The sequence below is a fragment of the Stegostoma tigrinum genome, chromosome 34, assembly GCF_030684315.1.
Source record: "Stegostoma tigrinum isolate sSteTig4 chromosome 34, sSteTig4.hap1, whole genome shotgun sequence".
Taxonomy (NCBI): Eukaryota; Metazoa; Chordata; class Chondrichthyes; order Orectolobiformes; family Stegostomatidae; genus Stegostoma; species Stegostoma tigrinum.
The window spans coordinates 18117558-18189646 of NC_081387.1; the positions used below are offsets into that span (position 1 = coordinate 18117558).

Genomic DNA, 72089 nt, shown 5'->3' on the forward strand with positions numbered 1-72089 from the left:
CGAGCATTCATGAAGTGGCGCGCATTTAAAGGAAGTACAAGCTGGAGGCTACAATTTCAATCGGGTGATATGTGTTCACATCACAGAAGGGCAAGTTATAAAAGTGATCAATGGCTCCTGAGCTTTGTAACTAGAATGCAAAATCAAGGAAGTTATGCTGAAAATATTCTCAAAGCTGACTCAGCCTCTACTTCCTTGCTATTTCTTCACAGGATGAGGGCATCACATGCTCAACCAGCATTCATTCTCCATCCCTAATTGTCCAGTGAACAATTATCATATGATTGACATTAAACTTACCTGCAGCAAGCACCCAGATCATGTTTTCAATTTTTTTCACTTTTTGGTCAAAGCCAAGTTTTGTCAGCTGTTAGCACCAGTGTGATTTTTTTAAAAAAATTATTCCATATGGGAAATGTATCAGAATTAGCCCGAGAATTCTTGGTTTGGGTGTGGAACGGTACACAAGGAAATTAGGCACCTTCTGCATTTTTCGCTGACCCTTTTTAGTTTATACATACCTTTCCGTTACAATAGGAATTCATCAACTCAAGCATTTGTTTTTTCATTTGCATGTTTGTACAGTCAAATGATCCAAGTTGATGCTGGTCACTGACTTTGAGCAAGTTTTTAAGATTTAGACTTTATTGTCATGTACACTCAAGTACAAAGTACAGGAGTACAGTGAAAAGTACCTAGTTACAAAACTTAAGAAGAATGTAGAACGAAATAAGGAACATAGTTAAGTGTTACAGTCACTCCCAGTAAATAAAAAAAAGGAATAAAGCTAAAAGTTCAAATGCTGCAGTCTTTCTTAAATGCTTAGCCATGCTGGGACCTCATGTCCTACAAGGGCTTGATCTCCTTTGCTTTGGAATACTTTCTGGCTTATTCTCCCCTGCTCTCATCATCGCAGCAGATGTCAGGGAGAACCTCCATCACTGCATTAGGTTTGCTCCTGGGATCTCACACTGCCAAAGTCCTGATCCAGGCACCGTCCACGTCGATAAAGAAGTGGATACTAATTTAACCTAAGGGACAGTGCAGGTATTTAGGGGATTTCCAGCCTTCCTGGCTGCCAAATCACTTGAAATTTATTCTTCTTTGAATGAAACGACAGTGAGCAAAATGACTCCTGATGTAAAACAGCACTCTAACTGTTTGAGGTACTGAGCTGCTGAGGTGGTTACGTTCAAATTAGTGCTCAACGGTGGCACGTGATTAAATTTCAGAGCTATGGAGCCCACCTTGAATGTGTTCCTGACTTGTTTCAATGCAAGGTATGTGGGTCTTAGGGAAGATTAACCTGCACTCACCAGGCCATTTGAATGTGCTGTTGAGGTTGTGCGTCTCAGTTCTAAGGGACCTTGACCTATCTGGTGTGGTCCAATGCTCCACAGGGTCAGGAAACCCAGCAGTTGAAGGAGAGACAGAGAAGCCAGATTGATCATTTATTGCCTGTCCCTTGTTGCCCTTGACAACATGGGGTTAAGCTGCTCCTTGAATTGCTGCAGACCATGAACAGTGGGTTGACCCATGATGCCCTTAGGGAGGGAATTCCAGGATTTTGACCCGGCGACTGTGAAGGAACGGCGAAACATTTCTAAGTCAGGATGGTGAGTGTCTTGGAGAGGAACTTGAAGGTGGTGGAGTTCCCATGTGTCTGCTGCCCTTGTCGTTCTAGGTGGAAGTGGTCATGCGCTTGAAAGGATCTTTGGTGAATTTCTCTGGTGCATCTTGTAGATAGTAAAAGCTGCTACTACTGAGTGTTGGGGATGGAGGGAGGGGATGTTTGTGAATGTGGTGCCAATCAAGCGGGCTGCTTTCTCCTGGTTGGGGTCAAGCTTCTTGAGTGTTGTTGGAGCTGCACCCATCCAGGTAAGTAGGGAGTATTCCATCCCACCTCTGTCTTGTGCCTTGTAGATGGTGGACAGTCTTTGAGGAGTCAGGTGAGATACCAGCTGCAGTATCCTTGGCCTCTGACCGATTCTTGCGGCTACTGTGTTTATATGGCCATTCCAGCAATGCTTTTGGAACACAGGTATTAAGAGTTGGAGGCCTCAACACCAATTCCTTCCATCTCCATATTTATGAGCTATTAAGTATCCTGATTCATTCCTGGCCAGGACACAGACTCACATGCTAGTGTGTTCCATACTCCACATCCCTGGTGCAACAGCAATATAATATTCTTTGAGTATCGGTACTTGTTTGCCTTTGAAAGTGACTTGACATGAAACACTAAATCAGTCTCTAGGGCTAAAATGAATTAATCTTCTCAGGTACCTCTTTAATACTGTCCAGCCATCCCTAGATAATGATCCTTTGTAACTCTTGTAGTTACTCGTCTTAGGCAGTTGCCAATTAGCTTTGGCCAAAGTGAAACAGATCAATCTTCAGACTGTCTTCCAAGTTCTTACAGGGAAGGAAATCTGACATCTTTATCTGGTCTGGCCTACATATAACTCCAGACCCATGGACATGGAGTAGATTCTTCACTGTCCTCTTGGGCAAATAGGGATAGGCAATAAATGCTGAAAAAGCTCAGCAGGTCTGGCAGCATCTGGGAAGAAAAGAAAAATCAGAATTACCGCTTCAGGTCAGTTCTGAGGAAGGGTCACCGGACACAAAACGTTAACTCTGATTTTTTTCTTCACAGATGCTGCCAGACCCGCTGAGCTTTTCCAGCAACTTCTGTTTTTATTCTCGATTTACAGCATCCACAGTTCTTTCGGTTTTTATTTAAATGCTCGTCTAGCCTGTGATGCCCACATCTCATGAGAGAATAAAACAGTTTTAATAACTGATTCAATTTTATCACACTTTATGAGCCTAATGTGGTTTGTATCTGATGAACGGCGCCCAAACTGACAGCTGTGTTTACTGTTACTCTAGTTGTCTGGGACCACTGATATATAACACGGAGAAGATTTTGGAAGGTCAAGATTGTTTTTTTTCAACACTGTGCTGTAATTCTGTCAATGCATGGATCCAGATTCAACGTATCATTCTCCACCACTTCCGCCACCTGCAATCTGACCCCACAACCAAATATATATTTCCCTCCCCAGCCCTGCCTGCCTTCCGCAGGGACTGCTGTCTCCGCGACTCCCTCGTCCACTCCACACTCCCCACTCGTCTGACCATCCCCGGCGCCTTTCCCTGCAACCGCAGGAAGTACTACACCTGCCCGTACACCTCCCCCCCCCCCCCGACTTCACGTCCATCCAAGGACCCAAGAAGATCTTCCACATCAGGCAGATGTTCACCTGCGGATCCGCTAATGTGGGATACTGCATCCGCTGCAGCCTCCTCTACTTCCGTGAGACCAAGCCGAGGCTCAGAGACCGCTTTGTAGAGCACCTGCGTTCTGTTAGCGACAAACAACCACACTTCCCGGTTGCGAACCACTTCAATTCCCCCTCCCACTCCCACTGCGTGGGTGATATGTCCATCCTGGGCCTCCTCCAGTGTCACAAATGTCGCCTCTTGGGAACGAGAGGAGCAGCACCTCGTATTTCCGCCTCGGGAACCTACAACCCAATGGTCTCAATGCGGACTTGACCAGTTTCAAACTCTTCCCATTCTCAGTCTCATCCCATGGTCAACCCTCCCTCTCATCCCCGCCTCCTTGACTCCCCACTCATTGACCAATCCCCACCACTGCCTACCTGCACTCACCTATTACCATCCCACCTACCTACCCCAGCCCCACCCTACTCCCTATTTATTTGAGCCCCCTTCCCTCCTTCTGTTTCTGAAAAAAAAAGCTCTAGACCCGAGACACCAGCTTCCTTGCTCCTCTGCTGCTGCCTGGCCTGCTGTGTTCCTCCAGCTCCACACTGTGTTATCTCCGACTGTAGCATCGGCAGTTCCTGCTATCTCTTTAGATTTATGACGTGCTTGCTAATCAGATGAGTACAGCAAGGCACCTTGCCGGAGGCAATCCCACTGAACAATCCGGAAGAAAGACTTAAATCGCCTCCCGAGCTGCGGACGATCCGGGGAAGGAAAATGGCTACTAATTTAGAGATTGACTTGTGTTGTCCTGTTTGCCTGGAGGTCTACCGAGACCCGGTGCTACTCCGCTGCGGCCACAACTTCTGCAGAGTCTGCATCGAGAGATACGTAGAGGAGTCAGAGGAACCACTGACCTGCCCTTGCTGCCGAGCAGAGTTTGAGGAGGATTCGATCTACTGCAATCGGCAACTGGCCAACGTGATAGCCGGAGTGTTGGACCTCCGGGTCGGTGCCGGAGCGCCGGATGGGGACCTGCAATGTGAGAGACATAGGAAGACTCTGGAACTCTTCTGTCTGGACGACAAAATACTCGTCTGTTTGATCTGCGCACTCTCCCAAGATCACAAAGGTCACAACTGCGTCCCGAAAGATGAAGCGTATGAGGAATGCAAGGTTAATATCCTTTAACAAATCCGGATGTAACACGTTGACACACCAGCATGTTGAAGATTATCACTTCCAAGCTGGTTGGGTCGGGATTCCCGCTGTATGTGTGTGGGTAGGGTGGGCACGTCGCGAACTTCCCCTTTCCGGTTCTTAGTTTTATGAATAACTTTCAGTTCCTTGTCCAGTTGTAAATGACCTTCAGTTCTGGTCCACTGGGACCAGGGTGTCACTGGCTGGTCGAGAATTTCTTGCCGATCCCTACTTGCCCTTGAGAAGGTGGTGGTGAGTTGCCTTCTTGAACTGCTATGGTCCATGTGCTGTAGGCTGCCCCACAATGCCATTAGGGAGGGAATTCCAGGATTTGGACCCAGTGACAGTGAAGGGACAGCAATATATTTGCAAGTCACGATGGTAGGGCTGGTGTGGAGGGGAACTTGAAGAAGATGGGGAGAGATGAGCGGAGGCTGGAGTCGGTTGGGGTGGGATGGGGGGGTTGGTGTGGGGATGGGGGCAGGAGGGTGGGGCGTTGGGGTAGGGTGCTGAATGGTATGCTTTTCCCCACTCTGTTGGCTGGGTATCTTAATGCAGTGATGCTAACTGCAGGGGTTCAGTTCCCACATCAGCTGAGGTTGCGATGAAGGTCCCCACTTGTCATTTACTCCTGAGGTGTGGTGTCAGTCAGGTTAAACCATCACTAGTCATCTCTCTCTAATGAAAGGGCATTTCTCTGAGATTATCGATGGGGATTTTACTTATGAATTGATTAAAGGTTTGTCCTCTTCAGCCTAGCCCTTTCTCCCCCCACTCCCAAGTGTGAACACTTTCCCTCAGTCTGATCTGACTTGGACCCCTTGGTGTCCTTGCTTGAGGAGGGATGTAGCTGTAGCAGAGAAGGTTCACGAGATTGACTCTAGAGATAAAGTGTTTATCTTTTCAAGGGACATTGAACAGTTTGCAGCCATACTATCTAGAGTTTAGAAGGGTGAGAGGAGATCTAATTGAGGACAATAAAATGCTGAAGGAGGTTGCCAGTTAAATGGAGAGAAACTGCAGAGTGCTTTGGTACAGAGGGATCTGAGTGTTCTTGTGCATAAATCACAGAAAACTAGTATGCAGGTACAGCAGGTAATAAGGAAAACAAATAGAATGTTAACGCTTATTGCCAAAGGAATAGAGTATAAAAGTTGGGAAGAGTTGCTACGACCGTACAAAGCATTAGCAAAACCACGCCTGGAGTATTCTGTAAATCTTTGGTCCCCTTATTTGAGAGGAGATGTAGAAGTATTGGAGGTAGTTCCGAGGAGGTTCACTAGATTAATTCCTGCAATGAGAGGTTTGTCGTATGTGGAGAGCTTGAGCAGTTTAGGCCCATATTCACTGTCTTTTAAAACAGAGGGGAGATCTCAATAAGGTACAGGAGATGCTACAGGGGATTGACAAAGTAGACATAGAGAGGATGTTTGCCCACATGGGGCTATCTAGCACAAGAAGTCATGGTTTTATAGGTTTGCAGATTTAAAACAGATGAGGAGAAATTACTTCTCTCAAAGGGTTGTGAGTCTGTGCAACTCATTACCGAAGAATGTGGTGAATGCTGGGACACTGAGTACATTTCTGGAGGAGATACAGATTTTTAATTAGTAATGGGTTGAAGGGTTATAGAAAGTGGGTAGTAAAGCGGCATTGAGTGTGAGTTGAGGTCAGTCACAATACCATTAAATGATGGAGCATGCATGAGGGGCTGAATGGCCTACTCCTGCTCCTAGTTCGTATATTTGTGATTGACATGGAATGTTGGTGCAGGCTCAATGAGCAGTGCCCAATCGCCATCTTAGGAAGAAGAAATCTTTTCACAATTTGCTCTGACTTGTGCATCTTAAAGGAAATACTGAAATGTGAAATTGCATCGCTGGAAAAGGAGTTTAAAAAGTATGCAACAATGCGCATGTCACAGGGGCAAAGCATCACTCAACTATTGGTGAGTTTCTGAATAGTGCATTTAAATGTTGTGCACAAAATGTTATTTGCCACAGCACCTTGTGACACTTCTATGACAGGAAGGATAACAAAGTGGAAATTGATGCTGGGCAGAAGTTGAAATTGGGATGTTGTTATGCCCTTAGCCAAGTATTCAGTTCCAGAAAGTCAATGGATTGGAGTATTAGACTGTAGGATGGTGAAGGGGGTTAAGTGAGAGGTTGAGGGCAGTGTAAGTGAGATGAATTCAATACTGCCTGAATACTTCGCCAAACCATCTCTGGAAATAAAATTCTGTTTCCGGTGTGGGACTAAGTGATAGGGACTAATAGATTGAGACAAGTTTAGGCCAAATGAAAGGGGTTTATGTGGCCACATCTGTTCTGTTCTGTAATTGTGCATTGGTGGAGACGTAAAGTGTGATAATACCGTGTCGGTGAGGTTTTAGAGGTGTATTTTGTTCTGGTATTTTTATGAAGAAAGGTTGAAACAGAGGGGATGATCAGTCTGCTTCAAAGCCCATGAACAGTTTGAGGCCTTGGTTTTTTCCAAGATTGGAACAATAGGACAGCCTGACTGGTTGGAGTCAAGCTCCCACAGGACCACTTTTTAGTTGTAGGTTTTCAGTAGCAGTTGTTGCCAGGGTCTTGCAGTTGTACGAACACTCTCCCTGCTACCCTCTCCCTCTTCCTGCCCCTCCCAACATTTTCTCTTTATGATGTTTTCCCCCTGGACTGGAGAATTGACGACTGGACAATCTATTTTACTAAGTTTGCCTTAGCTAAAGGTATGTTTATGGGAAGTTATTCTATTGGAACAGTTAACTACTAGTAGTTAATATATCTATTACTTGAAGTATTTCAGTAGAGTTGCAGTTAAGCCAATTCTTTTACTTTTATTTTGTCTGTATTTTAACTGTAGTGTAAAAATAAAGTTTTTCCAATCAAATTACATCTGGAACACAACACTTTTCCTTTAAAAGTAAAATGTAAAGCTAGATTCTGGACTATTTTCTGACATATTTTGAGGGGGTTTGGTCTAGCCCATGACAGAAAGAGGGCTTAATTTGTTTTGCAGAGAAGGTGCAAGGTATTTAATAGGGTATTTGGAGGCAACAACAGCAGTCTTTGCATTTTCTAAGAACAATACTGTGTCTCCTCAAGCCCCCAGATGCTGTTGAAGTTTGGGTTGCAGACAAAGGCGCTGTACATTGTCCACCTCTTTCTAAGATGGAAGGGAGTTGGGAAGAAGGACTGCCAACTATTATTTCTACTTCAGTGTGTTTTGTGTTGCCAAGGATGGCAGATCAGACCAATCAATAAATATCATAGACGGACAGCAGCGATTTAGCACAGTCAGGATAGAGAAAAGACGGTGTGACTTTATACACTATCACTGCTGGCTGTGTGTGATGGATTCAGTCATTAGTTGTTGAGATGTATCCAGTAGTCACCTCAGGAGTCCAGAAGATTTGGCCTGGCATTGCTGGCAGAAAGCAAATGATTGAGACATGTTCCCTGCTGGTGCTGGATTTAAGGAGCTCTCCAAAACCTGGTGAAAGTTGGTCACTGAAAATTGGCATTTGGTGAAATGGGAATCCAAAAACATATTAGAGGCATCTAGTTGTTTGTGGTAAGGACTGTAATTCTGTGGAGAGTATAACAATTGAGAAATATAAAATATGAACATCCTTCATCTTTAAAATATGTCTCCTGCAAAAAAAGTTTAGCTAATAGTATTTTTTTGTCATTAGTTACAGTAAAAGTCTTAATGTGAAACCTTTGTGGGTCTTTCCTTCAGCTAATGATCAGAAATTCAAATTTCTTTTTTAAAAATGATCAGTCTCTATGGAGTTGCAACAGAATCCATGAAAATATTGATCAGAATGTTGTGACCAACTCTCTATAGGACATGACAGGAAACTTAAGAGAAGAAATTGCAGCGAAATTTGAAATCTTGCACAATTTTCTGAAAACGAAGGAATGTGCAATCATGCAGAACCTTGCAGAAAAAGAAGAACATATTCTGAAACAACTGGAGGAAAATGTTTTGATACTTTCAAGAGAGTGTGACAACGTGGAAGCAATAATACAAGATATCTCTGTCGTGGTACATTCAGAAGACAGCAACCAGTTATTGAAGGTGTGTTAGTCTTCGGAGTCTGCAACAGAAATGATTTGACTTTACATTCTGCGATTATCTTCTAAAAATTGTGCAGTAGCTCTCAAAAAGATTATCCTGTAAAATAACAATCTGTTTTCTCTCATTCTCAGAAATTTTCCAACCTTAAGAAAAGGTATGTATACTGTATGCATTTGTGTTGAACACATTGTGTCTAAGCTGCTTTAAGTTACATTTCTAGCTACCTTCTGCCATAATGGCCCATGTCGGACCATGCAAATGACATAATTAACTAAATGGGCCAATCATGCTTGTTGTCCACTTTCTAATTGATGTTGCGGTGGAAAATTGTGAAAACATTCAGCGAGAGTATGATTCATTTTCTTTAACTCATGTTTAAGTGAAATTGGACCCTATGTCCTGATTGAGGCTAAACCAGAGATTCACACGGATTCATTCATAACATCCTGGCTTTTATACTTCAAGCAGTATTAAGAGCTTTATTGCAGCATTTCACAACCTGCCCTGATACCTTTAATCATTTTTGTACTTTTAACCTGGCCACCTCCTTTTAAATTGTACTCTGTAGTTTAGATTGCCTCACCTCATTTTTCTAACCAAAAGGAGTCACCTCTGCATTAAACTTCACCCTCTCTTGTTTGCCCATTCCACCGACCTACCTGTGTCTGTCTTCCTCAATTCGATCACTGCCCTTCATCTCTGTTCACAATGACTGATCTTGCACAGCAATTCCAGTTTCAACTGATCCCTGTTAGCCCCTGGATTGGTTTTGTAGCTGCCTGAGGTGTGATGACCTTCAGGCCAACTAGCCAGTATTTGGAGAGGGGGGCCTTGGTGACTTTTACTCAACTGTTTGGCACTAGGGATTTGAAGGATGTGTAGCATTCCCTGGCTTTTGGATGGGGAGTATTCAAAGATTCTCAACTTTCTGATCCCCATACACTGAGGCCCCTAGTTCTAGACTGTCCAAGCAGCAGGGGCAACCTCTTAGCATCTGGCTTATCAAGTGTTTGCTTGCTGTGCTCTGTTTTGTACACATGTCTGAATGTGCTCCTTGTATTCATTAACCATTCAATGATATGACATTTTAGAACTGCATGATATTAAATATATACAATAACATAATATCACCTTGAATCCAGTAATAGGCACTAGTACACCTCACTGCTTTGCTGGAGTGTATTGATGAAGAGTATCTGTATTTTTCGCTGTTCGAAATCATCATCTTCAAGAGTTCAGTCAGAGACCGTGTTAAAATGCTTGGATTTCCATTCTATTTTTTTCTAAAGAAACAGCGTTTTAATTATTATTTTAACCTATTTAATTGGTGGGTTTTCAAAATTATTTGCCCTTTGAATTCATTTGTTTTGAATGATCAGGGTTTGTCAAGGTCTGGCAGCATTGGCTGGTTTTCTGTGACCAGGTGTACTTTAATGTAACTTGCAGTTAATTCTCATTTTCTGCCTGTGACAGGGAATGTAAGATCCTTTGTTTAGTAATATTTTGCCTCCTCTTGCCATCCCTATTGATACCAAGGAGGAGAGGGGGATCCCCATCCTTCCCTGGTGTGTTGCCTTTCGGGAGAGGGTACACAGTTGTGACACTTACACCTGTGGGCTTCAAAGTCCGTGGCAGAGAAAATTGGCTGAGGTGCTGGAGGCTCACTGATGATGTTACCTAGAATGGTGACGAAACGTCTGAAAACTAACCTTCCAGCTCAGCGAGCAAACTCACATCCAGAACCTCAACCTGAGCTACAAATCTTCTCAAAACCCGCTGGCTGAGGTGCAAAATCTTCCATTTTCCACTAGCATCCAAAGTTAGTTTTATCCCTTGGACTGCTCATTTGCCAGATGCCTCCCCGATTTTGTTCTCTCTCCAACTCTCCTGCTCCTGTGTTTTTGAAAGGATTGGCAACTCAATTGCTTGCTCCGCACCTACTGCAAAACTTGGAGCATTATGAAACGGGATGGCGAATTTCTCCTCTCCATTCATTCCATTCTCTGAATTTCCATTTCATGTTAATTTTTTGCAGGGAGCCAGAATCGCTGGTCTGATTATTTAGCATTGGGTGTCCTTTTTAACAGATCACAATGGATGTATTAAATTAGACAGCAAGAGACTTATAATGCTTTTATTGTAAAACTGTAGTTTAGCACAAACACAATTTTTCATCTTTCCCTTCTGGATCTTTGCTCTGTCCAAAAGCCAACCTCTGTACCCTTGTAAAGAACCAAGCTCTTTTGTTTTAAATTTTGTGAAATCCATCACCCAATTAGTGAAAGACAAATTGCAGTATAACAATAACAAAAGTCAAAAAAAGTGAGGGATACAAGAGAGGGAACCAAATCAAAATAGTATTGGAGGGGGAGATAATGTACTCTGCCTGCCCACCTCTCTCTAGGCTTCAAGGATACTGATGGGCAATGCAATGAAGAACCCAATTTTTATTATTAAATCAACCTGTCCAGAGATGCTCATGCATACCTCCAGCACAGGTAGGATTTGAACCCAGGCCTCTTGGCACAAAGGCAAGGACTATTACTGCCACAAAAGAGCCCCAGAACCCAACTTCTAAATTACAAATGAGCATCACCTAATCTCAATCATTGTTCTGCTTAATCTTTCAAGCAACCTTCATTTCTAACATTGATAACACCCTGAGTGGTGTTGTGGAACAGAGAGACCTAGGGGTCCAGATATGCAGTTCTTTGAAATTTGCATCACAGGTAGACAAGGTGTTTAGCATATTTGCCTTCATTGCTTTGTCCTTTGAGTATCGGAGTTGGGACATCATGTTGGGGTTGTATAGGACGTTGATGAGGCCTCTTCTAGAGTACTGAGTGCATTTCTGTTTGCCCTTGCTATAGGAAGGATATTATTAAACTGGAGAGGGTTCAGAAAACATTTACCAGGTTGTTGCTGGGAATAGAGGGTTTGAGATACAAAAATAGACTGGAAAGACGAGAATTTTTTCACTAGAGCATATGAGGTTTAGGGGTGATCTTATTGGGGTTTATAAAATAATGAGGAGCATAGATAAAGTGAATGACAGGGATCTTTTCCATAGCAGGGGAGTTCAAAACTACGGGGCATTTTTTTAAGTTGAGAGAATTTGTTTTATTATAAAAAGACATGAGTGGATTGTGTGCGGAATGAACTGCTAGAGAAAGTGATGGATGCAGTTATAGATACAATGTTTAAATGACATTGGGATAAGTTCATGAATGGGACATGTTTGGAGGGATATGGGCGAAATGCAGGCAGGTGGGACTAGTGTTGTTTGGGAACCTGTGCGGCGTGGACTGTTTGGATCAAAGGTTATGTATAATTCTGATAGCTGGAGGATAGAGCAAGTTGAAATCTGAATCACTGAGTTCAGGTCTTTCCTGTGCATGGTGAAAAATACAATGCATTACAGTACCTTTGAGAGGCTGTTAATCAATCCAATGCCATATTCCTTCATTTAATCCTTCATGTTTTGCCAAGTAGACGACCGCCTGAGATGGTTAGATACAGCTTTTCATTACCACTTTGGCATCCATTTTTGCCAAATTATTCCACAAACACAGTAACATAAGGAGTTGTACCTATTTTAAAGAAATAAACTCAGTTCTGTTTGCATGTTACAGAGTTGAATCAATTTACGATCCGATACTGAAGAGACCAGATGTCAATTTGGATGAATTTTATGGTCCTCTACAGTATGGAGCTTGGAAACAGATGAAGAAAGTCATTAAAATAGGTTCATTCAACATTATCATTTTTCTTTGTCTTTACTTGTCGTGCTTCTTATGTTTGGAACATGTTTCATTTAATTTAGTTTGGAGCTTTATTAGTTAAGAATATAGTAGGAGCAGGAGTAAAGCTTGTGTAAACAGTCTCTGACCATCTATCCGAACAATCTCTTTTATAATTTAAGACCTGTTCTGAACCTCCTATTAACTTTCTCTGATCAAAGGAGAACTAACCAGATATTTTTGGTCTCTGTGTTCAACCCTAATACCAAGGAAGCAATTGCATCCAGGTGCACCGACTTAAGTGCCTTGACATCAAAAAAAATGCCCCAGGGCACGTATAGAGAACATCGATGGGCATGAGAACAAAGTTGTTTTTTTCTCTCTCTCAATTCCATGTTTGCTACAGTGAACTAACGAGAAGTTAATTGGCTGTTTATTTCTAATTACCTTCCAGTTCCGAGTCCACTTCGATTTGACCCCAAGACAGCCAATCGTCACCTTCGCATATCAAATCTCGGACGTAAAATGACTTACTGTGAAATACAGTCGGAGCCCCCAGCGACTCCTGAGAGATTTACGAACCACCTCAGCGTTGTCGCCTCGTCTGGATTAACCTCCGGAATTCACTACTGGGAGGTAAATGTGAGCGAAGGCTCTGACTGGTACCTCGGAGTGGCCTCAGCATCCGTCAACAGGAAGGTGTGTGCCGCAACCAAGCCGGAGAACGGCTATTGGACCATAGCCCGCAGATGTGGGGTAAATTACTTTGCTTATGACAGAGAAAGAGTGCCCATCAATCCTGACATTAATCTAGAAATGGTTGGCGTTCATCTTGATTATGAAAGAGGGAAGCTGTCCTTTTATGATGCCGAGGATATGTCCCATATTTATACGTTTAGTGACACGTTTACAGAGAAACTTTACCCGTATTTTAGCATTAATTGCAATGAACAGTCTGTGGTGCCGACCTTAGAGCTGTTTCATCTGGGTTTGTGATCACCCCCTTTTGAGTCGGAGCTTCTCTCACAGTAAAACATTTATGAGCATGACAAAGGCAAAAGCACTGAATCAAGCATTTTCCAACGTCATCTTCACTCTTAATTGCCCTGAGTGGGTTGCTTGGACAGCCAGAGGTTTTTTTTTGTATAAAGAAGACATAAGAACATAAGAACTAGGAGCAGGAGTAGGCCATCTGGCCCCTCGATCCTGCCCTGCCATTTAGAAAGACTCAGCTCCACTTAGCCACCCACTCACCATAAGCCTTAATTCCTTTACTGTTCAAAAATTTATCTAGCCTTGCCTTAAAAACACTCTGAGGTAGCTTCAACCACTTCACTGGGCAGGGAATTCCACAGATTCTCAACCCTTTGGGTGAAGAAGTTCCTCCTGACCTCAGTCCCACATCTACTTCTCTTTATTTTGAGGCAATGCCCTTGAGTCCTAGTTTCACCTGCTAGTGGAAACAACCTCCCTGCCTCCACCTTATTTATTCCCTTTATAATCTTATGTTTCTATAAGATCTCCCCTCATTCTTCTGAATTCCAATGAGTGTAATCCCAGTCTACTCAGTCTGTCTTCATAATCCAACCCTCTCAACTCTGGAATCGACCAATTGATAGTTAAATGGTCATGAACACTGACAGAAGGTTTTTATCCCAGCTCTACTAAATTCCACTCATGGCTGCAGCAGGCTTTGAACCCAGATCAAGGACATTTAAGGTGGGTTAGAGGCCTAGTAAACATTATCATTAAACAGTGTCTACTCATTGACATGGTTTTGACACATGCTGTGATTCATTTAATGTATTTAATTCCTGGGCGATGGGTGTACGCATTGGTCATGTGTTTATCAATATTGATATTGTTTAAAATGTAATAAAGAACACAAATTAAAAGGAGATCTGTAAAGAAGCTGGCAGACCTAGCGATGTGCTGCTTCCAACAAACTGGGAAAGTTTAATTGTATTTCATCAGCCCACGACAATAAACCCAGGTTTGAATAATTGACCGATCACATGTCAGCATTTTTTTGGTGATGCCCATAAAGTGTCATTTGATTCTCGGATGAAATGTAACATGGCTGTTGCATTCAATACCCAAATTTTAACAGCATGGTGTACCTGTATGGGTTTATCTGTATTCCAACTCAAACCAGAAATGAGTTTAAAATTGGTGAGAATTCATGAAGTGAAATAATCACTTCAGTCGCCATTACTTACATTCTTTGTGACATTCTTACATTAGCAGTGACTTGAACCATCACCTAGAGAAACAGGTATACACTGAACTGTCTGGCTGCCTGGTTTTGAACTGTGACAAAATGCCTGCCCCATAAATGCAGTTCCTGAATTGGATCAGTGCGTTGAGGTTATTAGTAACATGCCCTCCACCCTGCCCCTGTGCATAAGACCAGAACCAGCTCTATTATAGAAGACGCAGCAGAATCAAGAGGAGAGGCACAGATCTGTGCAGGTTCTGAACCTGAAGTCATTGCTATGAATGAGGGCATCTCAGCTGTGTCTGGGAGGTGGTAGAGGTTGATGGTGGGAAGATGGGTGGTCTGGGTTTACAGACCAGACATGTGACCTGAAGAGGGCCAGGTCCACCTTCCAAGCCAGATGCTTTGCCAATCCTGGAGACGGCGAGAAAGAGAGAGTGCGGGGGTGGGGGCGGTGGTCCCAGAGATGTCAAGCACAGAATGCATAAAAATCCAAACTTATAAACAAGAAGGGCTGCGTTGCATTTCTCAGTGGAGCTTATCACGTTCTTTCTCTTTCACTGCAGGTAGATCCTTAGTAAATATCTGCCTTAGTTCTACTGAGTCTGCAGCACAGGGCCATGTGTGTTGGCTCAATTAGTGTCTGTCATACTTTCTTACCTACTCCTCTTGCCTGAGTCATAGTGATCCTCAGGTTAAACCACCACCGGCCATCCCTCACTCTCTCTTCTCTTCGCCCCCTCGGTCTCTTTCCCCTCACTCTCTCCCTGTCTAATGTGCAAGCAGCCCCATGGCCTGTAGGACTATGGCAAATTTACCTTTGCCGTTTGGCCTCTGAGGGGGAAAGATGTGGACCAATAGGTTTTCTAAGAGACCTTCAAAGAAGTGGAAGAGAATTTATAATGGGGAGATAAGAGTGGGGTGGTAATAAGCTAAAGGACCAAGATGAGCATGCATTTCACCAGTTTGTTATAGAACATAGAACACATTGTTCTATTGGAGAATTTTCCACAAGGGAGAGGCACTGCTGGAATTGGCATTTACGGATAGAGATGAGCCCAAAAACCAAAATCGCTGGAGAAACTCAGCAGATTTGGCAGCTTCTGTGGAGACAGAAAGACAGAGCTATGTTTTGAGTCCAGGAACACTTCGTCAGAAGGGACAGTGGCTAGGAAGAGATGGTATATAAGCTGATGTGGGGAGAAGGATGGGTGGGGTGGGGGGGGGGGTGGGGGTGGCGGAAGTGACCAGATAGGTGGAACCTAACAAAATGACAGGTAAGGATACAAAGGGATGGAAGATGGCAAGCCAGGGAAAAAGGACAAACTGCTCAATGTCGACCGTAAGCAGGTGAAGATGGTTTGGCTGGATCAGGTGTCAGTTGGCAAGGTTCTGAGGAACGGTCCACCATTGTGTCATATGACTTAGTTGGGCCGTGGAAATTGTTAAGGAGCAACTTGCCATTCAGTGCCAGCGAACTGGGTTTGATTCCAGCCTGTGTGGAGTTTTCACACTCTCCAGGTGTTATTGTGGGTTTCCTCCCACAGTCCAAAGATGTGTAGGTTAGGTGGATTGGCCATGCTAAATTGTCCGTAGTGTCCAGAGATAGTAGATGAGGTGAATTAGCTGTGGCAAATGTGGGGCTATGGGAATAGGGTGTTTGGTTTTTGAGGGATGCTGTTCTGAAGGTCAGTGTAGACTTGATAGGTTGGATGGCCTCTATCTGCACTGTAGGGATTTGATGATTCTATGAGCCCAGGGTTAGAAAATGAACTTACAGAGGAATGACAAAGGAGAAGAGATTAATGAGCTGGCTTTAGATGGAACGCCTTGGACCCAGTGATTTTTCTCTCATTTTCTGATGTCAGACGGCAACATCCCTCTCTCCTTTGCTTCTTTGCCTCATTTCTTACTCCCAGCACTTTTCTGTCCTTCAAACTCTCCTGCCTTCCAACTTCCTTGCTCACAGCCTTTCACAACTTTTTAACGTTCCCAATTATGATGGAAGGTAATGGACCCGAAACCTTGACTCTCGCTTTCATTTTGAAGAATGAGAATTATTTGAAATGTACAAAACACTGAAAGAGATGCAGGTAAGATGTTTCCCCGGGTTGGGGAATCTAGAATAAGGGTCCTCAGTTTAAAAATAAGGGGTTACAACTTTTCCGCACCTACACAGGCCCCAAACCCCACCTCTTCCTCCGGTACATTGATGACTGTATCGGCGCCGCCTCTTGCTCCCCAGAGGAGCTCGAACAGTTCATCCACTTCACCAACACCTTCCACCCAAACCTTCAGTTCACCTGGGCCATCTCCAGCACATCCCTCACCTTCCTGGACCTCTCAGTCTCCATCTCAGGCAACCAGCTTGTAACTGATGTCCATTTCAAGCCCACCGACTCCCACAGCTACCTAGAATACACCTCCTCCCACCCAACATCCTGCAAAAATTCCATCCCCTATTCCCAATTCATCCGCCTCCGCCGCATCTGCTCCCACGATAAGACATTCCACTCCCGCACATCCCAGATGTCCAAGTTCTTCAAGGACCGCTACTTTCCCCCCACAGTGATCGAGAACGCCCTTGACCGCGTCTCCCGTATTTCCCGCAACACATCCCTCACACCCCGCCCTCCCCCCCCCCCCCCCCCCCACAACTGCCCAAAGAGGATCCCCCTCGTTCTCACACACCACCCTACCAACCTCCGGATACAACGCATCATCCTCGGACACTTCCGCCATTTACAATCCGACCCCACCACCCAAGACATTTTTCCATCCCCACCCCTGTCTGCTTTCCGGAGAGACCACTCTCTCCGTGACTCCCTTGTTCGCTCCACACTGCCCTCCAACCCCACCACACCCGGCACCTTCCCCTGCAACCGCAGGAAATGCTACACTTGTCCCCACACCTCCTCCCTCACCCCTATCCCAGGGCCCAAGATGACTTTCCATATTAAGCAGAGGTTCACCTGCACATCTGCCAATGTGGTATACTGCATCCACTGTACCCGGTGCGGCTTCCTCTACATTGGGGAAACCAAGCGGAGGCTTGGGGACCGCTTTCCAGAACACCTCCGCTCAGTTCGCAACAAACAACTGCACCTCCCAGTCGCAAACCATTTCCACTCCCCCTCCCATTCTCTAGATGACATGTCCATCATGGGCCTCCTGCAGTGCCACAATGATGCCACCCGAAGGTTGCAGGAACAGCAACTCATATTCCGCCTGGGAACCCTGCAGCCTAATGGTATCAATGTGGACTTCACCAGTTTCAAAATCTCCCCTTCCCCTACTGCATCCCTAAACCAGCCCAGTTCATCCCGTCCCCCCACTGCACCACACAACCAGCCCAGCTCTTCCCCCCCACCCACTGCATCCCAAAACCAGTCCAACCTGTCTCTGCCTCCCTAACCGGTTCTTCCTCTCACCCATCCCTTCCTCCCACCCCAAACCGCACCCCCATCTACCTACTAACCTCATCCCACCTCCTTGACCTGTCCGTCTTCCCTGGACTGACCTATCCCCTCCCTACCTCCCCACCTATACTCTCTCCACCTATCTTCTTTTCTCTCCATCTTCGGCCCGCCTCCCCCTCTCTCCCTATTTATTCCAGTTCCCTCTCCCCATCCCCCTCGCAGATGAAGGGTCTAGGCCCGAAACGTCAGCTTTTGTGCTCCTGAGATGCTGCTTGGCCTGCTGTGTTCATCCAGCCTCACATTTTATTATCTTACAATACAAAGGGTCCTATTCTAAGAGAGTACAGGGGCAAGGAAATCTGGGCATCTATGTGCGAAAGTCATGAAAGCTGGCAGAAAGAGCTGTCAATAAAGCATGCAGTATTCTAGGCTTCATTTAATAGGGGCATCAAGTACAACATCGGAGAGCTTATGCTGAATTTATAGAGGACACTGGTTAGTCCGCAGCTGGTGCACAATATTGGGTATAGCTCCGAGCACTTGACTTCAGAATAATGTGAAGGCAAATGAAGTTTCTAAGTATGGTTCCAAGGATGAGAAACATCAGTTGGAAGGATAGATTGGAGAGGTAAGGATTGTATTCCTTGCACAAAAGAAAGCCAAGGAGAGATGTCGGAGAAGTCTTCAAAATTATGAGGGATCTGGCCAGAGTTGATAAGAGAAATTGCTCCCACGGAGGTAAAAATCCATAGAGGACCCGACCGTGTGGATAAATAGAAACCACCCCCATTGTGAGTGGGCAGGTAGAAACTGCTCAGAGATGCACTTAATACACTCGCTTGGATAAACATTTTGTTTAAAAGAATAACAATTATTTGAAATAACTGGCAGGGAAAGTGATACAAAATCACCAACCTAGCCAGCGAGGTTTGTCACAGCAAATGAAGCTAAATGTTTCATTCAGCCAATTCCCGTTTGTGGGAACGTTGCAAAATATATTCACCTTTGCTTATTATTTCAGATTTCTTCCATACATAATTAGCCTGATACATTGAACCTATAATTTTCCCGAGATCGTATAGCATTTTAGGCCAGGTTTAACATTAATTACTTTAAAAAGGGAGATCCAGGAAGGCACCAGCACACGAGGTAGTGTTTGGGCTCGTTGGCACCCCTGCACTCCAGCCTGGTGGCATCATCTCTATGGACTTTTTGTCTTTTCTCTTTTCTTCCTATCTCTTCATCTTCAAGGCCAGATTGGTGTTGGCAGGCTAGTGGCTACAGTGTCAGCAGAATGTACCAGGACTCCCAGTAGGGCCTGGGGCCTGCACTCTTTGCAGCAGTAGGGCCCGGGGCCCACTCTCTTGGCAGCAGTAGGGCCCGGAGCCCGCTCTCTTGGCAGTAGTAGGGCCTGGAGCCTGCACTCTTGGCGGCGGTAGGGCCCGGGGCCTGCCCTCTTGGCGGTGGTGGGGCCCGGGCCTGCACTCTTGGCAGCGGTAGGGCCCAGGGCCCGCACTCTTGGCAGCGGTAGGGCCTGCACTCTTGGTGGTGATAGTCCTGGAGCCTGCACTCTTGGCAGCTGTAGGCCCGGAGCCTTCACTCTTACGGCAGGACTATTGGCAGCAGCGGTGCCTCAAATAGGAACTCCTGGTGGCAGTAGGCCCAGAGCCTGGATTCTTAGCAGTGGAGGTGCCCTGGTGGCAGTAGGCTCAGAACCTGGACTTTCGGCAGCGGCAGTGGCCAGATCCTGGATTTTGGTGCTGTTGGCAAGGTAGCAACAGCAGCAGAACAGGGGTCTCCTGGGGCGTCGGTGCTGTTATTACTGTTCCCAGAATGGGACTCCTTGAGGACTGGAACATGTTGCAGAAGCCCTCCTTGTAACTCAAAATGGCACTGAATTGTGGCAACAAAACACGTTTCACTGTATCTTTAAGATACATTGGCAATAAATCATTCATTCGTTCATTCATTCATCCAAAGTGCAAATCCCACTCCGTTCCCTGTTCATTATTTGTGTAATGTTATGTGTCAGCTTTAGTTAAATTTTCCACTTCTTGATTTAGTGACTGGACATCCAAGATGGTACTGTGAGGGATCCAATGTCTAAGGTTTATGTTTCATCTGTTAATGAGATTTCCGGTCCAGGATGTAGTTACTGTGCAAGATTGGCATCCAAGTGAAACCCATTTCACATTGGTGAAAAACTCATAGTGCCAGTCTAGGGGTCCACATTCCAAACTAATGCTTGACTGAATTGAGTTGGAGTTCCCCGGAGTCTCTCACCATTTAGTTTTAGAATACATAGAAAGGTTTTGAATTCTCTACCCCTGGTGGTTTGTGAATGTGTTGTCACATAGATGGACTCAACTGAGATGGACAGATTTTTAATTTCCCAGGGTAACACACGGATATGGGGAGCAGGCGGTTAAGTGTGTCTGATGTGACCATGTGATGATGAGCGGAGAACTTACTTGTGTAATTTATCATCCTGCTGCCATTTCTTGAGTTTTTCTAATTACGTTGTATGCCCAATTAACAGCCATATGCATTCAGATTAATAAGTCCAAAATGTAAATCAAGTGCAGTTAGTATTGATTTGCAAGCAACTGTAATGATCATTGAGCTATTTAGAAGGGAGTGGCTCTCCCCTTCAGTTTCAAGACATGGGAAAGGATGCTCATTCCTAGGGTTTTGTTGAAATTCTGTCCCTCGTGTTTTTCTCGTACTTTCTCTCTACTTGTATCAATAACATTAATTTCCGCACTCTTGTGAGCTGCCCTGTCCTACTGCAATGGGTGGAAGGCTTGGTTTTGTGATGGATGTGTCATCCTATCCAGTGGAGGCAGAGGAATGGCCACCATGGTTCGTGTTACTTTTTTTGAGGAGATGTATGATGCAACTCGTTAAAAACGCGAACAGTTTCTGTTCAGTGCTTGTTGAAGGTGACTAGCGCTGCGGTAAAGCCCAGGACAGGCTGGATTTACGGTGAGAACTGGAGAAGTTTCATTTGATTGTTTGAGGCAGTCCCCGGCGAAAAGAGTGGAAACAGTTTACCAGTCATTGCCCTGCCACTGTGGGTGTACAAGTGAGACATGTCCTCTGCGTTGTAAAATGACACCTGACCTCCATCGTAGTCCAAATAAACACCAACCCTCTTCGGATTCACCTGAAGCACAAGGTGGTCAAGCTTTTGTGAAGTCCTTTCCTTCTGTGCAAAGATGTCGATCAGCCACTGCAGCCAACTGGTTGTGTGCGGACTTATGACCCAGTAGCCATTGGGCGTGGTCAGATCATCAAGCTCTTTTCTCTGAACTGACTCCTGCACCACCCCGAGGATCCACTTGGCCCCCCGATCCACCTCAACTTCCCAGTAGTGTCTGCCCGACGTAAATCCTCTCGATCCCAGCACGCAGATGCGACGTAGAAACCTCTTTGAATTGTTTGCAAGGCGCTGTTGCACATAACCAACACTTGCTTGGGTCATGTTTTCAGACAAGATGAGACGAGGGTGAGCAGACTGTGGGCACAGAGTCAAATTGGCCAATGCTGGAAAGAAACAAACATATTAGTGTTGATGCTGTAACTTAGGAAAGTGGTACATTGAGTTTGGGATATATTTACATCTAAATACCACACTTTACTCACATTTAACTCTGACTGCCGTTACAGTTTTGAGCAATATATCAGCCACTCAAAGCATTTCAACTTATCTTGACATCATCTACACAGTTTTACACAAACATAGGTTCACAGGCACTTAAGAGATCTCCGCTCTCTTCAAGTTACGTACCAGTGGCTGCAGTGTGACAACATGAACATCTCAATGCTTTACCTCAACAAATCAATGTCTCTTTCAACTCTTACAGTCACCCTTGATTTCTGGATGGTTTTAATTTACCCAGCCAGCCGGGAATCCCACACGGTAGCATTGGTTCAGTGCTGCCTCACAGCGCCAGGATCCGTGGGTTCAGTCACACCTTTGGCCGACTGTCTGGACTTTGCACACTCTCCTCATGTCTGTGTGGGTTTGCTCCAGTTTCCTCCCACAGTCCAAAGATGTGCAGGCTAGGTGGGTTGGCCATATTAAATTGCCTTTAGTGTTCAGAGATGTGTAGATGAGCTTGGTTATAGGGGGATGGGTCTGGGTGGGATGCTGTGAGGGTCAGTGTGGACTAGTTGGGCCGAAGGGCCAGTTTCCACATTGTGGGGATGCTGTAATGATTTGATGCAATATGAGTGTTATACCTGTCCCAAGACCAGGGTGTGCAAAACCATGCATTTCAGTTCCCAGATGAATTGGGGTGGGATAAGTCAAATTTCCCCCTCATGGAACTAAATGCTTTACCACTTCTGATTCATAAGGTGTCCATATCAAAGATTATAACATGATTCCCCACCTAATTCAGTCATGTCAGAGGAAAGTAACTTGAGCTTCTTGTCAGGTGAGATCGGATTGTGTTCCTAAACTCATTCTGAACTAAATGAACAAGTGGATGATACTTGATAATGGTCATCCAAGATTTTGAAACCCAGTGGCGTACAGTACTCTCTAAATTGGAATCAGCATGAACTGAAAGGCTAGCTGGTATGTAGACGTTGATCAGGTCTACCTGGTTTGATAGATTTTCTCATCTGCCTCCAGACAGTATACTGAAAGGGGCCTCCAAATTCACCCATCAACATATTGTCTGGAACTTGATCTTCCTGCTTGATTTCTTCACTGGGTCTTCAAAAACAATGAGAAGCTGTTAACAATTGAGAGTTCAACACTACATAGCTTTCACAGCGCAAAGACAGAAATCGAATAACAAAATCTGTAAGTACTTACCCACTAAGAACTGTTTTCATGTCCTGAAATAAAAAAAAACATAAATATGGACTTGGTGGAGTCATATTCCAAGCCTTGATTGTGGTTATTGTTTAAATATCAAAGGGTAACCTGTTGTGTTAAGTTTGGTTCAGTATTTTGATATTTCATTATTTTCCTAATCAATCACTGAACCTTGGCTTGGAGTTTTGTCTCCTTATTATAACCCCAATAAGAAGTATTTGGGATAACACGGTGTAGAACTGGATGATCACAGCAGGCCAAGCTGCATCAGAGAAGCAGGAAGAATGGGACCTGACTAAGCATTACAGCCATTAAATAAAGCAAGTGTAAAGCTACAATCTGGAGACATCTCGCGGACTGATAAATCACACACAAGTGCGTTTATGGAGTCATAGAGCTACACAGCACATAAACAGACCCCCCGGTCCAACTTGACCATGCTGACCAGATATCCGAAATTAGTCTACTCTCATTTGCCGGCATTTGGCCCATATTTCTCTAAACCCTTCCTGCAGCTCGTTCCACACATGCACCGCCCTCTACGTGAAATATTTGCTCCTTAGGTCCCTTTAAATCTTACCCCCTAACTCTAAATCTATGTCCTCTAGTTTCGGACACCCCTACCTTTGGAAAAAGACTTAGCTGTTCACCCTATTCAGAGCCCTCATGGCTTTACAAAACTCTATAAGGTCACCCTTCAGCCCCGGCCTATTCAGCCTCTCCCTATAGCTCAAATCTGCCAACCCTGGCAACATTCTTGCAAATCTTTTCTATAGAAAGGAAACTAGAATGGAACACAGTATTTCAAAAGTGGCCACAACATGCCATCCCAGCTTCCAGTCGCCTACTACTCCCAACACACCACCTGGTCGACATCTCTGTCTCAGGCTTGCGGCAGAGCTCTAGTGAAGCTTAGCGCAAGCTGGAAGAACGGAACGGCATCTCATTTTCTGCTTGGGAACCCTGCAGCCTTCGGGTCTTAACATTGAGTTCAATAATTTTCGGACCTGAACACCTTAATCCGTGTCCTTACTCCACCCTCACAACCCGGTCCCTGTCATAGCACGGCTGCTTTCAGTACAGCCAGTCCATCTTCACCCTCTTATGGTCCCCATAGCAGCTTTATCCATTCCTGGCTTGCTATCAACCACTCCTTTGTCTGCCTGACTCTCTCTCTCTGTCTGGGCTCCATCCCACATCTGCACACTCCTTTCCCCTCTATTCTCTGTCTTCATCATATATACCTCCTTGCCTCAGCCGCTGTCAGTCCTAATGTTAACTCTGCTTTCTCTCTCTGCAGATGCTGCCATACCTGCTGAGTTTCTCCAACAATTTCTTTTTCTGAAGAACACAATTTCTCTATATTAGACACAATAAAATTCCAAAGTTTACTGTATTTAAACTAATTGTAAAGCAAGTTCACTCTTTTTCCCTCCCTACACTTCCCCTTTGCCTAATATTGTTCTGATGTATTACATCCTTATCCTGACGATTCTGTGGCATCGTGCTTTATGACTCTTATTATGTGAAAATCGTCTTGTTCTGAATAAAACATCCAGCCCCATCAGGAATTTAAAAAAATTTCTTCAGTGTTACGGATGTTAAACTGAAGCCAAATCATACTTGCCTTTCTAAAGTCTTCATTATCAAATTTTCCAAAGTTTGAATGAGATTAGCTTTTTTTTAAAAAATGAATTAAATATCCATTTCCTAAATTGGATTTTGGTGTTTCATTGCCTTGGCCAGTAAGAGTGTTACCTGCATGATGGTTTAAACAATGGGAGCAAATGGTTCAGTAAGTACCTGCAGAAAATTCCACATCACTTGTAGGAAGGAAGGATTCACTTCAGCTGCTGCCCTGCTGTCAAACCTGCTCCTGTGCAATACTTCTTGCTGTCTCTGCTGGAGTCGTCTTTTCACTGCCTGTTCTTCTCGATCAAGAATTTGGTGTAGCTTGATAAATTCAGCTTCCATATTTTTTGTGAGCTCCTTTACCTTGCCCTGCAACAATAACAATGCAGCATTAAACTCATCTTCAGTGAGTGGTAGAATCTAAAGCAGATGAGAGGATTGAGTGAAAAAGAAGAGTGAGAACAGCTCTTAACTTCCCATCTCAAAAGTATTGAATCAGAGTGTCTTAGAGTTAAACAAAGCATATATGAGAAAACAATCGACCAATTAATTTTATTCACTCATTGAATCTGACCGTTGCCGGAGAGCTGAGCATTTGTCTGTTCTTAGCTGCCCTTGCAAATATGATGGTCAGCTGCCTTCTTGAACCACAGCAGTCGCTCTGGTGTAGGGACACTTGCAGTGCTGTTAAGCAGGGGAGTTCCAGATTTTTGATGCAGTAACAGTGAAGAAACAACAACATAGCTCTAGTTGTGATATGTTCTGGATGGGGACAATTCATCTCTTAGGTCTCGTTAGCTGAGATACAGAGTCATTGGTGACACAGTAGTTTGTAACTTATTGTATTTCTGAAAATCAGATTAAGAGAACAACAACCAAATTTGCTTGATATTCATGCCAGAAGCTGTAAATTTAGTTTCCTGACATGGTCATGGGGCTATCCACATTCTTCCAAACATTAACCCTGTCAGGCCCACGTACAACATCTCCTCCCAAGTCCCGGGCATCCTCCAGTGTCATAACGACACCACCTGGAAACTGGAGGAGCAGACCCTTTTATTCTGCCTTGGGAGACTACATCCCAAGGCCTAAATGAGGATTTTACCTGTTTCAAAATCTCCCCAGCCTCTCTTTCATCCCATGACCAACCCTCCCTCTCATCCCTGACAACAAAGTGCGGAGCTGGATGAACACAGCAGGCCAAGCAGCATCTTAGGAGCACAAAAGCTAGGGATCCCCTGAGTTTGGTCCAGAGGGAGGAGGGTAACTTCTTCAGGTGCCTGCTGTGTTCATCCAGCTCCATACTTTGTTGTCTGGGGTTCTCCAGCATCTGCAGTTCCCATTATCTCCCTCTCTTCCCTGCCTCCTTCACCTGACACAACCTGTCCATCTTCTTTCCCACCTATCGCTCCTCTCATTTCACTGACCAATCCCCACCACTCCCTGCCTATCACCATCCCACCTACCATCCCCAGCCCCACCCCTCCTCTCTCAATTTCTGAGCTCCCTTTCCCCTCCCCCAATTCTGAAGAAGTGTCCCGGCCCACAATGTGAACTTTCCTGCTCCTCTGATGCTGCCTGGCCTGCTGTGTTCCTCCAGCCCTACACTGTTACCCACTAGATCAGATCTTTGTTGATTTTCAGCTCTCTAGATAATTGTACCTTCTTTATTTTGATCTTGCATTCGTACCTTCCCACAGTTTTGGAAAGTTCCTAGAACAATACTCTCTGTTATAAGTTGTGATGGAAAACGTTTTTTTTGGGCCAAGCAAGCCAACAATCTATGACTGTCAGCCTTTTCAGAGCAGTTTCAAGATTCACTAGGTGACTGTATCGGCGCCACCTCATGCTCCCAAGAGGAGCTCAAACAGTTCATCCATTTAACCAACACCTTCCACCCCAACCTCAAGTTCACCTGGGCCATCTCCAACACATCCCTCACCTTCCTGGACTTTTCTGTCTCCAGCTCAGGCAACCACCTACAAACCGATGTCCATTTCAAGCCCACCGAAACCCACAGCTACCTGGAATACACCTCGTCCCACCCATCTTCCTGCAAAAATTCCATCCCCTGTTCCCAATTCCTTTGCCTATGCCCCATCTGCTCCCAGGATGAGGCATTCCACTCCTGCACATCCCAGATGTCCTCGTTCTTCAAGGACCGCAACATCCCCCCTGCAGTAGTCGAGAACGCCCTCGACCATGTCTCCCACATTTCCCTACCTCATCCCTCACACCCCGCCCTCGCAATAACCGCCCCAAGAGAATCCCCCTAATCCTCACATACCGCCCTATGAACCTCTGGATACAATGCATCATCCTCCGACACTTTCACCATCTACAATCTGACCCCACCACCAAAGACATTTTTCCATCCCCACCCTTGCCTGCCTTCCGGAGAGACCACTCTCTCCGCGACTCAGTTGTCTGCCCCACACTCCCCTCCAACCCCACCACACCCGGAACGTTCCCCTGCAACTGCAGGAAATGCTACACTTGCCCCCACGCCTCCTCCCTCACCCCCAAACCAGGCCCCAAGATGACATTCCACATTAAGCAGAGGTTCACCTGCACATCCGCCAATGTGGGATACTGCATCCGCTGTACATGGTGTGGCTTCCTCTACATTGGGGAAACCAAGCGGAGGCTTGGGGATTGCTTTGTAGAGCACCTATGCTCGGTTTGCAGTAAACAACTGCACCTCCCATTCGCGAACCATTTCAACTCCCCCTCCCGGTCCTTAGACGACATGTCCATCCTGGGCCTCCTGCAGTGCCACAATGATGCCACCCGTAGATTGCAGGAACAGCAACTCATATTCCACTTGGGAACCCTGCAGCCCAATGGTATCAATGTGGACTTCACCAGCTTCAAAATCCCTCTCTCCCCACTGCATTCCAAAACTAGCCCAGCTCGTCCCAGCCTGCCCAACCTGTTCTTCCTCTCACCTATACCCTCCTCCCACCTCAAGCAGCACCTCCATTTCCTACCTACTAACCTTATCCCGCCTCCTTGACCTGTCCGTTCTCCCTGGACTGACCTATCCCCTCCCTACCTCCTACCCATACTCTCCTCTCCACCTATCTTCTCCTCTATCCATCTTCAGTCTGCCTCCCCCCTCTCTCCCTATTTATTCCAGTTCCCTCTCCCCATCCCCCTCTCTGATGAAGGGTCTAGGCCGGAAAAGTCAGCTTTTGTGCTCCTGAGATGCTGCTTGGCCTGCTGTGTTTATCCAGCTCCACACTTTGTTATCTCGGATTCTCCAGCATCTCCAGTTCCCATTATCTCTGATCACTAGGTGGCAGTATTTAGTTCAGCCCAGCAACAGAGGAGGGGCTCTTTGTGAGGGCTATAATGGGACTCTTCAGAGTCAGTGGGGTTTAAAGGTTGCAGATAAGTGGCAAAAGAGACAGAGATAGCAGCAGGCTCCACATTGGAACTGCTGGGCAGGTGGACGAACTCATATGAACTGCACAGATTCTGTACCGAGGACCAAGTGAGGGGTCCAGAGCGGTTGTATGGCTTTTTGCTGTTAAGAAATCTGGAGAAAGTTCTGGGATACAATAGGCAGACGAGTGTTGGTCTCTAAGGGAGCTCAGTCCCAGGAAAGGAAGTTGATTGACCACAAAGTATTGAGGAATTCCATGATGTCTTAGAGAAGGCACATCAAGTTCAGATCAGTGAAAAAGTGAACAAACTTGATCCAACAGAACTCTTTTTCTTAACGAATGCATCTCTGTGTTTAACAGTGTTCAGGATGTACAGCAGGCTGTTCTCAAACTTTCTTACTGCGAGAACATCCTGTTTTGATAGCAGGAGCCCACTTCCACAGCTGTGAGATTCTCCTTTTGGTGCTACCGTAGTAACAGGAGTTATCTTGTTCTTTTCCTCCCGATGGACGCTGGCCGAGGACGCCCTGATCAGTAAGAAACGGTGATCCCTAGGATGTGGAGAGTGGGTAATGCCATAGGGAGTGTTAGGTTCTCTTTTTTATTCTCGGATGATGGCAAATGAAAACTCATATCCTGGAGGTCAGGAACAACTTATAGATCAAACGGATTCGATCAAAGTCTAAATAAAAAAACCCAAAAGAACTGCGGATGCTGTAAATCAGGAACAAACACAAAGTTGCTGGAAAAGCTCTGCAGGTCTGGCAGCATCCGTGGAGGAGAAAACAGAGTTAACGATTTGGGTCCGGTGATCGAAATGAGTTCTGAGGAAGGATCAACGGAACCCAAACGTTAACTCTGTTTTCTCCTCCACTGATGCTGCCAGACCTGCAGAGCTTTTCCAGCAGAGATAGTAGGAACTGCCGATGCTGGAGAATCTGAGATAACACAGTGTAGAGCTGGATGAACTCAGCAGGCCAAGCAGCATCAGAGGAGCAGGAAGGCTTGACGTTTCGGGTCGGGACCCTTTTGAGAGAAAATAAACGCTTTTCCAGCAACTTTCGTTCATAGTCTATTTGCCTTGTGTCTTTGAACCATGCAAGTTTTTTTAAAAATAAAGTGTTAATGTCGCCCATTATAGAGGTGGATATCGCCAAGCTAAGAACATGATCGAAGAACCCCTCCAGTTGACTCAGCTCAATCAGTTCTTTGGCATTTACAGAAGCAGTTAAATGAGTAACATAGTGAAGAAAGTTCAAGAATTCTTACCCCCGCCACCCTCCTCCCACCCACCACGGTCCTTCAAAAGGAAGCTGGGTCCCACCTTGGCGTGCCTGCCTCTGGCGTTCCGGTGCTGAGGCTCGTTCGAGGTCCCGCACAACGGGCCGAGTGTCTGGCCGTGTCCTCCATCTCCCAGCGCGGCCGTCAGGGAGCGGACAGTGCCCGCGATATTGGCCATCCGTCTGTCGGGCCTGAGTGCCCTCGCCGGCAGCCGGCAGCGACATTCCGGGCAGGAACAGTTCCCACCATCCCAGAAGACCAGAATGCAGCCCCTGCAGAAAACGTGCCCACAATCCAGGGAGACCGGCTCGTCAAAATACTCCAGGCAGATGGAGCAGGTGACGTCTTTGCTCAAGTCCTCTAGGTGCTTTCTAGCCTCCATTCCGAAAATTTTTTTTCTCTCTCTCTCATATCACTACTTTCGCTTTCCCCAGGAAGAAAGGGTGTGGGGGAAGAGGCGGTCTCATTATTTGGAGATGTTAAAACAAAATTAAAAATCGCGTTATATGGGGTTCGCTCCAATGATAACTTTGTGGAAGCAACACTTTCGCAAAGGTTGGGTTCAAAACCAACAGCCTCAGGGAGCCGTAGATTTATTTTACGAAGCATCATAGTGTGGTGGTAATGGATGAGAGGTCATATTTCAGGTCGTATAATACTATAGGAGATGGGTTCAAGCCCCACCGTATTTTTTTTTAATTTCAAAGTTATAAACACTGCACTGGAAGCTATCTTTAGTCACCATCATCCATTGTCATGGCAAAACGAAATCACTTAGGTTCACCTGAAGAAGTCATACAGGTCTCTTTCTGTCTCACCACAAGAATGTCTTAGTATGGTCACAACTGACTGAGCTAGCTCAGGACTGAATGATATGGTTGCCGGACCAGGCCTGGGTTAAACCTAGGACTGCAGATATCTAAACAAACTCACCATGGGACAAGGCTTCACAGACATATCCTTCCTCAAGGATATGAGAACTCAGGCATGTGTATGGTACAATGGTTAACACTGCTGTCTCACCCTGCTCGGGACATGGATTCAATCCCAGTCTTGGGTGAGTGGCTGAGTGGGGTTTACACATTCTCTCTGTGCCTGGATGGGTTTTTGCTGTGCTCTCTGCTTTTCTCCCGAGATGTGCAGGTTAGGTGGATTGGCCATGTGAGGCATTGGAGCTGGGTGGGATCCTTCTTGGAGGGTCAGTGTGGACTTGATGGGCTGAATGGTCTCTCACCACATTGCTGAAATTGTATTCTATGACTGGCACAAAAGATGAGACTGAACAACTTCCAGCCACCTTTAGTCAGAAGAACCAAGTGAGTGATCCACTTCGGCCTTGTTCTTAGGTCAGCAGCATAACAGATATCAGTCTTCAGCCAATTCGATTCACTACACTTGATATCCAGAAATGGTTGGAAGCACTGGGTATGGCAAAGATTGAGCCCTGGCGACATTCTGGCCATAGTATTGAAGACTTCTGCTCCAGAATTTTCCACCCCCTGGCCAAGATGTTCGAACACAGTTGTAACAGTGGCATCTACCTGACAGTGTGAAAACTCCCCAGATTTGTTTTGCAAAGAAAAAGCAAGACAAATCCAACCTGGTCAATTACCACCCCACCATTCTGCCCTCAATCATCAGTGAAGTGATGGACGGAATCACCAACAGTGCTATTAAGTGTCGCTTGCTTAACAATGACCTGCTCAGTGATAGCTCAAGTTCTACCAGGGCCGTTCCTTTGTTTGACAGCCTTGGTTCAAATACAGACAAAACAGCTGAATTCCAGAGGTGAGGTGAGTGTGATAGCCCATGACATCAAGGCTACATTCAACTGAGTGTAGCATCAAGAAAGCCTGGCAAAACTGGAATCGGGGCAAATTTTCTGCTGTTTGGTGTCATATTTGGCACTTAGGAAAATGGTTGTGGTTATTGGAGATCAGTTATTTCAGGTCCAGGACATCTCTGCAGGATTTTCTCAGGCAAGTATCCCAGGCCCAAACATCTTCAGGTACTTCATCAATGACCTTCTCTTCATCATAGGCTCAGAACTGGGGATGTCTGCTGTTAATTGCCTAACTCCTCAGCACAATACACAACTCCTTAGATACTCAAATGCAACGACATCTGGACATTATCCATGCTTGGGCTGATAAGTGACAAGTAACATTCACAACACACAAATGTCAGACAATAATCATCTCCAATAAGTGACAATCTAACCACTGCCCCTTGACATTCAACAGTATTATTGTCACAGTATCCATTTCCCACAACCATCATCATCCAGGGATTATCATTGGCCAGAACCTTAACTACATTTTCCATATGAATACTGTAGCCACAAGAGACTAGGTATACTGCTGTGAGTAATTCACCCCATGACTCTCCAAAGCCTGTACACCACTTACAAGGCATAAGTCAGGAGTGTGATGGAATACTCCCCACTTACCTGGACGAGTGCAGCTCCAACAACACTCAAGAAGCTTGACACCATCCAGGACAAAGCAGCCCGCTTGACTTGCACCACATCCACGAGCATTCCCTCCCTCCACCACCAACGCTCAGTAGCAGCAGTGTGTACTATCCTCAAGATGCACTGCTGAAATTCACTAAAGATCCCCAGACAGCACCTTCCAAACCCATGGCTTGCATCATCTAGAAGGACAAGGGTAACAGATACATGGAAACACCACCATCTGGAAGTCCCTTTCTAAGCCACTCATCATCCTGACTTGGAAATATATAATTCCTTCACTGTCAGCCCATTGGGTCAAAATCCTGGGACATCCTCCCTCATGGCTTTTTGGCTGTTATGCTAATAGGCTGCAGCAGGTCAGGAGGAGGCTCATGACGACTTCAGAGCAAGTCGGGACTGGCAATACGTGCTGACCCAGCCGTTGACACACAGTGGGAAAAAAAGACGTGACTATGGTTCAATATAATATTTCCTTGGTCTGAAATAAACAATAACATTGTTATGAAATATGAAATAAAATGGGTCTGAAATAAACAATAACATTGTTATGAAATATGAAATAAAATGGGTCTGAAACAAACAATAACATTTTATATCTATAGCCTTTTAATAATATTTAAGCATCTCCTTTCAACGCCAAGGCAGAAAAGGTGAGGGCCAAGTCTGGAACATAGGACTGAATAGTCAGGTGATAACAAAGTGTGGAGCTGGATGAACACAGCAGGCCAAGCAGCCTCAGAGGAGCGGGAAGGCTGATGTTGAAGGGACTAGGCCCGAACACAGCTCCTGACTTAGATATCACGGCTTCTCTACATTTGCAGTTCCCATTATCTCTGAATAGTTAGGTGGCTCTTTTTTGCAGGACGTGATGGGCCGAACGTTCTTTTTCTCTCCTGTAGATCGCTATGACTTTGAGCCTGTGTGAAGTCGCAAAAGGGCGCTAGAGAAACGCAGGTGCTTATTTTCAAATAGTATACGCCCGCATGCACCACACCCCATTCTAATTGCGCTGACGCTGACATCTGATCGTGCTTTCCCGTTGCAAAATCGAAAGTTGCTGATAAATTCAGGCGTGGGTAGGAATCGCAGAATCTAGCATTCTTGTAAAAAGAGGGTGTCAGCGTTGTTTTGTTTTCGCAAAGAGGAGAATGCGGGGCAGAGGCAGCCGGCTCAGAGGAGTGTATGGCAATTTTCAGTTTGTCTCTGTCGAGCGATGTTTGCAGTTGAAAGGCGTCGCTACTTCTTCGCGATAGCAAAGAGACGGAACAAATAGAGGCGGGCTCTCCCCACCTCTCCGGCCAGTGACTTCCTGGTCTGCTGTAAAACTTGTGAGTCGTCATGGCGTCCTTACGAGTGCTGGAAAGTATGAAGGATGAGGCGGTCTGCTCAATCTGCCTGGATTTTTACAACGACCCGGTTACCATAGACTGCGGCCACAACTTCTGCCGAGACTGCATCCGAAACTACTGGGCGCCGGTGCAGGGCAAGGTGACGTGCCCGCAGTGCCGGACCCAGTTCATCCAGAGGAACGTCAGGCCCAACTACTTCGTCTCCAACATCGTGGAGAGCGTGAGGAAACTGAGCCTGGGCCAGGGGGAAGCGCCGTCACTGTGTCCCGAGCACGACGAGAAGTTCAAAATGTTCTGCAGGGACGATCAGAGGCCCATCTGCGTGGTGTGCTCCACGTCCTGGCGACACCGGGGCCATGCGGTCAGCCCCATCGCCGAGGCTGTGGAACTCTACAAGGTGCGGCGCACTGAAACAAGGGCCCTTGTTGTGGGGTGGGGGGGCATTCAATTCGCAATGACCTCAAAGGCAGTTCACATTGTGTGTGTGTGTGTGTGTGTGGAACAAAAACAAAGTTGCTGGAAAAGCTCAGCAGGTGTGGCAGCATCCGTGGAGGAGAAAACAGAGTACAGTTCTGAAGAAGGGTCACCGGATCCGAAACGTTAACTCTGTTTTCTCCCCCAACGGGTGCTGCCAGACCTGCTGAGTTTTTACAGCAACTTTTGTTTTTGTTCCTGATTTACAGCATCCGCAGCTCTTTTGGTTTTTATTTTGTGTGTGTGGGGGTGGCGGGGTGGTGTCACAGCCTAATGATAAAAGGGCTATGCCACTGAGGACTGAAACCAGGAAGAATGTCTTCACCCAGAGAGACAAAGAAAAAGAAATAAAGAAAGGAGAGAGTGTGGGAGGCCTGTGGAGTTCACTGCCGCAGAAATCACAGAGACTACAATATTGCATGTTTTCATGGAGGAGCTGAGAGAGGATGTGCCGTGGCCAGAGGAGGTACGTTAGGTCGATTCCGAAATTGACTCATGACGAGAGATTGAGTCAACTGGGGGACTACTTATTAGCGTTTAGGAGAATGGGTGGGGCTCGGGCAAGGGCAGTGGATCATAGAAACATACAAAATTATGAAGGGTATAGATAAAGCAGAAGCGGTGACTTGTTTTCACTAGGGGGCAAAGACTCCAAATACTGGGGAAGCAAATTTAGGACTGAGTTGAGGAGAAACGTCTTCACCCAGAGGGTTGGGAGCCTTCACAATTCCCTGCCCAGTGAAGCAGTTGAGGCTACCTTGTTGAATGTTTTTAAGGCAAAGATAGGTTTTTGAACAGTAAAGGAATTAAGGGTTATGGTGAATGGGTGGGTAAGTGGAGCTGAGTCTCAAAAAGAGCAGCCATGATCTTGTTTGCATGGTGCAGCAGGCTTGGTAGGCCGCATAGCCTGCTCATGTTTCTTATGTAGGTCGTGGGGTTTAATGGGATCAAAACGTCTGGGGGAAAATAGCAGGAACAGGGAATGGAATTGGGTGATTAACCACTATTGTGTTGAATGGAAGGGCTGAATGGCCTGCTGCTGTCTTTGGTGTTTCTTTGTAATTGGGTCAAGGATGATCAAAATACCCCAGGGCCACTTCTTCTGCACTATCTCTATTTCTCTTAAAGTCTCCTGAAAAATTATTGATTTTCTATTTTGAATGCACTCCAGGATTGAACTTCCACTCCCTTCGTGGGGTAGCACTAACTGTCTAGTAAAATTTCCATGAGGCCATCACCTCACCTGTACTCCTGTGCACACCTCTGCTTGTACCATATTCAGCATAGGAAAGAAATGAAGCTATTATTGAATTCATACCACATAACCAGATTTAATATCATCAGGCAGTGTAATAACATTACACTGTGGAATAAATGGGGAGGCGATGGCCTAGTGGTGTTATTGCTGGACAGTTAACCTGGTGACCCGTGGCAGATGGTGGAATTTGAATTCAATAAATATCTGGAATTAAGAGTCTAATGATGACCATGAATCCATTGTCGATTGTTGGAATAACCCATCTGGTTCATTAACGTCCTTTCGGGAAGGAAACTGCCATCCTTACCTGTAATGGCCTAAATATGACTCCAGACCCACGGAAATGTGGTTGACTCTGAACTGCCGTCTGGGCAACTAGAGATGGGCAATAAATGCTGCCTAGCCAGTGACACCCTCATCCCATAAAAGAATAAAGGGAAAAAAAGTCTTTAGACAAAACAGAAGTCCATCTGCTATATCTGTACATCAGAAAAGAACATCCAAAGACCCAATTCTGTCCCCACAGACTAGCGCCTTCATTTGCTTCTGCACTTTGCAACCTTTTCAAGGAAAGGGATAATGACATGTGGCTTAAACATGCTGTTGACAAATCATCACATCCTGTGAGATGGCACCTATCTGACTATCTCTCAGTCACAAATTCCTCCACATGTACTCGGGTCAGTGCAGAGAATACACCTCCTGATCGCTAACAGCTGTTCCTTCCTGTTGTTCCAGGGCATGCTGCAGAAAAAGGTGGATTTGCTGCAGCAAGAACTGGCGGAGGTCAATAAGAGTCAGATGGAGGAAGAGACCCACATAAACACAGTGAAGGTCCATCTTTTCCTAATCAACCTGTTAATCAATGTTCGTGCATATCTCTGGAGCAGGCAGGATTTGAACCAGGTTCAGAGGTAGGGACTGTGGCATAAAAGCCTACACTGTGCTGATTTGGTATCAGGCTGAGGGGTGCAGCCATAGGTACCCTAGGGCTTCTAGTCTTATTAGAGAATAACATAACAGTGTAAACCTGTGGGTCACCCTGCGGATGAGGCCGCAAAATTGAGAAAGCAAGAACCTTCACAGTGACCTTCTCCAGTGCAGGAATTGAACCCACGCTGTTGATATTGCTGTACTGTGTGAGCTAACCATTCAGCCAGTTGAGCTAACTGACCATCAGAGCAGGGAAGGTATGCTGAAAGACCTTTCTGTCATGTGATATTGCTGTGGACATGTGATTGCTGGGCCAGAAATGGAAGTAAGAAATTTCATTACTGTCTGAATGTGGCTTTGATTTCCTCTTGCTGGAGGTACAGAAACTATATAGGAGCTTTGTATTTTTTACAGAGTTACGAGTGGGTGATGGGACTTTGCTTTGATTTGATCTCCACCCCAAGTTAATGGAAGAACATAGGACAGCAGAGCAGTCAATTAAAAAGCAGCCTAACTCAGCCTGAAATATATTCAGTACCCCTTTCTCACTTTTGGTTGGGGAAGAGAATTTCAAACACGTAAGCCCTGGTTCTAGATTTCACTTCTAGGGTGGTTTGTGGGGACATCCTGCCAGTATCCTGGATTCTCGCAGGCTAATTCCTCTGCCTGTATCCCACCACATTGTCATTCCAGCCCTCATTGGCCTGCATCAGCTCCAGGTTCAACAACATCTTCTTTGTAACATTTGGGTCCTTTGGGTGGCCATGAACAGAAATGAACACACTGGAATTTCCACAGTTGCTCACACTGTGTAATCTGTGCTCTTCCTCTGACTCTCTGAAGTACCTTCGTTCTTTCAGTTCTTACCTGTTGCACTTCCCAGTGTACTTTCAGCCAGTGACACTTTGTGCCATCGTTCCCTAACCCCTCCCACCTGGAAAAATATGGGCTTATTAGTGACAGGAAGTGTGACTTTGTACAGACGAGGTCATGTCTCTCAAACTCGAGTTTTTGGAAGAATCGGGACCGGTAGCTTAATGTTCTGAGTTAGAGATGCTATTGCAAGGTAGAAAGTGGGGCAAGAACAGAGGGGGGAGTGGTAGTTTTTCTTAGGGAGAACTCTACGGCTGTACTTAGGGAGGATGTTCCTGCAAGACCGCCCAGTGATATTACATGGGTGGACCTTAAAAATAAGAAAGGGATAATCAGTGGGAAAACTGAAGCAAATATGTCAGAAGGTCTCAATTATCTGTAATAATAATAGGGCTGAAATGGTAGGGGATTTTAACTTTCCAAACATGGACTGAGACTATCATAGTGTTAAGCCTTGGATAGGGAGGAATTTGTTGACTGTGTACAAGAAAATTTTCCGAATTAGTATGTGAGTGTACCTACTAGAGAAGGAGCTATACGTGACCTTCTGTTGGGAAGTAAGACAGGGCAAGTGACTGAGGTGTCAGTGGGTGAGCACTTTGAGGCAGGTGATCATATTTGTGCTGGCTTTAAAATAGTTATGGAAAAGGATAGAAGTTAAAGTTTAAACTGGCGTAAGGCCAATTTTGACTATTATTATTTAACAGTTAATTTGGGGGAGGCTATTCACAGGTAAAGGAATGGTTGGGAAGTGTGAGGCCTTTGAGAATGAGATAACAAAAGTCCAGAAACAGTTTCCAACTAGTGTGAAGGGTATAGCTGAGAGGTATAGGGACTGCTGGTGTCTGGAGAAATTAAGACTCTTTTGAAGAAAAAGAATGGCGTATATAATGGGTATAGACAACTGGGATTGAGTGAATCCCTAGAAGAGTATAAGGACAGTCGGAATATACTTAAGAAATCGGTGGGGGGGGGGGGGAAGCTGTGCAAGAAGGGGACATGAGATGGCTTTGGCAAATAGGCTTAAGGAGAATCCGAAGAGATTCTATAAATATATTAAGGGTTCGAGAGTAAGGCGTCTTAAAGATCAGCAAGGCCATCGATGTGTGGACCCACAGTAGAAAGGTGAAATACTAAACAAATATTTTGTCAGTATTTAATATCGAGAAGGATTTGAAAGCTAGGGAACTGTGGGAAATAAATATTAATATCTTGAAAAGAATTCATATTGCAAAAGAGGAGGTACTGGAGCTCTTAAATACATAAAGGTAGAATCCCTGGGACCTGATCAGGTGCTTCCCAGAACTTTGTTGGGAGCAGGGAAGAAATTGCTGGGCTTCTTTTTGAGTTACTTGTATCATCAATAGCCATGGATGAGTTGCTGGATGGCTGGAGATTGGCTAATGTGGTGCCATTATTCGAGAAAGGCTGGATGGAAAAGCCTGGGAACTACAGACTGGTGAGCCTTATGTCAGTGGTGCGTAAGCTGTTGGAGGGGTTTCTGCAGGTTAGGAATTACATGCATTTGGAAAAGCAAGGACTGATTAGGAGTAGTCAGCATGGCTTTGTGCGTGTGAAATCGTTCTCACTCACTTGATTGAGTTTTTTGAAAAGATAACAATGAAAATTTGAAGGCAGAGTGGTAGATGTTTACTGTATGGACTTCAGCAAAGTGTCCAACAAAATTCTGAGTAGTAGACTGGTTAGTAAGGTTACATCAGGTGGTATTCAGGAGGAGCTGGCCAGTTGGCTTGAAGGTAGGAGACAGAGGGTAGACTTTTGTGTTTTTTGGACTGGAAGCCTGTGACCAGTGGTGTGCAGCAAGGACTAGTGCTGGTCCACTGCTTCTTGTCATTTATATGAATGATTTGGCTGTGAACATAGGAGGAATAGTAAGTAAGCTTGCAGATGACACCGAAGTATGTGGTACAGTGCATGGTGAAGAAACAGCACCTTGATCAGATGGCCCACTGGGCCGAGGACGCCAGATGGAGTTTAATTCAGATCAATGTGAGGTGTTGCATCTTGGTAAGGCAAATCAGGGCAGGACTTGTACAGTTAATGGTGGGCCCTGGGGAACTTTGGTGTTAAACTTGGGAGGGTGCAGAAAAGATTTACAAGGGTGTTCCCAGGACTGGAAGGTTTGAGCTATGGATAGAGACTGAGTAGGCTGGGGCTTTTCTCCCCTGGAGTGTCAGAGGCTGAGGGGTGACCTTAAGGCAATTGACAAAATCAAGAGGTGCATGTATAGGGTGAATAGCTAATACGAAAAGTGAAGTCACATGGGATCCACATTGAACTGGCTTGGTTATGGAAAACAGAGCCGCAGTGGAAAGGTGTATTTCTGACCGAAGATCTGTGACCATTGGTATTCCAGAGGATTAGTGTTGGGAGCCCTGTTGTTTGTAATGTATAAAAAAGATTTGGAGGATGGTGTAGGTAATTAGTAAGTTTGTAGACAACACAAAGATAGTGAGGAGGATTGCCGGAGGATAAAGCAGGATAGAAATTGGCTGGAGAAATGGCAGATGCAACTTAATCCAGAGGAATGCAAGACAATGCATTTTGGAAAGTTTAATTCAGGAAGGAAGTATACTGTAAATGACAGAACCCGTAGAAGCATTCGTATACTGAGAGATCTAGGTGAACTGGCCCACATTCCCCTGAAAGTGACAATACAAATGGGATAAGTGGTCAGGAAGACATGTGGCATGCTCTCCTTTATCGGTCGGGACATAGAGTAGAAACGTTGCCAAGTCATGTTGCAAATGTGTAGAACTTCAGTTCAGCCACCTTTGGAATATTGTGTACAGTTGTGGCGCCACAATACCAGAGGGACATGAAGGCTTTGGAGAGGGTACAGAAATGGTTTACCAGACTGCCACCTGGTTGGAGTGTATTAAGTGTGAGGAGAGATTGTACAAACATGGTTTGTTTGCATCTGAACGTTGAGGGCTGAGGGATGACCTGATAGAAGTTTTCAAAATAATGAGTGGCATGGATAGTCAGAGTCTTTTTCCCAGGGTAGGAATGTCAATTACTAGGGGACGTAGGCTTAGGGTAAAAGGAGCTAAGTTTGAGGGAGATGTGAGCGGCAAGCTTTTTTACATGGTGAGTGCTAAGTGCCTGGAATGTGCTGGTGGAGGCAGATACAACATTAATGTTTAAGGGCATCTTGACAGATACATGAATAGGTAGGGAATAGAGGGATACAGATGCATAGTGGCAGATGGATTATAGTTTGGAAAGGCATAATGTGTCGGAGCAGGCTTGGTGAGCCAAAGGGCTTTTTTTCTGGTGCTGTACTGTTCTTTGTGTCCAAATGAGGGCTGGAAAATTGACGTGTCCCCTCAGTGGGGACTGAAAAAGCCGGGAGACGTGGCAAGCCTTTAGAGAAACGGGCTCTGGCATTCCAGAGGGTTATGTGGAGGGTTTCTCTTTCTAAAGCATATGCAGCAGGGCCCACTGTCCTAACTGCTGCAGGAGATAGGCTGAGTGGCTTCAAAATGAAATGTAAGGAATTAAAACTGTCTTGGAGACATTCTTAGCTTCAAGGCTGCCCTCAGACCTAGTGATACTAACTTCGAGAGACCTTACATTATGCTGTGGAATTAGACCCGAATATCTGGAACCCCAGCCTTCATATCGTCCCAACTGACTTGGCAATAGGTGTCGTGCGGTAGTGACACATGTAGATGGCCTTTGCTAGAAGTGTTTTGTGAATTTGGACTGTCGCTTATTTCAACAGCTGCAGGCTGGTAGTCTGCAGAACAGTATTGCGGCTAAATTCGACCAGCTGCACCAGTTTCTGCATCAGCAGGAACAGAGCCTTCGAACAAAGCTGCAGCAAAAGGAGAAGGCTACACTGCAGAAACTGGAACAAAACCTGGACAAAATCTCTGAACAGCGCATCGCCATGGAACAGACAGTGGCAGAAATACAGAAGAGGCTGACTCTACATGAGACTGAATTCCTGAAGGTAATAACACACAAAAAATGTAACAAAATAGGAACAAGGACTCGGCCGTTTGGCCCTTCAAGCCTGCTCCGCCATTTAAAATTACCTTGGCTGATCATCCCACTCGCTTCCCGCTTTCTCCCCCCACACTCTAACGGGCGGCACTTTGGCTCAGTGGTTAGCACTGCTGCATCACAGTGCCAGGGTCCTTTGATTCCAGTTTTGGGTGACTGTTGTGTCGAGGTGATTAAACTCTTCCCCTTTCTGTGTAACTTTCATCCAGGTGCTGCAGTTTCCTTGCACTGTCCAAAGTTATGCAGGTTAGCTGGATTAGCCATGGGAAATGTGGGTTTACATGGACAGGGTAGATGGTGGGTCTAACTGGGATGCTCTTCAGAGGGTTGATGTGGACCAGTTGGGCTGAATGGCTTGCCACTGCAGTGTAGGGATTCTATGAATCATATCCAGCTTCTCCTTGAAAATATTGAATTTTTTGCCCTCAAATGCTTTCTGTGGCAGAGAGTTCCACAGGCTCACCTCTCTCTGGGTGAAGACATTTTTCCTCACTTCAGTCATCAATGGCCTACCCCATACCCTTAGACCATGATCCCCTGATGCTGGCCTGCCTGGTCCTTGGGAACATTCTTCCTGTGTTTGTCGCACCTGGTGCCATTAAAATTGTATAGGTTTCTATCCGGGTCCCATTCTTCTACTCTCCAGTGAATGTAGTCCTAGCTAATCCAGTCTCTCCTCATATGTTGCCTTTGCTGCCTGGCAAGTCATCAGCTGTTCCTTAAAAAAAAAGTAAGCAGTTTCTCATATCAGTCAATCAGTGAGAAGATCGATTGCTGTAACATGTTGGTTGATTTTATCACTGTGAGTGTAAGTGAGTAAGTTTGAATGGGTTAGGATCAGGTTCTGCCTAACTTTAAGTTCATCCATTCATATGGATTGGAATCCCTCCAGTTTCCCCCTCCATTAAAGACCAAGGTGGGGAATGAAATCAAAACCACCCCACGTTGCAAATCCGAACAATGGCTTCTTTCAAAACGTCTCTCATCTGTGTCCTCTCATCACCTGTGCACTACACTGGAAATTGTTTCGCTTCCACTTGCGCTATCAAAACCCCTCCAAATTATCTCATAGTCTTACATCTGACCAACTCCCTTCAGCCTTTTCCATCTTAAGATCAGAAATGGGGGTCTTTAGCACCATTCGTAACTCCTCAGACACTGGAGCAGTCACAACCATGAGCAGCAAATATATGGTGGTTAGAAAATATGCTGGTTGTCGGCAAGTAACAATCATACCATGATTTGTCAAGATATTGATGATCTTCAACTAAAGGGAATCTAGCAATATTCCAACATTCAAAGGTAATGCCTTGTTCAATCCTGCACCTTGAACCCTGAGGGTTACCATTGGCCAGAAACTGAACCTGACCACTGTATACACTACTGTGGCAAAGTTGCTTGTGGTTTACTGGCAGTATCCATAAATGTGGACCAGCAGGTACAATTCCCACCTGCTGCAGTGGTGTGTAATAACATGTCTGAACAGATTGATTGATTAAAAATATCTGTGAATACAGTCTACCAGAGCTGGTCAGAGGCAAGGAATGTTGCAGCGAATAACTCACCTTGTGACTCCCCATATTTCATTGACTCCAGTCAGGAGTGTGATAGGATACTTCCCACTGGCCTGGATGGCTGCAGCTCTGACAACATTCAGAAAGCTCCACACCATCCAGGACAAAGCAGCCCGCTTGTTTGGGACCACACCCACTCCCTCCACCACCAACCATCTGCAAAATGCACTGCAGCAACATGCCAAGGTTTCTTGGACAGCACCTTCCAAACTCATGGCCTCCACAAGCAAGAAGTGAAGCATATTTAGGCAGAGCCGCATGTGCATGTTCCTTCCCAGTCATTAATCATCCTGAAATAGAACAGATTGTTCTGCCCTCGCTGTTGAAATGTAGGGCTCATACTCTCAGAGCTGTGAGAAAGTACCTATGCTACAGGGCTGCAGAGGTTTAAGAAGGAGGCTTACCACCATCTTCTCTAGGGTAAGCAATGAATGCTGGCCTGGCCAGTGACTCTGGCACATAGATCTGTCAAGGTGTAACCAGTTGTTTCAGACAATATTTCGGTCTGAAATATGTCAGATAAGAAAACTGAAGATCCTATAGCAGAAATGCGAGCTGCAGAATTTATCCTGCTTTTTATTTGCTTAAAATAGTCATTCACCATATTTGACTGTCACTGGCTAGGGCAGCATTTAATGCTCACGTCTGGGGTGTGATTGTGACCAGTAATAGCTGAATTCATATGATGTGTGCAGAGACAGAATGGATTCAGAGTTCAATGGAAACCACTCACATGCATCAACCTGATCTGATGTCAATAAGAAGTTACTTTTTTATCTAGACTAATTAATTCTTAGTTTAAGGACAGTAACAGAACTGATTGCTGAAGATGTTTTTTCTGTCCCTCTTGAAAAGTCTGTGATTAACCTTCTGCCCTTTTTTTTTTAGGGCATTATTTCTGTTCTCGACAGGTATGTGTTCTTTTCTTCAACACATTCGGATAACACTTGTACGTCCAAATACCCCCTTCTCTAGTGGTATCCCATTATTAATAAAAGTAACGTTGCTGCAGCCCAATAGGGCTGCCCTCTCATTTAAAGAGAGAAATCGCTGATGATCGTTTAAGTTGAAGGTCACCAATGCATCATGGTAACCTCACCCAGTACAGGAACTGAACCTCAGCTTTGTCACAAGCCAGCTGAAGATCCTCCTGTTAATATTGATAGGATGTGCCAAGTATAGTGTATCTGAGCATCTTGGTTTGTTCTGACTTTTACTTACAGACTTTGGCATGCCAAACACTGCAGCAGTGCATGTGCTCTTCGTGTGAGTGCTTGTGGCATAGTGCCAGTGTCCCTGCATCTGAACGAGGAGGTTCAAATCCTGCCTGCCCTCGAACAGTGTCATAAAGTTTCTGAAAAGGTTGGTTAGGAACATAGCCACAAGTACTTAATAGGATGTGGAACACTTTAAGATGCCCTGAAGTTGCAAAGGGCATCATATAAGTGGAAGATTTGATCTCCATCCTCCCCTGATGACAGTATTTTGCACTGTAACCAGAGTGCCCACCTGAGAGTGTTGTGCACATTTCTGAGCAACATCACCAAGTGTCTGAGAAAAGGAATCAGCATAAGTGTCGTTTTACTTTTTATCTGTGGGTGACATTTTTGCTTCCCATTTTGGGGATTATCATCTCCAGACTTAATGCTTAGTTTTGTTCTTGTTTGTAAACTTTGCCCAGGCCTGTGCTGCAGTTTAAGACGCCCACAAAAGTGTCCACTGATCTTGGCCTTGGTGAATTTTCAGGTCCTCTGCAGTACTTCGCTTGGAAGCAGATCTTGAAGCTGATTAATCCAGGTAAGGTCGTTTTGCTTGGAGTGGGAATGGTTATGGTGGCAGATGGTAATATCACTTTGCTAATAATCTGGAACCTCAGGAAGGAACTTTTTCCCCGGTAGAGGGATCAGTGACTGCAGGGTGGGATTTAAGGGAAGTGAAGAAAACAATTTTACCCAGAAGTTGGTAGGAATCTGGATCTCATTGCCTGTAAATTCGAGGCAGAAAACTTCAAAATATTGAAGAAGTATTTAGATTTGCAAGTGCGATGTCAAGGCATTCGAGACAATGGACCAAGTCCTGGAAAGACAGATTAGAGCGGTTAGGTCATTCTCAGGACATGGGTTTGAATCCCACCATGCCAGATGGTAACATTTGAATTCAATAAAAAAAACACTAGGCTAATGTTTTTAGCTATCCACAGTTGACTGTTATAAAGACCTATCTGGTTCACTATTGTCCTTTCTGAAGGGAAGTCTGCCATCCTCACCTGGTCAGACCTATATGTGACTCCAGACCTACAGCAATGTGGTTAACTCTTAATAGGTGACTCTTAACTGGGATTAAGGATGGGCAATAAATGCTAGCCCAGACAGTGATACCCACGTCCCATGAGCAAATATAAAAAGCATAGTGCAGTGTTCTTGTTTTGCTGTAAAATTGTCACTTTGTTGACTGAAACAACTCATTTCCAAAAGGATGTATTCAGTGGTGTGCTCCGAAAATGGAGTGAAAGCAGGACTCAGTTGACCTGGGTGAAATGCTATCTGTCTGTCTTCCCACAACTAATCAACCTCGCCCCTCTTGAGGCATGCTGACTCTCGAGTTAAACTGACTGTCAGTTATTTGTCTTTCTCTCTTTAATGAGAGAGCAGCTGTCTGGCCCTAGGACTCCATCTTCATGAATGAAAACGTCCTCTCGCATAATCAAGTTGTAATGATACTTCCCTTCAGGTGATGGCAGTGTAAGAACACCATGAAGCCCTCAAACAATTTATTCTGAAATGTGAGCCTGGTCCATATCATAGTCAGAGTCTTAATGTTGAAATGCCAGGATTCAAACCTTAATATATAAATCTCACCACTTTTAGAAAGTACTTCAATAAGTGCTTCGAAGTGTCACAACATTGAAGACTGTGGATCTAATGCAAGAAAGTAGGACCAGTGTAGGCAATCGTCTATTTTTGAGAGAATACACATGATATGCTGAATGCCGTCTTCTCCAGAGTACAACTCCATGGTTTGACCTTACGTACCAGTATATAGTTTCTTTGCATTTTGGATTATGTGGAGCGATGAGGGACTGCGATCTCAGGTTGGTAATTTCCTCGGGAATGGAGAAAGGGAAATTCAAATGAACGTGTCCAAACTTGTGAAGAGGTTTGGCAGGATGAATAAACTTCATGGGAGGGGCAACCAGCAGATTGCGATTTCAGGGAGTTCTGCAGGGTGCCAGAGGAGAATTATTTTTAATTGGGAGTCATTCCGATCTGCTCGGTGTTGCAGGCCTGGATGAGAGATGCAGTTTCAATTTGACTCTCGGATAGATTGGACAGGCAAATAAAGGGGAGAGATTTACAGACTGGGGTTGTTTCCTTGAAGCAGAGGAGATGGAGACTGAGCTTGATTTAGATGTGTAAAATTGACTTGGGGCACGCAGGGAGGAATTTTTCTCCTTGGTGAGGGAAATCAGTGACCAGAGGGCTTAGATTTAAGGGAAGAGTGGGGAGGTTTTGGGGGGATATGATGTAAAACATTTTCACGCAGAGGGTGGTGGGAGTCAGGTACTCGCTGCCTGTAAGGTTTGTAAAGGCAGAAACACTCGTGTAACAATTTGGATGTGCACTTGCCATGCAAAGGCATAAGGAGCTATAGGCCAAGTGGTAGAAAATGGGGTTAGATTTGTTAGCTTCCTGCATTTGATCAGACACAATGGACTGATGAGTCTTTTTCTGTGTAGTAGACCTCTAGAATTCCAATCACCAGGCTATGGGAAAGGGCAGCAGAGGAATTTACCAATCGGAAAATGCTTTCAAAGAGCTAGCATAAACACGATGGGCCGAATGGTCATCTATTCTGTTAGATTCCATGATTGTGTTCACAATCTTTGACAGTGTATCTCAGACCTCATAGACTTTTTGTTTAAAGGGAAGACTTGGCTATATGCAAAACTATTCTTTTTAATTTAGCTGCATTTCTATTGGTTCTATATTTAAGTCACAGACTAGAGACTGACCAGCTATTTGTATCTCATCTTTGCTTTAAGTAATGCCAATAAATGCCAAAGCATGTAGCATGCTACAACTCCTGTGTACAGGGAGAAACAGCAGTAATGTTAACTTAAGCCCAGAATAGACAATACACTGGATTTATTTACTGTTTAATTTTAATCTTCATTGTGAGTAATTTGACCAGTATACAGAGTTCAAGACCCATCCAAACAGATGTGATTCAGTGTAACTGCGATGTTGCGGGGTGATGACATTCCTTTCATTTTCATTCTTTTGTGGCGGGCGTGGGGTGGGGTGGGGTGGAATATACGGATATCCCTGGCAAAGCCGGCAACATTTTTTTGATTGTCCCTGATTGCTCCTTGAATGGACTGCTCTTGCACGTTTATTTCAGAGGATAGGTTCAAGAGTCCGTTACATTGCCGTGGGTCTGGTGCTGCAAGGGAGTTAGAGTTTATCAGCTGGCAAGTTTTATAGCCACAGTCAGGTTGATGGTGATATTATTAAATGATAGAACAGGCTGAATGGCCTACTCAATCTCCCAATTCGTATGAAGGCTAGTTAAGGCCATAAAACTATGCCTGTTCCCTTAAAGGGCATGAATGAACATATGTCAATGACACTTGTTCTGGTCAGCATCACTGGTGATTACCTTTCAAATTAAATTTCACCAACTGCAATCATGGAATTAGCCAGGTCTCTACATTTTGTGCTCAGTGACACTATCATTATGATACCATCTCCCTTAATCTGGCTACATTTTGTTTTTATTATTCATTCATGGGATGTGGGCATGTGGCTGGGCCGGCATTTTTTACATTGTCCTTAGCTACCCAGAGGGCAGCTAAGAGTCAGCCACTTTGCTCTGGGTGCGAAGTCACGTGTAGGCCAGACGAGGTGAGGACGGCAGTTTCCTCCCTCATTCCCAGTGTAGAACAGGGAAAGAAGCGCGCAGAAAAGTTTTATGTTAGAATGAAAGTCAGGGACGATTGACTTACCAGAGTAATTCAGTTCAGGTGTCAGAAATCACAAGCGATGCACTGCATTTGATATTCATTAGTGTTCGTATGTTGGCTTCTGTCCCCTGATAACAAAGTGTGGGGCTGGACGAACACAGCAGGCCAAGCAGCATCTTGGGAGCACAAAAGCTGATGTTTCGGGCCTAGACCCTTCATCAGAGAGGGGGATGGGGAGAGGGTTCTGAAATAAATAGGGAGAGGCGGGAGGCAGACCGAAGATGGATAGAGGAGAAGATAGGTGGGGAGTTAAGGAGGGGATAGGTCAGTTCACGGAGGACGGACAGGTCAAGGAGGCAGAGGAGGTTAGTAGGTAGGAATTTGAGGTGCGGCTTGAGGTAGGAGGAGTGGATAGGTGAGAGGAAGAACAGGTTAGGGAGGCGGGGACGAGCTGGGCTGGTTTTGGTCCACTCCGTCTTTCTGATGAGAGAATTTGGTCTATGGAAGGTTAAGTGCAGCAAATGGCTTCGTTTATTGATTTAACCTTTTCTTGTTTTCTCCAGTCAACCTGTTCAGAGCTGTTACTACACACCTCTGGAGCAGGTGGGATTTGAAACTAGGCCTTCCAGTCCAGGGAAAGGGAAAGCTATATTGTGCCATAAGTGTGTTCTTTTTGAAATTTTAATTATTCTTCCAGTCAACCTGTTCAGAGCTGTTGTTACACACCTCTTGAACACGAGTGATTTGAACCCAGGCCTCCCGGCCTGGGAATTAGGGACATTACTATTGTGCTACAAGAGGACCGCTGAAAGCAGTGTGCTGATATTATAGACAATAGACAATAGGTGCTGGGGTAGGTCATTCGGCCCTTCGAGCCAGCACCACCATTCATTATGATCATGGCTGATCATCCACAATCAGTATCCTGTTCCTGCCTTATCCCCATAACCCTTGATATTGTCTTTCCTTCAGTTCCAGCTGCTCTGAATCTGGACCCGAACACAGCACACCCCCGGCTAGTGGTGTCAGACCAGCAGACCAGCCTGAAGTTCAGCGAAAGCAAGCAGCAGGTCCCTGACAAGGCGGCAAGGTTCATGAACTGGCACAGCGTGCTGGCACGTGAGGGTTTCAAAGCGGGTCAGCACTACTGGGAAGTAAAGGTGGGCAATAACAGCACCTGGGCAGTGGGGCTGGCGAAGGAGTCTGTACCACGCAAGAAGGATTTCTCGCCAGAACCGGGTGCTGGGGTCTGGGCCTTGTGGCGGCTGAAGGACGAGTACACAATCCTGACCACTCCTCGGACTGCCCTCCCCATCCAGACCAGACCCCGGACGCTGGGGGTCTACCTCGACTATGAAGCAGGCCAGGTGTCGCTGTATGATGCAGCAAGTCTTTCTCATCTCCACACCTTCACTGATAAATTCACTGAGAAAGTCCACCCCTTCCTCCTAACAGGCTGTGCACTTGACTCGTTGAAACTCATCCACTTGCAGATATAAAACATAAAATTTAGGTGTAAGCATATGCCACCCAGCCCATTGAGTCTCTATCATTCAATGAAATCATGGCCAATTTCATCATTCTCAAACTTCACCTTCCTGCCTTTCCCCATTCCCTCACTGATTAAAAATCTTTCAATCTCAGCTTTGAAAAGATGTTACCATCAGGTTTACTCAATGTCATGTGTCTTAAGTCTCATTAACAGTCCAATTTAAAAGAATATTTCATTAAAGGCAAAACAGGGATAGTAGTCATGAGAATTGATAATTTTCTATTTACAGGAATAGAAATGTACTCCACTATTCCTTCAGATGTTTTGAGCTAAACCTCTCGAGGTCCATTTTATAGTCTCACTCAACTTTCTGCCTTCAAAATGCTTCTGAAAAGCTACAGGTTTGGCCAATGAACTGTTAATAGATCTCGACCTTCTCATGTCAGTCTGAACAGAAAGTTTTTACCATGTTCGGAAATCAATGACTGTCTTTGGAATTGAATAGTCCAGTTTCCTGAAAGTATCACATTTACTGTGAAGTGTGGTGAACTTGAAAGTTGTAATGCATTTAATATTTCTGCCTTCAAAAAGCATAAATAAAATTATAGTCATCAAGATCGTAGGGAGGCCAGACATGATTTTAATTGGTGCCCCAAACATTATCTTCCGTGTCTACTCCCTTTACCAGTGATGCTCAGTACACACTTCTGCTATTGTCTACAAGATGCACTGCAGAAATTCACCAACGATTCTCAATTAGCACCTTCCAAACCCACGACTACGTCTAACCAGAAGAACCAGGGCAGCAGATATATAGGAATGCTACCACCTGCAAGTTCCCTTCCAAGCCCCTCGCTATTCTGTCTTGAAAATATATCTCAATTTCTCCAATGTCGCTGGTTGAAATTGTAGAATTCCCTCCCCAAGAGCATTGGCAGGTCTACTTACAGGACATGGACTGTATCAGTTCATGAAAGCAGCTCACTACCACTTCTCAAGGCCAACTGGGGACAGACAATAAATACTGGCCCAGCTAGTGACACCTACATCTTAAGAACAAATGTCATACGGTAAATAAAACAAGTTACATTTTCTTTAATAACTAATGGACAAACAGTTGTGAGATCATTGGAACATTTACTTAAGTCTGTTTGTACTTAGACTTCAATCTCACTGCTCTTCACACCGATTCAAATGTTGTTGTGACTCTGACAGGGGAGACTGCTGATAATCAAGTCCCTGACGGATGATTTTCGGAGCAGATTTCAGATTTTGATGGGAAACAGTTAGGAACCGTGGCGTTACAACCTCATCAGGCTTCACAAATACTTCGAGCGAGCGAGAGACTTGTTGTTTTGCTGTAGTGATTGTCTTTGTTGAGTCAGAGAGCTTCTTTCTGCTCTCAGTTTCTTTAAGAACTCACACCTTGGGTCTATAGAAACAGGCAGAAACTTTGAGCCAGAGGCTGTTGCTGGGCAATAAACAGATCCATGACTTCTCTATTTTGGCTTGTCCCATAATCAAGCTAAAAATCATCTCTTATTGCTTCTTAAAAACTTGCATTGGATTTTTTTTCCTGAAAATTGCTTGATTTTCCAGTGAACTGCAGATATTTTACACTTCTAATTTCATCTCTTGTTTCCAAGAAATAACATGATAAAATCTCTTCAAAGAAATATTCCACATTCCAGTTTCTCAGTCCATTAATATATATGTATCCTTAGCATTGATATTGCCAGAATTTTTACATAACAATTGAAATACTTGTGCATATTTTAGATAAATAGAATTTGTGAATATTGGGAAGATGATGTGACAAAATACAAGAAGGACAAACACACAGAAATAGTTAGACTGCCCAATCCTTGGGCAAGATATCAAAATTCTGATGGAATCGGGTTAGCAGAAAATACTGACCAGGTTACTGTACTTGATAAGAACTCCAGTGCTTTATTTTCTTAATATGTAAATAATAATCACAAGGAAACAGCTGTGAGCAACAACATGTGCCTGTATTCATTATGTGTCGATTTGGGTGCTCACTGTGTACTTGCAAACTTTCAAGCTGCTGCTCACAGACATCCGTTTTAAATCTCTGAGCACAGAAAAAGCACATTATCTTTAAAGGGGCAATGTTTTTCCCCTTAGCGTTTTACAAACACCAAATTCTAACTTCCTGTTTCCTAATCCACAAATGCTCTACGCAACTTCGCGACGTCTCCCCCTTTAAGAAAAAAATGAACCATCATTATGAAACGATAGCTTCATTTTTTTTCTTCTATTTTATAACCTTAACTCCGATGTATTGTTAGATTCATAGCTCATTAATGTCGAGTTGCTCGTTCTATATTAATTCAATTAAAATATAACATTGAACACTACCGTTACTATCTTACATAAACATTTTCTTTTAAACTCATATGAAAGCATCTGTGATAATATTTTCACAGCCCACAACATGTACAATCTGTAAATTAAATTCTTGTAACAAGAGACTCCAATGAAATAATCTGGTGTTCTTGTCCTTAAATCCTCCCAGAAACGTCAAAGGATTGTGATCAGTATACACAATCACCTCTGATGCACAGTTTGCAATGTAAACATTAAAATATTGTAAACTCAATAACTTTTTCAATGGTTGAAGATTTTTTTCATGTGGATACTGAATTTTGTTTTGAAAAACAACTGGTATTTGAATTCCACACTCATCTTCCTGAAACAACATAGATCCAACTTCGATATCGCTTGTGCCGATGGTGACTTTGAAGGGTTTCAAAACATTTGGCATGGCTAAAACTGGTGCGCTGGTTAACACTGCTTTTAAGTTCTCAGATGCGTCCTGGCATTCTTAACTAGCTTATCTACATATGTTGCAAATTTCAAAGAATTATGCACCTGAACCCTTTGATCTCTGTTCCACAACACTATCCAAAGCCCTACTCTTAATTGTATAAGTTCTGTCCTTGTTTGTTTTACCAAAATGGAATACCTCACAGTTATTCAAATTAAACTCCATCTGCCATTCTTCAGCCCATTGACTGAAAAAGATCCAGATTCTTTTGTAATCTTAGACAATTTTCTTCACTGTTCAGTATACCACCAATCTGTGGTCATCCCCAAACTTACTAGCCATTCCTTCCATGCTGTCCTCTAAATATTTATATAAATGACAAACAAAAGTGGACCCATCACTGATTGTCGTGGGGGCCTTCATTATGTTTGCACAGTGTGAAGTACAATTCATGACTCCTCAGAGACAGAAGCAGTCCATATTCAAATGCAACAATATCGAGATGTTATCCTGGATTGGGCTGACATGACCAGTAACATTTGTGCTCCACAAATGCCAGGCGAAGACCATCTCTAAAAAGAGAAAATCTGACCACTGCTTCTTGACATTCAATAGCATTACCATCATTAAATTTACACAATCAACGTTCTAGTGGTTAACATTGACCAGTCGGCACAACATTGTGGGCCGAAGGGCCTGTTCTGTGCTGTACTGTTCTATGTTCTAAGTCAACTGGACTCAACATATGCATACATACAAACAGTGGTTACAAGAGCAGGTCAGAGGCAAGAAATACTGTGATGACTACTCACGTCCCAAAGCCTGTCTAACATATACATGGAACAAGACAGCGTTGTGATGGAACACTCTTTACTTGCCTGGGTGGGTGCAGCTGCAAAAACACTCAAGAAGCTCAACACCATCCAGGACAAAACAGACCTCTTAATTGTTATCACATTCAACAGCATCCACTCCTTCCAACACCAACACTCAGCATCAGTAGTGCACTATCTCCAAGATGCACTGCAGGAATTCACCAAAGATCCTCAGACACCCTTCACACACACAATCTCTTCCGTATGGAAGGACATGGATAGCAGATATATGGGAACACCGTGACATGCAAATTTTCCTCCACACCACACATCATCCCGACTGGAAAGTGTATCACCATTCATTCAGTGTCGCTGGGTCAGGATCTTTTAACTATTGCTCTTCCTGCACCCCAACAGTGTTGTGTGTCTCCCTATACCTCAGGGATCGCAGCACTTTGAGCAGACAGCTCACAACCAACTTCTCCAGGATAGGTAGGGATTAGCAATGAATGCTGGGCTGGCTATAAATACACCCATGCTATGAATGAATAAAAAAAGTGTCAAACTCACAGGATATAACATTTAAGCTGGCACTTAGAGCTTCAGATCTTGTCTCAATAGTTCCCTAAAGTTCCACGCTTGATCATAACATTGGGGGGTATTGATTCTATGACTTTATGACTCAGGTGAGAGGACTGGATCAGCTGTCACTGTGTTTTATTTTTCGTATCTATCTGAAAGAGACAGACAGGTTAGGGGATAGGTTTAACAAGTCCAGCTTCAAACAAAATGATAAAAGCCCCATTTGTAGTCAGTATTTGATAATTATTTTACGTTGAATGTTTTTAACAGAAAGGGTGGCAGATGCTGATTTAGCAGCAAGTTTCACGAAGGCAGATAACTGGAAAGGAGAGACTAGTTCTAGATGCAATTCCCCCTGCAGCACTTGATGGCTAATGATGTTGAGCTCTGAAGGTGATCCAACAGGTTGTTTATCGGTATGTACGTCCCTCCAATAAATGCCAACAACAGTCAGTCAGCTGGAGCTGATCCCTTGTTAGCTGGAGCCTCAGTTACTAGGGTCCATTGCTCCAGCCAACAACAAAACATAGGCAGGTTTATACAGTGAAGAACAGAAAATGCCGGAGTTACTTAGAACTGTTCTGAACCAAGGGTTACCAGACTCACAGCTACTGGCACTCACCAGCAACATTTTGCTGTGTGACATGGATTTTAATCTGTAGTAACAATGTGGAGTCTGTCAGACCAATTGTAGCTTTGCGTCCTTGATAAAGTGAGCCTCAACATTAACTTGGTGGATGGTCAGAGCAAGAGCACTAGAACTAGAAGCAGGAGTAGGCCATTTAGCCCCTTGAGCATGCTCTGCCACTTAATAGAAACATGGCTGATCTCATCTCAACCTCACCTCCATTTTTATGCCCACTCCCATAACCCTGCAGCCCATGACTGATTAAAAATCTGTCCATCCCTTCCTTAAACTTGTTCAATGCTCTGGCATTCGCTGCACTCAGGGGTCATGGATTCCACAGACAAATGATACTTTGAGAGAAGCAATTTCTCCTCATCACTGTTTAAAATCTGCTCCTCCCTTACACTAAAATGCTCAATCCTCATTCTAGATTGTCCCAACATGTACTCTAAACACCAAGTTTATCAATCCATTCTGGTAACCTAAATATCTCAATTAGTTCTCTTCTCATTCTCTTTTGAATCTAAAGAGGATAGGCAGTAGCTGTTCAATCTCTCTACTGGAGTCAATCCAGTAAACTCGCCCTGAACTACCTCCAGTGCAACTCCATGTCTCCTCAAGTAAGAGGTCCATAACTGCTCTGAATTCTCTAGGTGCAGTCTCAATGTTGTCTTGTACAGTTGCAGCAACACCTACCTATTTTTATATCTGATTCCTATATCAGGTAGTGCCAAAATTGTATTTGTTTTCCTTATTGCAGTAATAAGAGATGCCCTGAAGAGCCCCTGTCTATGTGCCATTGAGCTACAGTTTCAACAGAAGTGCTTCAGTACCTCCTTTGTTTCTGTCAGTCCTACATATCTTTCCCCTTATTCTTATGTATCTTTTGGTTCTGCCCAGGGAATGCCTCCTTTCCATATGTGTCCTGTTGAGCCTTTTCAGAATATTACAAGTTTCAATGAAATCAAGCCTCATTTTTCTAAACTTAGACTTGTTTCCTCAACCTCTCAACCACAGCTAGAAAATAATTACCTGATTGGGCTGAATACTATTGATCTATGAAATGGAAATCACTTTTCACAAAGTTTTTGAGTGATTTGAGGAGGTTGCTAACAGAGTAGATAGTGGAGGGGATGCAGTGATTGTCTAGTAGTGTTATTGCTGAAATGTTGATCAAGAGACTGAGGTAATGCTCAGGGGACCTGGGTTCAGTTCCTGTCACACAGCTGGTAAAATTTAATGTTTTTTAAAAAAGTACTGAAATTAAGTATCTACAGATGACCATGAATCCATTCAATTATTGGAAAATCTATTGATACATTTACTTCTTTTCAGGAAGGAAGATGCCATGCTTGCCTACTCCCACCTATAGATGTGGTTGTCTCTAAGTTGCCCTCAGGGAATTAGAGGTGAGCAACAAATGCTGGCCTAGCCTGTCACATCCACATCTTGTGATTTTTTTTTGAAAAGGTGATTGAAAAGGTATAGGGGAGATATCAGAGGTAGGTTCTTTATAAAGAGAGTGGCGGGTGCGCGGAATGCCATGCAGGCAGTGGTCATGGAGTCAGATACATTAGGGACATTTAAGCAACTCTTGGATCAGCACATGGATGATAGTAAAATGTTGGGTATGCAGCGTAGTTTGATCTTAGAATAGGATGATAGGACAGCACAACATCGTGGGATGAAGGGTCTGTACTGTGCTGTACTATTCGATGTTCTATATTACAGGTTCCAGGATTTTCCCTACCATTCATATCTAGCAACAGGTTTGGAGTTCTATGTTCTTCCTCTTGATTCTTTTTAAATAGTGAGGTCATACTTGCGATATTGCCAATCAGTAATTAAAATTTTAAAAAGCATAACGTTTGAGCATTGTGCTCAGAATTTTCTGCCTTCTGTTTCTCAACTCTGGGATGCAATCAACAGGTGTCAGAGATTTCTCAATCTTCAGCCCCATTAAGTTCTCCAGTTTTTACTTAAATTAAGGACATTTCCTTTCAGTTCCTCATTCTAATTCACCTTTATCATTTCTGTGAGATTTCTAGTATTCTTTGTTGAGCAGCTACACACAAAGTAGTGACTTTGAACTACTGTCATTGCTCTATTCTCTATCATAACTAGTCCTTTTTGCAACTGTGATGGATGTACATCTATATGTGCTGGTTGCTTCCTTTCAACATACATATAGAAGCTTTTACTGTCCAACTTTATGTTTCTTGCTTGTATATTGATATATCAATATTCTACATTTTTGCTTCCTGTTACATCATTTGCTCAATCCTGAAAGAAATCTAATCCCCAGGCTTACTTTTTTGACAACTTTGTGACCTTTTGATGAAATGCAATATTTGACTTAACTAAAAACCAAAACTGCTGCAGAAATTCAGCAGATCTGACTGAAACTTTAGAGAGAATAATTCTACTTTGTAAGATTTAACTTCCTTTGTTGCTTGAGTTAACTCAATGTCCCTCTTCTCTATTTGTAGCATAAAGGAATGCAAGTTTGCTCAAAGCCATACATTATTGAATTAAGCACCAACCACTGCCAAGATATCATTGCAGCATTTAATTCAAATGATAAATGGTCATTGTCATAAAAATTGCATTTGACAGCAAGGTAATTAATTAGCCTTCTCTCATTGCATAATGTGAGGTGTAAATTCTAAGATAACCTCTCCTTTAGTTGGTCCCTCAACAAACTGCTCCAAAATACCATTTCATGCACATTCTAGAAAGCAAAGGCAGTAATGCAGTCGTAAAGTCATGTAATTAATAACGCAGGTTCCCATATTAATGTCTTGGGGTAAGGAATTCAAATCCCAACATAACAAATGTTGTGAGGAGGGTTGAATTCATTCAAAACTTAACCTAATAGCACCCCTGTCATCACTTCTAACATCTGGTTCACTGATACCCTTTAGGTACATGGACTGACGTACATGTAACTCTTGACTGACCGCAATATGGCTGACTTTGAATGGCTTCACGAGCCAGTCTCTGAACTGGATCTCCTTGAGACCCTTGCATCTACCTTGGTCTGGATCCTAAATCTTAAATGAAGCAAGTAAGCAAATGCGTGAACAGGTGACTTGTCTCGTCAATTAGCGCAAGTCATGATTTCTCAGATGTTGTTTTGACTAAAAGCTAGAGACATGATTCTCTGAGACTTAATTAAAATGAAATCACCAATGAATGAAAAACCACATCCCCATTTCAGTCTTATTTTAAATTCAATATGCCCAAATATTAGTAATGTTTTATAAATGTTCATCATAGGTCCATTACAAGTCTCCATCTTGATGTGAACCAGGATGTTTCAAAGGTCAGCCAATATGTACAAACTGATTCACTTTAAATACCTTCGATCTATTGCTGGCCTTTCCTTTCATAGTTGGGCAAGAGCTAGGCTCTTTCCTCATGATTGTTGGAGACAAACTGCATTTTCCTAATATTCTGATAATGCCGTAAGCCCCACCTTTACATGGTATTTAAATGCAGGACATGTCCTTATGAATGAAATGTATAGTTTGTGGCTTGTAAATTCCATGGTATGAACAACATTCACATTCAGCGGCCTTGGAAAAGCTGCTGACCACAAGATGACCACTTGCACTGACACTGCCGTCCATGTGATGACCACATCCAATGATGTTGCCCACCACATGATGACCACAGCTGTTGACACCGTCAACATGTGGTGACTATGTCTCCCGACGCCATTGACCATGTGACTACCACTGACGCTGCCGATGTCACGATGACCCTTGATACCGCCAACCAGGTGATGGACGCCAACCAAGTCATCATTTCCACTTCCACTCATGTGATGGCTCCTGTAAATGCACACCCACTCCATTTGCAGTCTCCACCCAGGCTCCAAGCTCATCCCTAGCCCCAAGCCCTGCTGGGTGTTCATCATGCCCCCAGGCCTCTTCTTCACTTAAGATGAATGGTCAGTCCTGGGCAAGGGACTCACCTTCATTCCCCTGCAAACACACGTGAATGACCTCCATGCACCTCTTGATGTCGAGATCTTTTTGCACCACCTCTACGTCCACGCCAATTTTTTTGAATGAAAATCCAGCCCATTCTCTGACAAGTGCTTCACCAGACCCCAGCAAACTATCTTCCCAGACACCATCTGTTGGCCCCTTGTCCTCCCTCGACCTCTTCATCTCTAACAGCTGCTGCAACATCAATCGCCTGAATCTCTCCACCCCTACCACTTACTACAACCTCTCCACATTAGAATGCATAGCTGTCCACTTCCTTCACTCCAACCGCAACCTCACTATTAAACTTGTTGACGAGACGACATGGTGGTAGTATGGCGAACTGACCTCTATGTTGCTGAGGCCGGATTCCAACTCATTGACACTTTCTGCAACTGTCCCCACAATCATGACCCCAATTCTGACCACTAAGCCATCAACAAACTCATCATCTCAGGAGATCTCCCATCCACAGCCTTCAACCTGATAGTTCCTCAACCTCACACAGCCCGTTTCTTGACGTTGTTGAGGTTGGTTGGCTGGGCGAGCTGGTTTCTTGTTTCGCAGATGTTTCGGTACCATACTTGGTAACATCCTCAGTGCAGCCTCCGATGAAGCGTTGGTGTGGTTTTCCCGCCTAGCTTTTAAACTCTGGAGTCCATTGAGATGGATTGCCACACTTCTGGTTTTCCTTCGTAGTGGAATGTATATAGGGTCGAGTTCAATGTCTTTATTAATAGCATGCTTTGTGGAGTGCCGTGCTTCTAGGAATTCTCATGCCAGTTTCTGCCTAGCCTGTCCCAGGATCTTGGTGTTGTCCCAGTCGAAGTGGTCGCTCTCCTTGTCCATGTGGATTGAGATGAGTGAGTATTGGGTGTGTCTTTTTGTAGCCAGTTGGTGCTCATATACTCTTGTTGTTAGCTTCCTCCCTGTTGGTCTGATGGAGTGCTTCTTGCAGTCTCTGCAGGTAACCTTGTAGATGACATTGGTTCTGTCCATGGTGGGGAGTGAGTCCTTAGTTCGGGTATTGTAGGGTTGACGTGGGCTTGTGTGTCACTCTGATGCCCAGCAGTCATAGGAGTCTTGTGGCGAGTTTCAACTTGTTTCTAATATAGCGTAGCATGATGAGTGTTTTGGGACATGTAGTCTCTTTCTAAGGCTGTTCATGTAGGCACTCCTGACCCAATTCTTTGCATATCCATTATCCTTGAAAACATGGAAGAGGTATTCTTCTTCTTTTTGGCATAGTGACTGCTTTGTGTTGTTGCCCTTCTAAACAGTGTTTGCACGCAGCTTTGTTTGTGTGTGCTGGGATGGCTACTGTTGAAGTTTAGTACCTCGTCTGTGCGTGTAGCTTTTCAGTGTACTTTCGTTTGCAGTTCCCCATTTGTCTTGCGCTCTACCATGATGTTCAGGAATGGGAGCTTTTTGTACTTCTCCTCCTCTCTGGTGAATCTTATACCGGTGAGGGTGTTGTTTATAAGTCTGTGTGTCTCCTCTAGTTTGGTCTATTTAATGATGACAAAGGTGCCATCTACGTGGTATATCCACAGTTTTGGTTGGCAGTCCTTTCTAGCCTTTGCATCAGTGCTTCTGCTATGAGTCTGGAGATAGGTGATACCATGGGTGTCCCGTTGATTTAGTCATATGTTTGGCCATTGAAAGTGAAGTGTGGTCAGATATAGGTCCAATAGTTTGAGCATGTTGTCTTTGGAGATGGTTTCACTGGGGTTGTGCTCTTGTACAAGTAGTATTGTCATTGTTTCCCTTGCTAGTGTTACATCTATTGATGTGAATAGGGCAGTGACATCAGATGACATCATGGTCTCTTTGCCCTCTAGAAACTGCTCGTTTCGATCTCCTACTCAAAATCCATAAATCTGATTGCACTGGTCGACACATTGTCTCTACCTGCTCCTGCCTAACCATGCTCATCTCCTCCTACCTCGACTCCACTGTTTCCCCTTTGGTCCAGGGTCACCCCACCTGCATTTAGGACACAACACACACTCTCCAACTTTTCCAAAACTTCCAATTTCCTGGCCTCCAAAACCTCATCCTCACTGTGGACATTCTGTCCCAGTGTACCTGTATCCCCCATGCAGATGGCCGAAAAGCCCTCTACTTCTTCCTCTCCCACAGGCCAAACTAGTCCCCCTCCACTGACACGCTCATTCACTTGGCGGAACTGGTCCTTACCTTCAAAATTTTTTTCCTTTGATTCTTTCCACTTCCTACAAACCAAAGAGATGGCAATGGACACCTACATGAGCCTGAGCTATGCCTGCCTCTTTTAGGATTCGTGGAACAGTCTCTTTTCAACAACTACACTGACACCTCTCTCCATTGCATTGATGACTCTATCAGTGCTACCTCATTCTCCCATGATGAGCTCAAACGATTCATCAACTGCATCAACACTTTCCACTGCGCCCATGAATTCACCTGGGTCATTTCTGACACCTCCCTTCCCTTCCCATCCTGGACATCTCTGTCTCCATCTCCAGTAACTGACTCACTACTGACATCGTGATAGTGGTGACAGACATTTAAGACAACTGAAAAAAGGCAAGTTTCCTTTTTGACTGAAGTTAGCCACAGAAGAAGAATGTGGGAACATGTGAATTCAGATCAGGAATGGGCCTTTTTGGAGCTTTGCTCCCCTTCCTCCTTTCAGTTGGATCATAGCTGATCTGAATGAGATCCAGTCTCCTGCCTTCTTTACATAGCCGTCAACTCTCCTCTGCACCCGATGTCTAATTCAGTATTATAGACCCAGACCCCACAACCTTCAGGGGAAGAGGATTCCATGTAATAACCACTCTCTGAGAGAACAGAAATCTTCTTATCTATGTTTGAAAAGGGAAACTGCTTATTCCTAAACTGTGTTCTCCTTTTTTCTTGATGAGAGAGGTGAAAACAAAACTACCTCCTGGTGTTCTCCTTTATTTAGTTCCCACAAGATCTTATATGTTTCATAGAGATCACCTGACATTGTTCTGGACTTGAATGGGCATGACCTTTCTTCACCACATAAGGCCTTAATCCCAGGAATGAGGCATGTGATTTTTCTGTGAGCTACTTCCAAAACAATAATATTTGTTTTCTCAAAATTGGGAAGGCAAATGGTACAATGTGAAAATCAATTGTATGTATGACTCCTAAAATCCCCTTCCACTTGCTTCCATGATAGCGAAAATGTGCTGCCAATGAATTGTCACTGGTTTTCATTGATGTTGAAGTCTAGAATTATCAGCAGCACTACACAGTATTATGACTTACATCTTCTGAACTCCAAGACCTCAAATGGAGGCAACCCTGACTGGCGTTTTGATACATCTCACGATCTGAATTTTCTTTCCAGCAAACCTAATGAGAGTGTTAGTTCTTTCTCAAGGGAAGTGCAGCCTTTCCAAAGGAACCACTTGCTACATGAGGGCCATGGCGACCGGCGATCTGATGGTACTTGTCTTCAATGTGATTGTGAGCCAGATCATCATGAATCATTTCCCAGGCTCGCCAATGAACTACACTTCCATCTGCCGACACAACGCTTTCCTGCAAGGGCTGAGCCTCCAGCTCTCCATCTGGTTCACAATAGCCTTCACCTTTGACCGCTTTGTAGCAATTTGCTGCAACAGACTGAAGGCAAGGTATTGCACTGAAAGAACGGCCAATGTGGTCATATCCACCTTGTGTGCACTTAACATTTTGGTCAACATTCCCCTGTCTATCCGGTATGTGCCCATTTTTGTTCAGAACAATGTCCAGTGGGGCTGCCGCACCGTCAGCGGTTATCAAATTTCACCGGCCTGGACAGCTCACCGGTGGCTCACTGACATATCAAATACATTTCTTCCTATTCCCGTGCTGCTGTTATTGAATTCTCTCACTGCCCAGCACATTCTAGTGGCCAGCAGAGCTCGCCAGGCCCTGAAGAGCAGAAGTGGTGGTGTCGGAGAGATGGGGAGAGACCCCAAGCTGAAAAGCAGGAGGACCTCTATCGTTCTGCTCTTTACCATCTCTGGCTGCTTCGTGGTGCTGTCGGCACCCATCACTGTGATGCATATCTTTATTGGCTTCACACAGGTTGTGTTTTTCGATGGTTCAAGCTCATTATATTTGGTTATCAGAGCGACATTACTGCTATTGTGCACCAGCTCCTGCACAAACACTTGTGTTTACACACTGACCCAGAGGAGATTCCGAGAGGAGATGAAGAGTATAGTGAGATCTGCTTATTCTCTTCTCTGTAAGCTACAGAAATAATTTACATTTAAAGGAGAGCTGGTGGTGTAATGATAAGCTCATCTGGCCGGTAATCCAGAACCCAAAGATAATACCCTGGGGGTACAGGTTTATTTTACGCTACAGCAAATGGTGAAATTTACATTCAATAAAAACCTCAACTAATGGTGACCTTGTACCCAACAGTAATTGCCAAGCCAGAAATTTAATTGCCATCTAAGAATGAATGTCTTTTCGGGAAGGAATTCTGCCATCTTCACATGGTTTGTTCTACATGTGACATCAGATCCACAGTCATGTCATTGACTATTACCTGCCCTCTAGGCATAATTGCCAACCTAGTCAGTGATGCCCGCATCCCTGAATGAATAAAATTAAACAAAAATGTAATTTTAAATAAAGCAACTGACATTTTACAGTGTCTTTTCTTCCCAAAATTCTCGATGCAACACATCTTAACAGTTTGGAAGTGCCCACCGGGTTGCAGAGTTCCCCAAAATGATTTGAACAAGTCGGGAGGCGGAGAGGGATAGGATGCACATGCAGATATATTTCCAAATCAGGATAGTGTGCTATGTGAGTGGGAAATGGCAGTTTTGTTGCTCACTTGTATCCCTTATAACCCTTGACCTTTTAAAAGGTAGTGGTTGCACGTTCGGAAAACGCTGTCCCAAGAACCTTGGTATGTTGCTGTAGTGCATCTCATAGATTGTGCACATTGCCGCTCAAGTGCGTTGGTCATCAAGGGAGTGAACTTTGAAGGTTTTAGATGGACTGTCAATACATGCTGCTTTATCAGCCCAAACATGAATGTGGTCCAGGTCTTGTTACAAATGAACATGAGGAGTCAAATGGAGTTTAATCTGGATAGATACAAGCTAAGACTTCAGGGCAAGAAGTAAACATTTAATGGAAGGTTTCCGAGGAGAAAACACTGAATTGAACATTGAGATCGAGAGGTGCAGTCACTTAATTTCTTGCAAGTAGCCTCACAGGTAAACAAGATGGTGAAGAAAGCATTTGGCACACTTGCCTTCATGGACGTACATGGAATAGTGTAGGTTAGATGGGCTTCAGATCGGTATGACAGATCAGCACAACATTGAGGGATGAAGGGCCTGTACTGTGCTGTAATGTTCTATGTTCTATGTTCTATGTTTATTGGACAGAACACTGAGTACAGGAGTTGGGTTGCCATTTGGCAGCTACTATTGGAGTCCTACAATGGTACAATGGAAAACAGTTGTGGTTGTTGGAGGTCACGCATCTCAGTTCGAGTAAATTACTCCAGGTGTTCCTCAGGACAGTGCTGTTGGCCAAACCATTGTCAATTATTTCATCAATAATCTTCCTTTCATCATTAGGTCATAAGAGACGGTGACACTTACGTTTGTGCAATATTCAGTACCATTCATGATTCTTCAGATACAGAAGTAGTCCTTGCTCAAATGCAACAAGATCTGGACAATATCCAGTCTTGGGCTGATAAGTGGTAATTACATGTGTGTAACATAAATGCTGGGCAATGACCATCTCCAGTAAGAGAATATTGAACTGCCATCCCTTGACATTCAATTGTGTTACCATCACTGAATCCCCAGTATCAATATCCTAGGGGTTACCATTGACCAGAAATACAACTGGACTCAAAATATACTTACAAACACACAATAGTTATAACTGCATGTCAGAGACTAGAAAAACTGTGGCAAGTAAATCACATCCTATTTTCCCAAAATCAGTCCATTATCTACAAGGCACCAGTCAGGAGTGTGATTGAATATTCCCGCTTGCCTCAATGAATGCAGCTCCAACAATGCTGAAGAAGGTCAAAGGTATTCAGGACAAAACAGCCCTCTTAAATGACATCACGTTCACAAGCATCCGATTCATCCACCAGTACACAATAGGATCAGTGTGTATTATCACACTCTGCTGAAATTCATCAAAGATCCACAGAAAACACTGTCCAAACGCATGACCTCTTTCATCTAGAAGGACAAGTACATAGATGCATGGTAAAGTGACCACCTACAATTTCCCATTGAAGCCACTCATCATCCTAATTGGGAAATATATCATAGTACTTTCAGTGTTGCTGGATCAAAATCTTAGAACTCCCTCCCTTTCGTCCACAGAATGCAACCGTTTGAGCAGGCAGCTAGTGATAACCTCCTGCAGGGTAGTTAGGAAACGGCGATAAATTCAGGGCTAGCTATCTAGACCACAAAGAAAACAAAGTTCACCCTCAGAAGATACAACATTTATTCCGGCAGTCAAGGCCTAGACTATCCCTCAATTTTGTAGTGGGTTTCCACCCTAGTTCATTACATTGATGCCGAGGCACAGGACTTGTGACTCAGAGGTGAGAAGTCCTGATCCGCTGTCACTGTATTTTATTCTCAGTAAGTATCTGAAAGGGAGGGAGAAGTTGGGGGAAAATTCAGGGCCAAAAATTAAATCATTTTATCCAGCTCAAAGTGAAAGACAAAAGCCTCATTAGTAGTCTGTATTTGATGAGTATTCCATGTGGAATGTGCCCGATGCCGAAATCAATATTGGGGAAGTTTTAAAGGAGAGGGCAGTGGAAGCTCTTTTACCAGCAAGTTTCAGAAAGGAGATATTTGGAAAGGAGAGACTTGGCTGCAAGGATTACAGTTTAAACATGTTGATGTTTCAAAGTGCTTCATCAGATGCAAAGTGTTTGAAAGGTTCCATGGTGCTGCAATTTCCACAACTATTAAAATATCCAGGATTTGAGTTACCAATGACCATGCCCCATGTCAGCATGTGGAAGGAAGAACTGAAAATGATTCATCAGAGGTTTTGCAACTTGAATGGTGGTTGTATGATGCCAACAATGTCAGTTCAAGTTCCCACAACCAGCTGAGGTTAACATGAAAAATTTCTAAACTTCAGTCTGTCCCCTTGCCTAAGGTGTAGTGACCTCAGCTCAAACTCACCACCAGTTTTGTCTTTCTAATAACGAGAGAGTGACAATATGCTGGCTTTAAATAATTTCAACAGTTGTACATCATTGTGTACTTAGTTTGGTGGTATGAGTGAAAACTCTTTTTCAAACTGTGTCTTTTTTGAAGTCATACTCTATGTACTACCAAGGGACAATTTCAATCATTTTCTTTGGAAAGAACTAAAACAGCACCAAAGCTCTCAAGAATCTGGTAAAAGTAGTGCAGCCGGCAAATGTGGCAAAATGGATATACATGGCAGGTGCTGTCATTTAAATTCAATAAAAATCTATCCTAATTGCACCTATTTCACCATTTCTTATGGTCATACAACCCATTTGATTCACAGATATCCTTGATGTACCTGGTCTGACCTATGGATGACTCTAGACTGACAGCAGTGACTCCAAATGGCTTTGCAAGCCAGTCAGTACATGGGAAGTTAGGGATGGGTAATAAATCTGGGCCAGCCAGCAACTCAGAGAATAAAATAAATATTCCCAAAAGTTTGTTTCCACTGTACTGGCATTCATTAGATTTACCCAGGTTATATGTGAATTATATTCATCAAATATTATTGCATTACCTTTGTTATGTGCACCTCTCATACTTTAATTAATATCTATTAATAGCCAGAGACTATTTTCCAGGGCAGAAATGGCTAGCACGAGGGGTCAAAGTTTTAAGCTGGTTGGTGGAAAGTATAGAGGGGATGTCAGAGGCAGGTTCTTTACGCAGAGTTGTGAGAGCATGGAATGCGTTGCCAGCAGCAGTTGTGGAAGCAAGGTCATTGGGGTCATTTAAGAGACTGCTGGACATGTATATGGTCACAGAAATTTGAGGGTGCATACATGAGGATCAATGGTCGGCACAACATTGTGGGCTGAAGGGCCTGTTCTGTGCTGTACTGTTCTATGTTCTATGTTCTATCTTTTCCAAGCTGGCGCTGCTGTTTTGTGGTCTAGAAGCAGCCCCAAACAATCATTGGTGCTTGTCATAGTTTATTACCATTCATGCTCTTCATCTTTAACTCTTTGTTGCGACACTCACTGTTTTAAATATTGTTCATCCTGTGGCCATGTCTGCATTATGGTAATCCAATCGAATCTATTTATTGCCTTTGTGCAATCAATTCAGTTTCCTTGTTGCAAATATCACATGATCCCTCAATTTAACATTACTCCCTATTTTGATCCCATTTCATGGTTGAATGCCCTTCAAGAAAGGTGATAGAATCATAGAGTCACAGCTTAAGATAGCATGCAGACAGACCCCTTGATCCAACCCATCTATGCTAACTACAATCCCATATAAACTAGTCCCACCGACCTGCACTTGGCCTATATTCCTCCAGACATTTCATTTTTCATGTAATTATTCAAATACCTTTTAAACATTGCAAATGTACCTATATCTACATCTGCTGGAAGTTCATTCCACACATAAGACGTTGATTGTTTCTCAAAATCCCAATGTTGATCTTGAAAATGATGAATGTCTTGAAGTTCTCGTTTGAGGGATGGATTGACATGAGTTAGAGATTCAAGCCCAGGGTTTGTACATACATTAGATAACGGATTGTATGAAGAATGTGTTTCAAAGGATTCGTTGGTGAAGGCAGTGTTTAGTAAAGATTCTACCAAACATTCAGACTCCAGACCTACTGAAAGTCTTGATTGTGATATGGATGACAGAATGGAATTCAAAAGATGCATTCTCATGATCCACTGGGAAAGTAAGATGATACTCCAACACTGCTATTCCTGGGATCTCGCACTGTTTAAAGCTTTTATCAAATGAATAAAAAGTTCTCAATTTAGAATTCTGATAATCTCAGGTTATCAGAAAGCACCAACTAGCTTATTCTGTTGCCAAAATCTTAAAGGAAGCTCTTAAACAAATACCTCAACACGTAGCTTGTCACATCATTTTGCTTAAGTCACATGATTTCTCGAAAATGTCGTTTTCACCGATGGATAAAGAACTTTTTATCTGACACTTAACAAAAGTAAGTCTCCTATCATATCACCCCTACAGTGTGGAAGCAGGCCATTTGAGTCAGTACCAACACTCCAAATAGCATCCCATCCTAGACATTATGGGGAACCTAGCATAGCCAATCCACCTAAGCTGCACTTCTTTGGACTGTAGGAGAAAGCTGGAGCACCTGCAGGAAATCCATGTAGACACGGGGGGAATGTGCAAACTCCACACAGATAGTCACCCGAGGCTGAAGTTGAACACAGGTCCCTGGCACTGTGAGATAACAGTCCGAACCACTGAGCCACCATGCCACATCTTAGAACAAAAACCAAAACTCAGTGTGACCAAATATTAGAATTGCTTTACAGGCATCAATCACAAAACATCTTGAAGTAGGTCGTTTCAAATGTCACGTGTCCAGGACTGCATGAATTCAAGGCAAATGCCTTCAATCTATTGCTATGGACTGTTTGTTCATGACTGGTGGAGGATAATCATAATTTCACAAATGTTCTAACAATGCTGTAAAACATGCCTGTGTGTGTGGTGTATAAATTCAATATACATCCTTATAAATGAAAAGTATTATCTCTGGCTTCAAATAACAGGTCTTGTTCCTTTCTTCCTTCATTTGTTCATTTGCTTGTTCCTTCCTTCCTTCCTCTCCCCCATCTTCCTTGCTCTTTTCCATCCTTCCTCCCTCTCTTCCTTCCATCTTCCCTTCCTTCCCTTTTCTCTCCTTCCATTCTTCCTTCATTCCTTCTTTCCTTTCTCTATTCATTTGTTCCTTCCTTCCTTACTCCCTTCCTTCTTCCTTCCTTTCTTTCTCTCTTTGCTCTTTCCTTACTTCTTTTCTCTCTTCATTCTTTCACTTCTTCCTTCATTCCTTCTTTCTCTCTTCATTCCCTACTTACTCTCTTCCTTCCAGCCTTCATTCATTCCTTTCGCTTTTCCTTCCTCTCTTTTTCTCTTCCTTCTTTCCTTCCCCCTTCCTTCTTCCTCCCTTTCTCTGTTCATTCTTTCCTTCCCTTCTCTCGTCAGTATTTCACTTCTTTCATTCCTTGCCTCCTCTTTGCCTTTCGTTCTCATTTTCTTCCCTCTGTCTCAGTCTCCCCTTCTTTGCACCCATCTCAATTTATTTCTCTTTCTCTTTCTCTGTCCCTCAATCGTTTCTCCTGTCAGTCAGCCTATCTCTGTCTCGCACCATAGACGCGGACTGACCTGACGTGTATTCATCACATTTTCTGTCATTATTTCACATTCTCCTGAAATTTGATTTTGTCCAAATTCAGCTAATCTGAATGCAGCAACATAATGATTGCCCCTGAAAATTCTGCTGGAGTCTAATGTTTAACACCAGTTGATCTTTTTCCTTTTTTGGTCAGCTTACATATGTTGTAAATCTGTTTTCTGAATTGGTTGTAACAAGAGTCAAACCGACTGCATAAGTGATTGCATCATTTCTGATTTTTTACCTTTCTCTACTCCTGAACAAATGTTTATCCAACTTTTAAATGAGCTTATGGTCTGTTTAACTAATTCAATCCGAAAGTAGTATTAATTATTTTTCTGTAATTTGTATGCATATAATTTATCTTATTAATGAGTCCAAAGTGAATCTGACAGAAATGAACAGGTTTCCAACAAGTAAATGAATACGTTTTGCCACCAGCAATGATATTTATTGTATACATCATAGTTGACTTGACCAACGAATGTTGACAGAATAAAAAAAGAGAATTGAATATGTTTCTTCATCATCGGTATACACATAGGTATAATTGAACTATTGAACTGGAGTTTCTTGTCCTACTAACATCAATTTCTGTATGATTAACGCTTTTGTGAACCACCTTGAGAGTATGCTCTTGCATCAAACAGCTGTGCAATTGGCCACTGTGAGGAGCTAACGCAGTGATCAATCCCAGCCTCACGAAATGGTCGAACAGTCTAGAGACCATCATCCTATTGTCACATGGCAGGTTGGTAACTATGAGGAGCTGACATAATGATCAATTCTAACATTACAAAATGGTAGAACCTCCTGGGGCTCATTTTCTATTGCAACATCAGTAGATGGGCTCAAGAGGGTCATACAGGAATCAGACTGTAGAGAGTAGAAACTAAGCCAGCTTGAGTCAGAAACATCTGGGGAGGAGCCGGATGGTAATCAATGAACACAAAATACAGCCAACATAAATTCAGCACCCTCAGTTCCTGATTATGCTTGCTGGATGCTGCGCATTTTCACACATGCATAAAACTGTCCTCTGCGGAAAAAAAGGGAATGTGTTTAGACGTTGCACCTCTTCAATTAAACTCAACCTTTGAGGTCACTTACCCAATTGTTCTGTGCCTGAACATTAGAAAATATTCACTTCAGAGCCAAAGGATGTTCTTCAGCACCACTGACAGTTTGATGTTGCCAGCCAAATGTGGCTCTTTCGAACTGAAGATTGGTGGATGATGCACAAGTTTTGTGCTGGTGAAAGGGGGGGCTGAGTAATTGGAAGAGAAGTCCTAGGTGAGTTTTGAAATTTTCATCAGGGGGAATTTACCTTTGTGCATCTCTTCACCTTTGACAGTTTTCTTGCAATTTAATGCCACAGATTAAAGGTGAGGTATTGAACTGAATGAATGGCCAATGTGATCACATCCGTTATGATGTCTTTTAATATTTTGGCCAACATTCCTTTGTCTTTTCACCATGAACCCGCTTGCATTGTGAGCAATGTGCAGAGAGGCTGCTGTATAATCACTGATTATGTCACTTCACTCGACTGGCAGATCACCAGTGGATCACCACCATCTCAACTTCCTCTCTGACAGAATTGCCATAGTCCGTCCACCACTGGGACTGCAACGGTATGAGCAGGGAGCTCACTACCGCCCTTCCCAGGGCAGTTAGAGATCCATTACAAATACAGAGCAGCTTATCAATACTCTCCCAACCCATGAATAGATCATCATCAGTCATGTTTCTTCTCATTCCCCTTATGCCGCTGTTGAATTCCGTCACTGCTCATTACATGCTAATGGTCAGCAGAGCGGGCCCTGAAAAGCAGCAGCAGTGGTGCTGGGAAGATGAGAAGAGATCCTGAGCTGAAGAGCACGAATACGTCAATTCTTCTGCTCTTTGACATCTCTGGCTGTTTTGTGGTGCTGTTGGAACCCACCAGGCTCATTCTTATCTGTGTTGGTATCAGCCACACAGTGTTGAATGTCCAGGAGTGGTAATTAGATTTTCTCTTATTGGAGATGGTCACTACCTTGCATTTATGTTGCACAAATGTTACTTCCACTTGCCTGGATACTTTCCAGAATTTGTTTTATTTTAACATGGACATTAAATGTATTTAATATTAAACAGTAAACATCACTCCAACAGCAACATTTTAGCATGAATATTTTAATCTTGGAACTCCCTATCTGACATAATTGTAATTGTCCGTCCACCCCTGGGACTGCAACAGTATGAGCAGGAAGCTCACTGCCACCTTTCCCAGGGCAGTTACGGATCCATTACACATAGAGAGCAGCATATCGATATACTCCCATTCTCATGAATGAGCCAAAAACAAAAGCACGCTGTCAGAGGATATAATATTTAATTTTGCAGTCAGAGCCTCAGATATTTTCTCAAAATTGTATGGGAATAAATGAATTTAAGAATTTCTGACTTTTAAGCCTTCCATATTCCTGACCAAATGTTTATTCCAATTACAAATGACTTCATGGGCTATATAAATAGCTTTAGCTGAAAAGTCTGTTATTTTGCCTATATTTTTACAAACATAAGTTGCCTTATCAATAAGTCATAGGTGATTCGAACCGGATATCAGCAACTTTCCAAAAAGGCAATGTGTTATCTTCCAATCACAATGTCATTAACAATGGTTTGTTCATATCATAGTTTGTTTGTTCAAGGCATGTTGAGAACATAGAAGAGGAGAAGACTGTGTTGTTAGTTGTTATCATGCATGTTTATATAATTGAACTATTAAAATTGGATTACTCTGTTAACATCTAAGGTGGAAGTACCACTGGAGTGGTTGATTGGAAATCAAGTCCTACACATCTCAAAGACATCACGATGGTGAAAGATATAGCTATATCCATTTGTTGCTTCATTATGCACTCAGCACAATTTACCTTTCTGTCTATTTTCATCAAAACAGCGAGTTTTGGGATCATAACCTTTGTCCACTTAGCAAGTAATTTATATAAATCATGAATAGTTGAGGCCTCAGAAGTGATCCCTGTGGTGCACTGCGAGCCATATATTGCCATACAGAAAATTACCTATTTACGCCATCTCCCTGTTTCCTGTCAGGCAGCAAATCTTCGCTTTGTGTTAATACGTTAATTTATACAGCAGAAACTTTCGTTCTCTGCAATAACTTTTGATTTGGCACGTTATCAAATGTCTCCTGGATATTGAAGTACAATATGTCTATTGGGACCTTGTCATAACAAACCTTCCTTTCTCAAAGAATTCCGATAAGTTGGTTTAACATGATTTTCTTGTACAAAACTATTTTGACTTTGCCCCATCACCATGATCATTTCTATCTGTTCTGTAAAAAAGTGTAATTAATAATAACTTCTAATGTTATCTAGGACCCAATGGCCAGAGCCCAATCCTCAAAATGCTTAAGATGGTCCCCATTTCCACATGAACATGTCTGGTGAATCGTAAAACTCAGGGAGTTTTGAGGAAGGGTCACAGACGTTCTTATTTCTACTGGTTCACATTCAGTAAGGTCAACACTTTGATCCATTTTGCAAGACAAAATCAAAAGAGAATTGTTGCACTATTCCCACTATAATCCATCAATTATTTACCCATGCTTTAATCTCTAAACAATAAGATTGGATATAATCTTCATGTTTGAGTCACATTCTTCTGATTCCTTTTATGAGTAGTTGAGGAAGAATGTCCTTGTAACACACCTATAGTTTTAATAACCAGTTACTTTGCAACCGCATTTTTTTTTTCTCTGTGGTTTCCTTCGACATAATCACCACCGCAGTCAGTGTCCCACTTAAAATCTGACAATGAGCTTCTGGATGCCTAGCATTATTTCAATGGGTGCACATTATTTTCTTTGTATCATTTTAAGTTCAGGACTTTCTGCTTTATGATGTATGTATCTTCCAATTCACTCCCTAAAACTCGTTCCACTCACAGATAGTCTGTCTCTTTAATCCCCTTCTGAATTCCCACATAACAAACTCCCCACATGTTACAGTCTGTAAGAGACATCACAGGCATCTGACAACACTGCTGCTGCTTGGGTCTTTGATACTTCAGCTGATGCTTGACAAATAGACATAGAGAGAATGCTGCCTCATGTAGTGAAATCTAGAATGAGATGTCAGTGTCTTAGGATAGGCGAAGAGATTTAAAATATAGACAAGGAGAATTTTCTTCCTGCAAGGGCCATGAATCTGTGCAATGTGTGGTGGATGCTGGGACATTGAATCTTTTTGATAGAATATCAAAATGCCTTCAAATAATGCCATTATCATTTTTCACCAGATATACGAACTAAATCAAGGAAGAGAAGAGTGAGATGAGAAATTTTCAAATTTAGAGCCCACGTGCCCTATTCGTA

General features: G+C 43.8%; 2 protein-coding genes across 2 annotated transcripts; one reads left to right on the plus strand and one right to left on the minus strand.

The window, feature by feature from the left end:
• The first annotated feature begins 3301 nt into the window (after positions 1–3301).
• On the plus strand, positions 3302–51042 carry LOC125446660 (uncharacterized). The gene is made up of 16 exons (XM_048520400.2): positions 3302–4413; positions 6290–6385; positions 8293–8526; positions 8658–8680; positions 12159–12271; positions 12721–13259; positions 19343–19674; positions 29173–29374; positions 30383–30585; positions 30949–31044; positions 32844–33258; positions 35332–35427; positions 40148–40378; positions 42894–42916; positions 43687–43802; positions 47941–51042. Exons 1-16 carry the CDS (start codon positions 4015–4017, stop codon positions 48465–48467), a joined length of 3645 nt encoding a protein of 1214 aa, XP_048376357.2. The 5' UTR covers positions 3302–4014; the 3' UTR covers positions 48468–51042.
• LOC132206262 (zinc-binding protein A33-like) lies at positions 18532–29426 on the minus strand. The gene is made up of 5 exons (XM_059639714.1): positions 29080–29426; positions 24538–24729; positions 22732–22754; positions 22514–22629; positions 18532–21449 (listed from the first exon to the last, which is right to left on the minus strand). The coding sequence occupies exons 1-5, from the start codon at positions 29416–29418 to the stop codon at positions 20884–20886; spliced, it is 1236 nt and encodes a 411-aa protein (XP_059495697.1). The 5' UTR covers positions 29419–29426; the 3' UTR covers positions 18532–20883.
• Positions 51043–72089: the final 21047 nt, after the last annotated feature.

What these genes read in the sequence shown, in the direction of transcription:
- LOC132206262 (XM_059639714.1), bottom strand. Translation starts at nt 29,418, where the DNA reads ATGGAGGCTAGAAAGCACCTAGAGGACTTGAGCAAAGACGTCACCTGC. An exon ending in CCAGAGGCAGGCACGCCAAG is followed by an intron (nt 24,730 to 29,079) that starts GTGGGACCCAGC and finishes TTGCAGGGCAAG; the next exon opens with GTAAAGGAGCTCACAAAAAA. An exon ending in TGATGTGGAATTTTCTGCAG is followed by an intron (nt 22,755 to 24,537) that starts GTACTTACTGAA and finishes TTTTTATTTCAG; the next exon opens with GACATGAAAACAGTTCTTAG.
- LOC125446660 (XM_048520400.2), top strand. Translation starts at nt 4,015, where the DNA reads ATGGCTACTAATTTAGAGATTGACTTGTGTTGTCCTGTTTGCCTGGAG. An exon ending in AAGCGTATGAGGAATGCAAG is followed by an intron (nt 4,414 to 6,289) that starts GTTAATATCCTT and finishes TGCATCTTAAAG; the next exon opens with GAAATACTGAAATGTGAAAT. An exon ending in GAAGAAAGTCATTAAAATAG is followed by an intron (nt 12,272 to 12,720) that starts GTTCATTCAACA and finishes ATTACCTTCCAG; the next exon opens with TTCCGAGTCCACTTCGATTT.